At 39.7% G+C, this 72089-nt stretch overlaps 3 protein-coding genes and 1 pseudogene across 3 annotated transcripts; 3 read left to right on the top strand and 1 right to left on the bottom strand.

Annotated features, from left to right (window-relative positions):
- Window positions 1-42: 42 nt before the first annotated feature.
- Window positions 43-546, top strand: LOC129376564 (gastrula zinc finger protein XlCGF8.2DB-like; the record flags this gene model as incomplete). The annotated part of the gene is made up of 1 exon (XM_055056161.1): window positions 43-546. A coding segment is annotated over one exon (504 nt), but the record flags the coding sequence as incomplete, so codon positions are not given.
- A 4776-nt stretch (window positions 547-5322) lies between these two features.
- LOC129376563 (gastrula zinc finger protein XlCGF8.2DB-like) lies at window positions 5323-6062 on the top strand (the record flags this gene model as incomplete). The annotated part of the gene is made up of 2 exons (XM_055056159.1): window positions 5323-5647; window positions 5815-6062. Coding segments are annotated over 2 exons (573 nt in total), but the record flags the coding sequence as incomplete, so codon positions are not given.
- A 12655-nt stretch (window positions 6063-18717) lies between these two features.
- LOC129376451 (gastrula zinc finger protein XlCGF26.1-like) lies at window positions 18718-32326 on the top strand (annotated as a pseudogene).
- A 2766-nt stretch (window positions 32327-35092) lies between these two features.
- LOC129376548 (oocyte zinc finger protein XlCOF6-like) lies at window positions 35093-54312 on the bottom strand (the record flags this gene model as incomplete). The annotated part of the gene is made up of 3 exons (XM_055056150.1): window positions 35093-35412; window positions 53544-54008; window positions 54093-54312. Coding segments are annotated over 3 exons (1005 nt in total), but the record flags the coding sequence as incomplete, so codon positions are not given.
- Between the last annotated feature and the right edge of the window lie 17777 nt (window positions 54313-72089).

Consider the following 72089-nt stretch of genomic DNA (forward strand, 5'->3'; position numbering starts at 1 on the left):
CATTCGGGTGAGAAACCTTACACCTGCACAACCTGTGGGAAAAGTTTTTCGTTTAAATCTCAATTACTTGCTCATATTGAGATTCATACAGGTGAGAAACCATTCTCTTGTGAGACCTGTGAGAAACGTTTCCGGAGGAAACCTCAGTTAGCTATTCACATCAGAGTTCACACGGGTGAGAAACCTTTCTCATGTGAGACCTGTGGAAAAAGTTTCACTCGAAAGCAAAGTTTAACTGTTCACATGAGATGTCACACGGGTGAGAAGGTTATCACTTGTGGCACTTGTGGAAGAAATTGTTTGACTAGATATCAATTAGTTCATCACATGAGATCTCACACAGGTGAGAAACCTTTCTCATGTGTGATTTGTGGAAAAAGTTTCACTCGAAAGGAAAGTTTAACTGTTCACATGAGATGTCACACGGGTGAGAAGGTTATAACTTGTGGCACTTGTGGAAGAAATTGTTTGACTAGATATCAATTAGTTCATCACATGAGATCTCACACAGGTGAGAAACCTTTCTCATGTGGGATTTGTGGAAAAAGTTTCACTCAAAAACAGAACTTAACTTCTCACAACAGAATTCACACAGGTGAGAAGCCTTTCTCATGTGTGATTTGTGGGAAAAGTTTCCCTTATAAAAAAAGTTTAAATCGTCACAGGAGATCTCACACAGGTGAGAAGCCTTTCTCATGTGTGATCTGTGGAAAAAGTTTCACTCAAAAACAGCACTTAACTTCTCACAACAGAATTCACACAGGTGAGAAGTAGCTGTGCATTGATTTATCAGCTGGCTGATTAATAAATGTTGATTTTCTAAATTTTGGGACATTGGTGAGCAGCAGATACATGCATGTGAAGCTGATCTGATTCCTCAATGTTATTGACCTCAGCCACTGTTCTGTTCTCCGCTGTGAGGTTTGACTATTAGACCAGCTCACCATGTCATGTCTGCACCCTTAGTGAAAAGTGAGGAAAATGTTTTGTGTATAGATCCAGTTTAAGTCATCACATGAAGATTCACACGGGTTGGAAGCTTTTATTTTGTAGATTCAGTAGAAAAAGGTTCACTCTAAATAAATGTAACTGTTCACATGAGAACTTGCACAGGTTTGATGGCACAATGTGAACCTCAAGATTCTCAGTAAGTTGCTGTTTGGAAGTGGAGTAATTGCAACCGACTTGGATTTTATTCTGGCAGTTTTATATTTCTATTTTATTTAATCAGACTGAGGGAGAGATTGTCTCTAAAGAAACGATGACTTTAAATGATTTGAGATTTAGACTTCTAAAATGTTGGAAACTTTATTGTGCTTTTATCCTTTGTACTAATTTATTTTATTTCAATGATTTGGAGAAATGGATGCATTTCTTTGACATGGTTTTAATTTTCCTGCTTAGAAAATGTATTGATGATATGAATTGAATTTCAGATTGAAACTATTTATATAATTTTAGAAAATAAACTATTATAATGATGATCCTTTTCTTTTTTCTGTTTAGTAGAAAACTGTGTGAAAGACTAGATTTACATAATTATAGAGGCTGGAATAAAACCTGTTTAAAACAAAAAGTAAATCAGGAAAACCTTCATATACATAAACAGCAGCAGTCCACAGAGATCATCTCTTCCTCAACGTTGCATACATTCTAATAAAGTCGATATTCTTTTCATTCAACACTTAACAGACTGAGTTCTATATTTATACTAATAAGAGATAAAACAAAATGAGCCATAATTTAACAAAGAATGAACCTAAATAATCAAAACTTTAAAATTCAAAGCAAGTACAATTAATCATTTTAAACAACCTTCAGTACTTAAACTGGTGAGTTAGAAGTGAAGGAGTCATGGAACATAAACTATATTTTGATCTTATATAATAGTAAAGGTCAGGGTTTATCATTCTATTTATTTAATATTCCTGCTGGAACAATGTTCTTCCTCTGTATTTTCTTTTGAAGTATTTGGTGAATTACTGAGTAACTGATCATAACACCTAATTCAATATTCAGTGTCTCCTCAGACTGACAAAAGTATAACAGTTATGTGAATATTCTGGTATTTTAAAGAGAATTTCTGAAAATATTGATACCATAAGGAGTTTGGTTTAGAGGCCAAATTTACCACAAGGGCCAATGTGATCGGTTTCATGACGACACTTAAAAAAGAATGAAACAAAACAACAGATCAATATTTTATAGTTTGATATAATAAATGAGCCAAAGAGCCTCTTGAGTATCCAGAGATCCAGGTTGCAGAAACCTGGCAGATTGAACAGCAGCTAAAAGTGCAGCAATTTATTAAAGTAAAATTAGGGAGGTTAAATAAATCTACCTCTAAATATTAACTAAAGGCTTTAAATTTAAACCAACAGAACAATAAAAGCATCCTGGTTAACTTCATACTTATCTGAAATATCTTTATAAAAATAGACAATATATATGTGACTTTCACTGAATCAGGACTTTATTAGTTATTGCAAGAACAACAAAACATCATCAGTGTTTTTCTCCAGACTGATCTATTGTAACTAAACCACAGGTGTCAAACTCCAGTCCTCAAGGTGACCTGCAGTGTTTAGATGAGCCACAGGTACAAAACACTGCAATGAAATCACCATAATTACCTCCTCCTTGTGTGGATCAGATCTGCAGAGCCTTAATGACCTAATTACTCTATTCAGGTGGTGCAGCAGAGGCTCAGCTAAAGGTTTCAGGGCATCAGCCCTCCAGGACTTTAAAAGAAGAGACTCAGCAGAAAATTTAAAGCCAAACTAATAATCACTTCCAGTTTCTTCAGCACAGCAACAGTGAAACACGTGAAAAATAAAAACAGAGCAAATGTCTGGCTTTACTTTTCCTCTTGAAGACTGTTTTGCAGTTTAGTTAAATATTTCTGTGTTTAATGTAAAAATGTCTTCAGTTCAGCCTCAGAGAGTTTATCAAGCAGCAGGAAACTCCTGCTGAAGAAACATTCACAGAGTGGAAAGAAATCAACGTTAAGATGGAGGAAGAGATGGACGATCAGCGCAGACTGATGGATTTTACCCGGATACCCAAGATCATCTTGCAGCGGATAGGTACGAAACAGCTGCAGTAGCTGTCATTATTTTAATTGATTGTATACATTGATATTAATTTAATTGGTGAATCAATAAAACCAGAGCACACAGAGCATGCTCATTGCTCTGTGATAGTTCTGTGCTGCCTGGCTTCATGCAGCAGGAGAAAAAGTGAGAACTGTCACAGTGTTTGGTTATTTCTGCTTGTTGCTCCTTGGTCTGTGTTCATGATGGAGCGTTGTTTACCACTAGTGCATTGCCTTAATTGCTATGTTTAATAGTGCAGACAATGGTGGTTTCTGATATGAGCAATATGGGCAACCGCCCAGGGCGTTAACTTTTAGGGTTGGCATGAGACTTCCATGGATTGTAGCACAGAGCAAAGTAGAACAAAGAGTGTGAATTGATAATATTGGTTAAATTGATTTGTTTTTATGGGAATGTGGATCTTTCAGACCAATTTGATTAGCACTTTTGCTAATATTTCACATTTTATAGTCATGTGGCGGCTGGTCTTGGTCTCTGCTTAGATGGTCTTGACTATAACACTATGTAAAGCTATTTAAAGGGCCGTTTCATTTAACTAAAAAGAAATGTCATAATACTAATGGTCAGATATTGACTTAGCAAGCAGAGTTAATAGAGATGGTTCAGTTTAAATATTTAGTACTTTACTGTAAGTTACAGTGTGGGACCATTATTTGATAAGCGCCTTCATATTCTGTGTCCATAAGAATAGCAAAGTATGATGTAAACCTGCAACAGCGCCTCCTACAGTCACAATGTGCAGTGGTCACAGAATATGGTGCAACGTCCCTGTTGGCGAGAAGCGAATCTTGAAGGGGAGTTAACGTCAGCTAGCCAGACTGCATATTTCCAAATGTTGGCACATTTGACGGCATTAAGTTTAATTGCTGGTAAAATTATTAACCACATGCAGACATTGTTTATTCTAAATAAGGTAAATAACAATCTCTCTGAAAGACGATGGAAGAGATTTCATTTTGTAATGTTTGCTGAGAATTACATTTTCCCCTCCTGGGGGTTTCTGTGGGCTCTAGTGTCCCTTATAAGAAAGAAGGCTGACAGGAATGTAGTAAGGAAAGACATGCGGCAAATATCGTCTGGTCCGGAAATCAAACCCGGAACGGCCGTGTGGAGGATTGAAGGCCTCCAAACGTGGGTTACGCTACTACAGCACGCCCCCTGATGAGGAATATTTTCATTTTAGTTTTTAATTAAACTGAAGGGTTCATTGTGTGACGTCACATTTTGACTTTTTTTTCCAGATTTCCCACAATGCAGTGTGTGCAAAGAGGAGGAGGATCTAAATGAGATAAGAAACACGGAGAGAAACTTCACTTCAGATCAAGATCATCCAGAACCTCTGCAGATAAAACTGGATCAAGAGGAACCAGAACCTCTGCAGATAAAACTGGAACAAGAGGAACCAGAAACAGAACCTCTGCAGATGAAACTGGAACAAGAGGAACCAGAACCAGAACCTCTGCAGATGAAACTGGAACAAGAGGAACCAGAACCAGAACCTCTGCAGATAAAACTGGAACAAGAGGAACCAGAACCTCTGCAGATGAAACTGGATCAAGAGGAACCAGAACCTCTGCAGATGAAACAGGAACAAGAGGAACCAGAAACCTGCAGATAAAACTGGAACAAGAGGAACCAGAAACAGAACCTCTGCAGATGAAACTGGATCAAGAGGAACCAGAACCTCTGCAGATGAAACTGGAACAAGAGGAACCAGAACCAGAACCTCTGCAGATGAAACTGGAACAAGAGGAACCAGAACCAGAACCTCTGCAGATAAAACTGGAACAAGAGGAACCAGAACCTCTGCAGATAAAACTGGAACAAGAGGAACCAGAACCTCTGCAGATAAAACTGGAACAAGAGGAACCAGAACCTCGGCAGATCAAAGAGGAAGAGGAGCAACTTTGCATTAGTCAGGATGAAGATCATCTTGTGATGAAACAGGAAACTGATGACATTTTGAACAAACAGCAGAAAAACTCAACAGAGACTTCAGAACAAGAAACGCACATGAAAGCTCAACCAGACCAAAATCTATATTCTTGTCAAATTTGTGATGAAACTTTTCTCAAAATAATTCCTTCATGAATCACAAGAAAACTCACACGGCTAAGAAACTTTTGACATGTTCCACCTGTGGAAAACGTTACCCTCACAAGAGTCGTTTAATTGATCACATGAGAATTCATACAGGTGAAAACCGTTCACTTGTCCAGCCTGTGGAAAACGTTTTCGTCTAAACAGCAATTTAAACAGACACAAGAAAATTCACTTGGGTGAGAAACCTTACACCTGCACAACCTGTGGGAAAAGTTTTTTGTCTAAATCTCGTTTACTTGCTCATATTGAGATTCATACAGGTGAGAAACCTTTTCCTTGTGAGACCTGTGGGAAAAGTTTCCGGAGGAAATATAAATTAGTTAATCACATCAGAATTCACACGGGTGAGAAACCTTTCTCATGTGAGACCTGTGGAAAAAGTTTCTCTCAAAAGCAAAGCTTAACTGTTCACATGAGATCTCACACAGGTGAGAACCTTTCTCATGTGGGATTTGTGGAAGAAGTTTCACTCAAAAAAACAACTTAACTTCTCACAACAGAATTCACACAGGTGAGAAGCTATTCTCATGTGAGGCCTGTGGAAAATGTTTCCCTCATAAAAAAAGTTTAACGGTTCACATGAGATCTCACACAGGTGAGAAACCTTTCTCATGTGGGATTTGTGGAAAAGTTTTCACTCACAAACAGAGCTTAACTTCTCACATGAGAATTCACACTGGTGAGAAGCCATTCTCATGTGAGGCCTGTGGAAAATGTTTTCCTCATAAAAAAAGTTTAACTGTTCACATGAGATCTCACACAGGTGAGAAACCTTTCTCATGTGGGATTTGTGGAAAAGGTTTCACTCACAAACACAACTTAACATCTCACAACAGAATTCACACTGGTGAGAAGTAGCTGTGCATTGATTTATCAGCTGGCTGATTAATAAATGTTGATTTCCTTAATTTTGGGACATTGGTGAGCAGCAGATACATGCATGTGAAGCTGATCTGATTCTTCAATGTTATTGACCTCAGCCACTGTTCTGTTCTCCGCTGTGAGGTTTGACTATAGACCAGCTCACCATGTCATGTCTGCACCCTTAGTGAAAAGCGAGGAAAATGTTTTGTGTATAGATCCAGTTTAAGTCATCACATGAAGATTCACACGGGTTGTAAGCTTTTATTTTGTAGATTCAGTAGAAAAAGGTTCACTCAAAACAAATGTAACTGTTCACATGAGAACTCGCAGAGGTTTGATGGCACAATGTGAACCTCAAGATTCTCAGTAAGTTGCTGTTTGGAAGTGGAGTAATTGCAACCGACTTAAATTCTTAAATGTAGCAGGTTTTGCTTACAAAGCATTTTAATCTGGATATTTAGCTGAAATTCTTAAAAATTTTATTCTTCCAGTTTTATATTTCCATTTTATTGAATGAGACTGAGGGAGAGATTGTCTAACAAACAATGAGTTTGAATGCTTTGAGATTTAGACTTCTGAAATTTTGGAGTCTTTATTGTGTTTTTATCCTTTGTACATATTTTTATTTTAATGATTTGGAGAAATGGATGCATTTCTTTGACATGGTTTTAAATAAATTTTCTGCTTACAAAATGGCTTGACGATGTGGATTGAATTTCAGATAAAAAAATCATTGAAACTTTTCTATAATTTTAGATGATAAAGTATCATAATGATGGTCTTTTTCTATTTTTCTGTTTAGTCAAAGACTGTGACAGAATCGATTTACATAAACATAGAGACTGAAATAAAACCTGTTTGAAACAAATAGTAAATCAGGAAAACCTTCATGTATAAACAGTTAACTTCTCACATGTCATTAATTTGATTTCAGCACCTCTGAGATCTAGAATTATAAGGCTGAGATATCAAGGTAAACAAAGAGAACCCAGTAGCTGCTGGTAGGGGCCCTCCAGACATTATTACAAAATATAAATAGAAACTGGTTTTATAACTTCAACATCAGACCTATGTTTTTATTCACAAGTGTACGTTAGAAAAATTAATTATTGCCCAAAAGTTGACCGATAGAGGTCACAGTTCAGCCCCGCTCTTCCTCGCCACGGACCCGGTGTCTGAACAACGTGGAGGCAGAAGGACTGGGAATCCTCATAATTAGACCAAGGGCAGCCAGACTCATTAGTTTTGCTAGGTGTTATATTTAGAGGCACAAGAAGGCCTCCTGACACAAAAGACTCAAGTTGAAAACAAAAATAAACTCAAAAGGCCTCTGGGGCATCAAGGGTAAAAGGGGCAGGGCTCAAGCCCTCTCCAGACCCCCTCTGCATGTGCCTGCATATGAATGCTTGTCTTTCTAAGTTACCATCCACTAAAATATCTGAAAATACAATTTAAATGATGTTAGAAAGTGGCTCTGCAAACTCCGGCATTATTACTTCCTGCACCTCCTGGTTTTAGCTGTAGATTGTTGATCCACTTTTCTCTTTGTTAGGTGAGTTTTTTCTAAATTAACTTCCTTGTGACCGACTACCTTCAAAACACAAAGATAAAGTTTTTCTTTCTCTCTATTAGAATGGTTGGAACAACCACACATGGCACAGACTTAAGACATTTTGATGTTTAAGTCAAAATGCCTAAATGTGCTGCATTTACTTTCTGACCCCCACCTCCATGGTAAGGCATCGGTGCTACATCATGTGAAACCCAGCAATTTATGGGAAAAAAGAATAATACACTGCTTTAAAATGTAAAATACTTTATTTCAAGTCATACATGTAAAAGTCAACAATGTAAAAGCTGAACTCAATAACTACATGACACAGAACTGCAAGACACCTGAAATCCACAGAAATTAAACCTTCCTGAAGACATTCCCCTCTTTAACTTCTGTATCTAATGGGACACTGATGGGAACCTTAAGTACAAATGTGACTGAGAAATAAAACAAAAAACTGATTTTAGAAAAACAAAGCTGGTAGACAAAAATGGACCTCAAGTAATTTAGTACAAGACATTCAGAGCATCGACTTGGCTTTGGATGAATGGATATTTTTGTGCAGAATTGTTATGGATTTAATTTATAAGTAAAGGTAAGATGGGAAAAAACATGTTTTTGTTTAGTTTTTTTTAAAGAAATGTGCATTTTGTGGCCACAGTCTGTATGTCTAAAGAATTCAGTAAGTAGAAATGTTAGCTAATCTACCACAGCAATGATTTATTAATAAAACACTAAGACTAAAACAAACTACTGCAAAAAACTCAATGTTCTGTTCTGTGACCAAAATTCTTTATTTTTTATGTTAATCCTAAAACATGGCATTGTTATCAGTTGCTATTGCAACGAGTCTGCATGTAGCTTGGGTGATGCAGAGTGAGAAAGTGGTTTAGGTTTCTCCCTTTGCTGTGGATCATAACACGAAACAATACCTACATTTCTAAGTTTCACCTGGTTACTACAGCTATGGATGACGTGTAAAAGAACGGTCTTTCTGCCCTCCAGCGTTGTGCATGAGCAAAATTTCTGAGTAACCAATAACATACATGGTGTCTGTATTTATACATCGTAAAGCCTCACCGCACGTCACTGTTTTGCATCCATATGAATCTTTATGTGTTTAAGTAATTGTTGTTTCATCCTGAAACTCTTTCCACAGGTCCCACATGAGAAAGGCTTCTCACCTGTATGAATTCTCATATGCCGAGTTAAAGTCCCTCTGACACTGAAACTTTTCCACAGGTCTCACACCAGAAAGGCTTCTCACCTGTGTGACTTCTCATATGCCGAGTTAAAGTAACTCTGTCACTGAAACTCTTTCCACAGGTTGAACAAATGAAAGGCTTCTCACCTGTGTGAATTCTCATATGCCTAGTTAAAGTCGTTTTTTGTCTGTAACTCTTTCCACAAGTCCCACATGAGAAAGGCTTTTCACCTGTGTGAATTCTCATATGCTGAGTTGAAGCCTTTTTGTCATTGAAACTCTTTCCACAGGTCCCACATGAGAAAGGCTTCTCACCTGTATGAATTCTCATATGCGCAGTTAAATTCGCTTTTACACTGAAACTCTTTCCACAGGTTGAACAAGTGAAAGGCTTCTCACCTGTGTGAATTCTCATATGCCTAGTTAAAGTCGTTTTTTGTCTGTAACTCTTTCCACAAGTCCCACATGAGAAAGGATTTTCACCTGTGTGAATTATCATATGCTGAGTTAAAGCCGTTTTTACATTGAAACTCTTTCCACAGGTCCCACAAGTGAAAGGCTTCTCACCTGTGTGAATTCTCATATGTTTAGTTAAAGTCCCTCTTTCATTGAAACTCTTTCCACAGGTTGAACAAGTGAAAGGTTTTACTCCTGTGTGAATTCTCATGTGTGTCTTCAAGTTACTGTTTCCAGAAAAGGTTTTATCACAAATTTTACAAGAATGTATTTTTTGCCCTTTGTGAGTTTTCTTCTGCGGTTTTTGTTTTTCAGCATCAGTTCTGTCTTTCTGCTGTTTGGTTTTCTCATATCTCCTTTGGTTTCTGTTCTTCCTTTCTCTTTTTTCCTGGGTCTTCAGAATGCTTCCTTCCTGATTCTGGTTCTCAGTTTCTGCAGAGCCATGAGAGATGAGTTGGTTCCTCTGTGGTTTTGTGTCATTGAGAATCTCCTCTTCTTCACACACAACATTGTGGAAGATCTGGGAAATAGACAAAAAAAAGTTTTTTAAATGTCAATCAAACAAGAAATCCACTTTGATGCCTTCATGTATAGAAACAGGATTTTCTTAGGTTATTCGAAAATTACAATCTTACAAGAATGAACATTAACTCAACTAAGAAGTTAACGTTCTATGTTCTAGAACATTGGATGTTCTAGAATGGAACTATGACCAGAACTAGTTTCATTCTGGTCATAGCTCCATTCTAATGACCAGACTGGAACTAGACTTGAGTCAAAATATGATATAAAGGATCTCCAGGTGAGCAAATAAGATGGCAATCGCTTCATCTAGTAGCTTCCTGACAAATATTACATAAAATCTTCTTCCTCCATGTAGAGACAGGAAGAAGACGCCTACATGGAGGAGGAGTCAGATGTTCAGGTCACCTGACTTTTGGACGTGTACCCTGACCACACACACGGTGTCGCAATCCGACTGGGAGATTGTGGACCAACGCTGGTGGTGATGCGGGCTGTGTGCCTGTAATGGGCGCAGGGGAAGTGCACCCATTATATGTCACCAGATATATATCACATTAAAGAGTGACATAAAATGCCTAAAGGGAAACCATAAAGTAATTTTTAATCTCACCCGCTGATATTGTCAGACATTGCTCCGCTCACACACTCAACACAAACGTTCAAAAGCACAACTAAATCTCAGCCTTTACTTTCCTGGGATTCACAGCAGAATTGGTAGCAGTGGGTGATTGTTGTTAATCGCACACATGCAGAAAATAATGGCAAAATGAACCAATGGAAAATATTTGACATGAATATTGGACAATTTGGAAGATTAAATATGAAAGGTGAAATGTACAATGATAAAATTATTTAACGAGTTTATTTAAGACACAATTTAGTTAATAAGTCATTTACTAAGTTTACATTATGAAAATGGAAACTTAGCAGCCAGACAAGACAATTACTAAATATGCTTTTGATTGTTGTGATCATTATTATCACCTGGTTCCACTTCCTGTCGTGTCACCATAAAATAATTCCCCAATGAAAGTGGAGGGCGGGGCTTTGGGCGGGTCTAACACTGACCTTCTTTAACTTAAATTTGAGCCGTTATTCTGTCAGAATAGCTGACATGCATTGAGTACAAATGAGCATTAAGAGGCGCTGTCAGCTCAGCATATGTGACAAGATACAAGAGAAAGTCAATAAATATTTTCTAGTGATAACTGGATGGATAGTAGCGTTGCTGTAAACAAATATTTCAGTAACTGAGTAATCTATTAATTATTCTTATGATTAATCAAGTAATCGGATTAAAAACATATATAAAATATTGGTAAATCTGCTATAACACCAGTGTTACTATCAGATATCAATATCAATCCAATTTTTCATATTGGAGCATCCCTAACAGTCATTTCTTTGTAGTTTAGAAAACTGACCTGTAACAATAACATCAAATAACATAACATTGGAAGATGCACATTCTAGGCTAAACAATCACAGAGAAGTTTGATAGGGGAATTAAAAAACTGTGTCGGCGATATTCAGGGTGCACAGTGGGTCAGGAGAGGAACCGCAGACCCGTCAGAACCTAAAGAACCAGACATCAGTCTCTTCATCCTCAGTGATAAGACTGAGAAATAATATGAATGGCAATTTACAGAACAAATCATACAAATAGGTTAATAAATATTGCGAAGAGAAACCGACTCAGAGACAGTGCAATAATATTAGCCTGCATGATCTTTTCCTCTCAGGTTAGGGCTCTGCTTTGCTGCACAAGCATCAGACTTTTCCCTGCAATAAGCTTCTAGCTATTTTTATTACTTATTAGCCATGTTTAGGACCCTGAATGCAGGAAGTCAATGTAAGACAACATTGTAATGATGCCCCACATGCTACTAGCAGCATTTAGGCTAACATTAGCATTTTGGCTCATTTTAGATTATACACTAATTTTAACAAACTGAATGGAGCAAATCCATGTTAGTCAACATGCTTGTGACTTTCCACAGGCTATTGACTATAATTCAGCTTAGCTTAGCACTGATGCTAATTGTTAGCATCAGAGCGCTGGGTTCAAACTGTGGCCACACTTTAGCAGGCCCCCGTTACATTTCTCCACGGATTTTCTATTTTTACTTAATTTACTTTAAATACGTTTACAAACACAACAATTATTTATCTGTAAAAACTCTCTTTAACCTCACTAATCAGTAAACCGTGAAGCTGTTTCGTACCTATCCGGTGCAAGATCTTGGGTATTGTTGAAATAATATTTTAAATTAGCACAATACTGCACAGGATAGCTTTGACACATATAAAATATAACATAGAAGTTAAAGTACACTCTAGGTTCATATAAATTTAGATGAAACTAAAAACAACGGCTCAATCTCTGAAACAGATAAAAACATATATAAAATATTGGTAAATATTTCTTAAAGATAAATTCAGATAAATTCTTAAAAGGAGGATCAGACAGAAGAAACAGAAAACATAGGCCTAGACTCCTTGGATCTCTTGAGATAAGGAGCCTATATGCCAGGCAATTAACAATTCCTTAGCATGGTTCAAAAGTTCACTAGGATCTTAAAACTTTTTATAAATAATTTTATCTATATTAGAATTAACTATATTTCTTTAAGAATGTTTTTAAATAGTTACTTATTAGATCCAAACTTATAGTCATTATTTAGCATTACATTGTGTGCAAGCTTGGTTAAAAATACAAACTACTTTCTTGTGGAAACATTTTGAGGCACAGATAGCGCTGCAGCTGCAATCATATATCAAACTGGACAGCGACTGATACGAGAAGGGCTGGGCCGTATATCTGCTTTTGGGGCTCTTTAGCAGGAGGTAAATTAACATTGAGACAGCCCACACAAAGGAAAAGAACACACCTCCTAATGCATATATTTAAATGATGAGATTACGCATTCTATAAAATGATTTGGTTTACAGCAGAAGTTGAAATCTCTTTGTGCTGAGTGAGAGTTTTCCCGGAGGATGCATCTTCTGTTAATCTGTTGTCTTTTTTACTCAGTTCTTTGTCTCTGTTTTGTAATATCTTGGACTTTTGCTCTAGGTGAGAGGCTTATTGTAAAGTTCTTCTTGGATTGATTTTCTCTGGATAAAACTCTGAATATCTGAAGTCTGACGTCGTATGATTGCTCTTTTCTCTCTGCACACTTACACAGACACAGGAATTCGGGACTAAGAATTAATTAACGAGCTAAGATCAAGTTCTTCATCTTTTTAATTCTTAACAGTATCCGGGTAAAATCCATCAGCCTGCGCTGTCCATCTCTTCCTCCATCTTAACGTTGATTTCTTTCCACTCTGTGAATGTTTCTTCAGCAGGAGTTTCCTGCTGCTTGATAAACTCTCTGAGGCTGAACTGAAGACATTTTTACTGAAAACACGGAAAAAATTAGTTGAACATCAAACTCTTCTCCAAATAACCGTCTAACAAAGGAAAAGCTAAAGCGAGCCCGCGTGCTCTGTTTTCATCTTCCCCGCCTTCTTCTTCTTCTTTTTTTCATGGCGGTTGGCAAGAAACTTATTGATGTGAATTACCGCCATCTACTGGAATGGAGTGTGAAACGGGATGCTACATAAATATTCTCCCGCACCCAAATTATTATTATTATTATTATTATTATTATTATTATTATTATTATTATTATTATTATAAATAAAATATTCTTTCTACCAATTTCGTTTTCTTAAGGTGATTTATTAAAGAACAAATATATTCAGAAATCTTCCTCGTGTTTCACTGGAACTGTACTGAAGAAACTGTGAACGATTCAAAAGTCCCGCCTTAATATACCACATTTTCTTTCATATTTTAATTTATTGAGCATGATTAGATCTGTTTAATTAGAACAAAGCACGTACCGTTATTATATCGACAGGAGGTTTTAGTTTGTAGGTTCTGATTCATTTTTAAAGTTAAACAGTATGAAGCCACATGTGGTTTAGAGTAATGTATTCAACTTGAACATTTGAAATAAAATTAAAAAACGTCTCACAATAGATAACTGACTTCAAACACATGTAACCGGATCCGATCTGCGTTGTTCTGGTTTTAAATGATCAGGCCGTGGTTCACCTTTAAAAGGGTTTATTCTGACAAGAATAACAGATAGAAAATAACCGTGTTACAGGCTGCCCGCTCCAAGCCCTCTCCCACAGGACAACATGACCAAAGGGCGGGATCATAGTTCACACATGTTAAATATGCAAATAAACTTTTCTATACAACATACCTGACAAGAAAAACTGTTAGGTATTTTCCTTGAACCTACAATAAAATAACCACAGACAACGTATATGAATTAAATGGTCAGGCTTCTGCAGAAGGAGATATCCCGATCAACAGCTCCTCCGGGCTGGTCAAAAGAGAGTTCTGATCTGCTTTCACGTGAGCTCCCTCTTTATTGTCAAAGCATCAAACAACAGAGGTCGTAAAACATTTAACACAAACAGACCAACAACTCAGTTCCAGGTGTGATATCTAATTTACAATCTGAGCCCAGTTCAGCTCTGGGTCAAACTGTCACCTAAGACCGGGTAGATAAACACCAGAGAAAACTTTAGGGTCTGAGAACCATAAAGTTTTACTATCTCGCATGAAGACAGTTGTAACCTCCAGGTCAGTTTATACTAAATCACAATAATACTTTAGACTGAATATAAACTAAAGTAACAACAAAATGATAATGTTAAAAAATATCTAACAAAAACAGATAGAAAATAACCGTGTTACCGGCTGCCCGCTCCAAGCCCTACATAAACAAAAGTACATAACAGAAATTAACTTAATAAATTTATAAATAAACTGGATGTATTTAGATACAAAATAAATAATACACACCTCTCCCACAGGACAACATGACAAAAGGGTAGGGTCTAAGGGACACAAACATTTTAAAGACAATACCACAGAGGAAGAAACAAAAGGGGAGGGGCTTCTGTTCTTAAAGTAACACAGTTAAAACAATAACAGAGATTTTCAGTCAGGTAGGAACCCATACAAATAACCAAGAAAAACATTTTGAGCAATTGTGACTTCCTCCCCAATACACAGCACACAGCGGAGACCAGTTGGGTAAATTTCTGTAATGAGTGTCAACAATAACAAAAACACAGTAAGCCCTCCCTACTGGTTCGCCAACTCTGGGTACACAGTGGAGTTCCTGACAGACTGTGTCCTACAATAATCATTACAAATGCATTTTTATAACAGGTGATCGTATAGTGGATTTTCATTGATAACAAAACTTTCAAATAAAATTCATACAATATTTCTCTTATAAATCAATAAAATCAGAAAAATAAACATAGGCAGCAGTCAAATTTAACTAATTAACTATTTAACAGTAACTTCCAACTGAAACAGAGAACAAAAACTGACAGACAGGCAAATACAACAAACTGATAAATAATAAACACACTGACAAACTTAACTGAAAAATAACTGACAACATAAATTTCTGACATTTAACATAATATAATTACCTGTAATGAGTGTCAACAATAACAAAAACACAGTAAGCCTCCCTACTGGTTCGCCAACTCTGGGTACTGCAACAAAACTCCACGTTAGTCTCAGAGCACAACCACCACTACTGTTCAGAAAGGAACTGGACTTGATGACCTACCACAGTGGAGTTCCTGACAGACTGTGTGGAATCTGCAGTTCTTCCTCCTTTTATAGGCAACCAGTAGGGGGCGCCAAAAAAACACTCATCACAGGACAACCATAAAACCCATATTAGCAGAATTTAAACTGAATCATTTCAACTATGTTACACAATTATAACAACAGACAAATTCAACCAGGTTACACACACATTTATGAAATACAACTTTTTTGTTGTTGGTCTGATTTCATGTTATTGAACATGACTGTTTAAACATACTCCTGCATATGAAATCCATGGAAATGAATTCAGTCGCACAAACTGTAGAAAAATTGCTCTTTGAAGGTGTAGTACCAGGTTCTTGTCAGTAGGTGGCAGCATAAAGGGGCTTCTGTGTCATATTTCTGATTTATAATGTTTTCATCATACATTGAAAGTTTAAAAAAATATTCCACATATTAAAAAAAAAATTAGTAAATGTGTTAAAAAAACATAAAACTTAATAATTAATTAAAAAGACTTGAAAAAATTATACTGTGTTTCACTCGGATCAACTGAGGAACTGAATGAATAGTAATGGAAAAAAGGAAATGAATCAGAGAGAATTTACTCTAATTTGCTATCACTCTTAGTTACCAAGGTAATCAAACAGTTATTGTCATCATCAGTGTTTTTCCAGACTGATCTGAGCTGATCGTTCATCTCTTCCTCCATCTTAATGTTGATTTATTTCCACTCTGTGGATGTTTCTTCAGCAGGAGTTCTGACTAAAACACAAGTGTCAAACTCCAGTCCTCAAGGTGACCTGCAGTGTTTAGATGAGCCACAGGTACAAAACACTGCAATGAAATCACCATAATTACCTCCTCCTTGTGTGGATCAGATCTGCAGAGCCTTAATGACCTAATTACTCTATTCAGGTGGTTGCAGCAGAGGCTCAGCTAAAGGTTTCAGGGCATCAGCCCTCCAGGACTTTAAAAGAAGAGACTCAGCAGAAAATTTAAAGCCAAACTAATAATCACTTCCAGTTTCTTCAGCACAGCAACAGTGAAACTCGTGAAACATAAAAACAGAGCAAATGTCTGGCTTTACTTTTCCTCTTAAAGACTGTTTTGCAGTTTAGTTAAATGTTTCCGTGTTTTCAGTGAAAATGTCTTCAGTTCAGCCTCAGAGAGTTTATCAAGCAGCAGGAAACTCCTGCTGAAGAAACATTCACAGAGTGGAAAGAAATCAACGTTAAGATGGAGGAAGAGATGGACGATCAGCGCAGACTGATGGATTTTACCCGGATACCCAAGATCATCTTGCACCGGATAGGTACGAAACAGCTGCAGTAGCTGTCATTATTTTAATTGATTGTATACATTGATATTAATTTAATTGGTGAATCAATAAAACCAGAGCACACAGAGCATGCTCATTGCTCTGTGATAGTTCTGTGCTGCCTGGCTTCATGTAGCAGGAGAAAAAGTGAGAACTGTCACAGTGTTTGGTTATTTCTGCTTGTTGCTCCTTGGTCTGTGTTCATGATGGAGCGTTGTTTACCACTAGTGCATTGCCTTAATTGCTATGTTTAATAGTGCAGACAGTGGTGGTTTCTGATATGAGCAATATGGGCAACCGCCCAGGGCGTTAACTTTGAGGGTTGGCATGAGACTTCCATGGATTGTAGCACAGAGCAAAGTAGAACAAAGAGTTTGAATTGATAATATTGGTTAAATTGATTTGTTTTTATGGGAATGTGGATCTTTCAGACCAATTTGATTAGCACTTTTGCTAATATTTCACATTTTATTGTCATGTGGCGGCTGGTCTTGGTCTCTGCTTAGATGGTCTTGACTATAACACTATGTAAAGCTATTTAAAGGGCCGTTTCATTTAACTAAAAAGAAATGTCATAAGACTACTGGTCAGATATTGACTTAGCAAGCAGAGTTAATAGAAACAGTTCAGTTTAAATATTTAGTACTTTACTGTAAGTTACAGTGTGGGACCATTATTTGATAAGCGCCATCACATTCTGTGTCCATAAGAATAGCAAAGTATGATGTAAACCTGCAACAGCGCCTCCTACAGTCACAATGTGCAGTGGTCACAGAATATGGTGTAACGTCCCTGTTGGCGAGAAGCGAATCTTGAAGGGGTTAACGTCAGCTAGCCAGACTGCATATTTCCAAATGTTGGCACATTTGACAGCATTAAGTTTAATTGCTGGTAAAATTATTAACCACATGCAGACATTGTTTATTCTAAATAAGGTAAATAACAATCTCTCTGAAAGACGATGGAAGAGATTTCATTTTATAATGTTTGCTGAGAATATCTTTACATTTTCCTCTCCTGGGGGTTTCTGTGGGCTCTAGTGTCCCTTATAAGAAAGAAGGCTGACAGGAATGTAGTAAGGAAAGACATGCGGCAAATATTGTCGGGTCCGGAAATCAAACCCGTGACGGCCGTGTGGAGGACTGAAGGCCTCGAATCGTTGGTTGCGCTACTACAGCACGCCCCCTGATGAGGAATATTTTCATTTCAGTTTTTGTTAAACTGAAGAGTTCATTGTGTGACCTCATATTTTGACTTTTTTTTCCAGATTTCCCACAATGCAGTGTGTGCAAAGAGGAGGAGGATGTAAATGAGATAAGAAACACAGAGAGAAACTTCACTTCAGATCAAGATCATCCAGAACCTCTGCAGATGAAACTGGAACAAGAGGAACCAGAACCTCTGCAGATGAAACTGGAACAAGAGGAACCAGAACCTCTGCAGATGAAACTGGAACAAGAGGAACCAGAACCTCTGCAGATAAAACTGGAACAAGAGGAACCAGAACCAGAACCTCTGCAGATGAAACTGGATCAAGAGGAACCAGAACCTCTGCAGATGAAACTGGATCAAGAGGAACCAGAACCTCTGCAGATCAAACGGGAACAAGAGGAACCAGAACCAGAGCCTCTGCAGATGAAACTGGAACAAGAGGAACCAGAACCAGAACCTCTGCAGATGAAACTGGAACAAGAGGAACCAGAACCAGAACCTCTGCAGATAAAACAGGAACAAGAGGAACCAGAACCTCGGCAGATCAAAGAGGAAGAGGAGCAACTTTGCATTAGTCAGGATGAAGAGCATCTAGTGATGAAACAGGAAACTGATGACATTTTGAACAAACAGCAGAAAAACTCAACAGAGACTTCAGAACAAGAAACACACATGAAAGCTCAACCAGACCAAAATCTATATTCTTGTCAAATTTGTGATGAAACCTTTTCTCAAAGTAATTCCTTGATGAATCACAAGAAAATTCACATGGCTAAGAAACCTTTCAAATGTTCCACCTGTGGAAAACGTTACCCTAAAGAGAGTCGTTTAATTGATCACATGAGAATTCATACAGGTGAAAAACCATTCACTTGTCCAGCTTGTGGAAAAGGTTTCCGTCTAAACGACTCTTTAAACAGACACAAGAGAATTCATTCGGGTGAGAAACCTTACACCTGCACAACCTGTGGGAAAAGTTTTTTGTTTAAATCTCATTTACTTGCTCATATTGAGATTCATACAGGTGAGAAACCTTTCTCTTGTGAGACCTGTGGGAAACGTTTCCGGAGGAAACCTCTGTTAGCTATTCACATCAGAGTTCACACAGGTGAGAAACCTTTCTCATGTGGGATTTGTGAAAAGGGTTTCAGTCAAAAACAACACTTAACTTCTCACAACAGAATTCACACAGGTGAGAAGCCTTTCTCATGTGTGATTTGTGGAAAAGTTTCCCTTATAAAAAAAGTTTAGAACGTCACAGGAGAATTCACACTGGTGAGAAGCCTTTCTCATGTGGGATTTGTGGAAAAAGTTTTACTCAAAAACAGCACTTAACTTCTCACAACAGAATTCACACTGGTGAGAAGTAGCTGTGCATTGATTTATCAGCTGGCTGATTAATAAATGTTGATTTCCTTAATTTTGGGACATTGGTGAGCAGCAGATACATGCATGTGAAGCTGATCTGATTCCTCAACGTTATTGACCTCAGCCACTGTTCTGTTCTCCGCTGTGAGGTTTGACTATTAGACCAGCTCACCATGTCATGTCTGCACCCTTAGTGAAAAGCGAGGAAAATGTTTTGTGTATAGATCCAGTTTAAGTCATCACATGAAGATTCACACGGGTTGGAAGCTTTTATTTTGTAGATTCGGTAGAAAAAGGTTCACTCAAAACAAATGTAACTGTTCACATGAGAACTTGCACAGGTTTGATGGCACAATGTGAACCTCAAGATTCTCAGTAAGTTGCTGTTTGGAAGTGGAGTAATTGCAACCGACTTAAATTCTTAAATGTAGCAGGTTTTGCTTACAAAGCATTTTAATTTGGATATTTAGCTGAAATTCTAAAAAATTAATTTTATTCTGCCAGTTTTATATTTCCATTTTATTGAATGAGACTGAGGGAGAGATTGTCTAACAAACAATGAGTTTGAATGCTTTGAGATTTAGACTTCTGAAATTTTGGAGTCTTTATTGTGTTTTTATCCTTTGTACATATTTTTATTTTAATGATTTGGAGAAATGGATGCATTTCTTTGACATGGTTTTAAATAAATTTTCTGCTTACAAAATGGCTTGACGATGTGGATTGAATTTCAGATAAAAAAATCATTGAAACTTTTTATAATTTTAGATGATAAAGTATCATAATGATGGTCTTTTTCTATTTTTCTGTTTAGTCAAAGACTGTGACAGAATCGATTTACATAAACATAGAGACTGAAATAAAACCTGTTTGAAACAAATAGTAAATCAGGAAAACCTTCATGTATAAACAGTTAACTTCTCACATGTCATTAATTTGATTTCAGCACCTCTGAGATCTAGAATTATAAGGCTGAGATATCAAGGTAAACAAAGAGAACCCAGTAGCTGCTGGTAGGGGCCCTCCAGACATTATTACAGAATATAAATAGAAACTGGTTTTATAACTTCAACATCAGACCTACATTTTTATTCACAAGTGTACGTTAGAAAAAATTAATTATTGCCCAAAATTTGACCGTTAGAGGTCACAGTTCAGCCCCGCTCTTCCTCGCCACGGACCCGGTGTCTGAACAACGTGGAGGCAGAAGGACTGGGAATCCTCATAATTAGACCAAGGGCAGCCAGACTCATTAGTTTTGCTAGGTGTTATATTTAGAGGCACAAGAAGGCCTCCTGACACAAAAGACTCAAGTTGAAAACAAAAATAAACTCAAAAAGGGCTCTGGGGCATCAAGGGCAAAAGGGGCAGGGCTCAAGCCCTCTCCAGACCCCCTCTGCATGTGCCTGCATATGAATGCTTGTCTTTCTAAGTTACCATCCAATAAAATATCTGAAAATACAATTTAAACGATGTTAGAAAAGTGGCTCTGCAAACTCCGGCATTATTACTTCCTGCACCTCCTGGTTTTAGCTGTAGATTGTTGATCCACTTTTCTCTTTGTTAGGTGAGTTTTTCTAAATTAACTTCCTTGTGACCGACTACCTTCAAAACACAAAGATAAAGTTTTTCTTTCTCTCTATTAGATGGTTGGAACAACCACACATGGCACAGACTTAAGACATTTTGATGCTTAAGTCAAAATGCCTAAATGTGCTGCATTTACTTTCTGACCCCCACCTCCATGGTAAGGCATCGGTGCTACATCATCTGAAACCCAGCAATTTATGGGAAAAAAGAATAATACACTGCTTTAAAATGTAAAATACTTTATTTCAAGTCATACATGTAAAAGTCAACAATGTAAAAGCTGAACTCAATAACTACATGACACAGAACTGCAAGACACCTGAAATCTACAGAAATTAAACCTTCCTGAAGACATTCCCCTCTTTAACTTCAGTATCTAATGGGACACTGATGGGAACCTTAAGTACAAATGTGACTGAGAAATAAAACAAAAAACTGATTTTAGAAAAACAAAGCTGGTAGACAAAAATGGACCTCAAGTCTAATTTAGTACAAGACATTCAGAGCATCGACTTGGCTTTGGATGAATGGATATTTTTGTGCAGAATTGGCATGGATTTAATTTATAAGTAAAGGTAAGATGGGAAAAAACATGTTTTTGTTTAGTTTTTTAATGAAATGTGCATTTTGTGGGCCACAGTCTGTATGTCTAAAGAATTCAGTAAAGTAGAAATGTTAGCTAATCTACCACAGCAATGATTTATTAATAAAACACTAAGACTAAAACAAACTACTGCAAAAAACTCAATGTTCTGTTCTGTGACCAAAATTCTTTATTTTTTTATGTTAAATCCTAAAACATGGCATTGTTATCAGTTGCTATTGCAACGAGTCTGCATGTAGCTTGGGTGATGCAGAGTGAGAAAGTGGTTTAGGTTTCTCCCTTTGCTGTGGATCATAACACGAAACAATACCTACATTTCTAAGTTTCACCTGGTTACTACAGCTATGGATGACGTGTAAAAGAACGGTCTTTCTGCCCTCCAGCGTTGTATGCATGAGCAAAATTTCTGAGTAACCAATAACATACATGGTGTCTGTATTTATACATCGTAAAGCCTCACCGCACGTCACTGTTTCACATCCATATGAATCTTTATGTGTTTAAGTAATTGTTGTTTCATCCTGAAACTCTTTCCACAGGTCCCACATGAGAAAGGCTTCTCACCTGTATGAATTCTCATATGCCGAGTTAAAGTCCCTCTGACACTGAAACTCTTTCCACAGGTTCAACCAGAAAGGCTTCTCACCTGTGTGACTTCTCATATGCCGAGTTAAAGTAACTCTGTCACTGAAACTCTTTCCACAGTTGAACATGAAAGGCTTCTCACCTGTGTGAATTCTCATATGCTAGTTAAAGTCTTTTTTTGTCTGTAACTCTTTCCACAAGTCCCACATGAGAAAGGCTTCTCACCTGTATGAATTCTCATATGCGCAGTTAAATTCGCTTTTACACTGAAACTCTTTCCACAGGTTGAACAAGTGAAAGGTTCTCACCTGTGTGAATTCTCATATGCTCAGTTAAAGTCCCTCTTTCATTGAAACTCTTTCCACAGGTTGAACAAGTGAAAGGCCTCTCACCTGTGTGAATTCTCATATGCCTAGTTAAATTCGATTTTACACTGAAACTCTTTCCACAGGTCCCACATGAGAAAGGCTTCTCACCTGTGTGAATTCTCATATGCTGAGTTAAAGTCTCTCTGTCACTGAAACTCTTTCCACAGGTTGAACAAGTGAAAGGTTTTACTCCTGTGTGAGTTCTCATGTGTCTCTTCAAATTACTGTTTAGAGAAAAGGTTTTATCAGAAATTTTACAAGAATATATGTTTTGCCCTCTATGAGTTTTCTTCTGCGGTTTTTGTTTCTCAGCATCAGTTTGTCTTTCTGCTGTTTGGTTTTCTCATATCTCTCCTTTGGTTTCTGTTCTTCCTTTCTCTTTTTTCCTGGGTCTTCAGAATTGCTTCCTTCCTGATTCTGGTTCTCAGTTTCTGCAGTGCCATGAGAGATTTGTTGGTTCCTCTGTGGTTTTGTGTCATTGAGAATCTCCTCTTCTTCACACACACAACATTGTGGAAGATCTGGGAAATAGACAAAAAAAAAGTTTTTTAAATGTCAATCAAACAAGAAATCCACTTTGATGCCTTCATGTATCGAAACAGGATTTTCTTAGGTTATTCGAAAATTACAATCTTACAAGAATGAACATTAACTCAACTAAGAAGTTAACGTTCTATGTTCTAGAACATTGGATGTTCTAGAATGGAACTATGATCAGAACTAGTTTCATTCTGGTCATAGCTCCATTCTAATGACCAGACTGGAACTAGACTGAGTCAAAATATGATATAAAGGATCTCCAGGTGAGCAAATAAGATGGCAATAGCTTAATCTAGTAGCTTCCTGACAAATATTACATAAAATCTTCTTCCTCCATGTAGAGAGAGGAAGAAGACGCCTACATGGAGGAGGAGTCAGATGTTCAGGTCACCTGACTTTTGGACGTGTACCCTGACCACACACACGGTGTCGCAATCCGACTGGGAGATTGTGGACCAACGCTGGTGGTGATGCGGGCTGTGTGCCTGTAATGGGCGCAGGGAAGTGCACCCATTATATGTCACCAGATATATATCACATTAAAGAGTGACATAAATGCCTAAAGGGAAACCATAAAGTAATTTTTAATCTCACCCGCTGATATTGTCAGACATTGCTCCGCTCACACACTCAACACAAACGTTCAAAGCACAACTAAATCTCAGCCTTTACTTTCCTGGGATTCACAGCAGAATTGGTAGCAGTGGTGATTGTTGTTAATCGCACACATGCAGAAAATAATGGCAAAATGAACCAATGGAAAATATTTAGACTTAGAGAGTCTTAGACTTAGACTTGACTTTATTGATCCTTGGGAAGACTCCCTCAGGAAATTATAGTTACCAGCATGAATATTGGACAATTTGGAAGATTAATATGAAAGGTGAAAATGTACAATGATAAAATTATTTTAACGAGTTTATTTAAGACACAAGTTAGTTAATAAGTCATTTACTAAGTTTACATTATGAAAATGGAAACTTAGCAGCCAGACAAGACAGTTACTAAATATGCTTTTGATTGTTGTGATCATTATTATCACCTGGTTGCAGTTCCTGTCGTGTCACCATAAAATAATTCCCCAATGAAAGTGGAGGGCGGGCTTTGGGCAGGTCTAACACTGACCTTCTTTAACTTAAATTTGAGCCGTTATTCTGTCAGAATAGCTGACATGCATTGAGTACAAATGAGCATTAAGAGGCGCTGTCAGCTCAGCATATGTGACAAGATAAAAGAGAAAGTCAATAAATATTTTCTAGTGATAACTGGATGGATAGTAGCGTTGCTGTAAACAAATATTTCAGTAACTGAGTAATCTATTAATTATTCTGATGATTAATCAAGTAATCGGATTAAAAACGTATATAAAATAAAATATTGGTAAATCTGCTATAACACCAGTGTTACTATCAGATATCAATATCAATCCAGTTTTTCATATTGGAGCATCCCTAACAGTCATTTCTTTGTAGTTTAGAAAACTGACCTGTAACAATAACATCAAATAACATAACATTGGAAGATGCACATTCTAGGCTAAACAATCACAGAGAAGTTTGATAGGGAATTAAAAAACTGTGTCGGCGATATTCAGGGTGCACAGTGGGTCAGGAGAGGAACCGCAGACCCGTCAGAACCTAAAGAACCAGACATCAGTCTCTTCATCCCTCAGTGATAGAGACTGAGAAATAATATGAATGGTAATTTACAGAACAAATCATACAAATAGTTAATAAATATTGCGAAGAGAAACCGACTCAGAGACAGTGCAATAATATTAGCCTGCATGATCTTTTCCTCTCAGGTTAGGGCTCTGCTTTGCTGCACAAGCATCAGCCTTTTCCCTGCAATAAGCTTCTAGCTATTTTTATTACTTATTAGCCATGTTTAGGACCCTGAATGCAGGAAGTCAATGTAAGACCACATTGTAATGATGCCCCACATGCTACTAGCAGCATTTAGGCTAACATTAGCATTTTGGCTCATTTTAGATTATACACTAATTTTAACAAACTGAATGGAGGAAGTCCATGTTAGTCAACATGCTTGTGACTTTCCACAGGCTATTGACTATAATTCAGTTTAGCTGAGCATTGATGCTAATTGTTAGCATCAGAGCGCTGGGTCCAAACTGGGGCCACACTTTAGCAGGCCCCGGTTACATTTCTCCAGGGATTTTTCTATTTTTACTTAATTTAAGCAGATTCTTTAAATATGTCTACGAACAGAACGATTATTTATCTGTAAAAACTCTCTTTAACCTCACTAATCAGTAAACCGTGAAGCTGTTTCGTACCTATCCGGTGCAAGATGATCTTGGGTATCCGGGTAAAATCCATCAGTCTGCGCTGATCGTCCATCTCTTCCTCCATCTTAACGTTGATTTCTTTCCACTCTGTGAATGTTTCTTCAGCAGGAGTTTCCTGCTGCTTGATAAACTCTCTGAGGCTGAACTGAATACATTTTCACTGAAAACACGGAAAAAATTAGTTGAACCTCAAACTCTTCTTCAAACGACCGTCTAACAAAGGAAAGCTAAAGCGAGCCCGCGTGCTCTGTTTTCATCTTCCCGCCTTCTTCTTCTTCTTCTTTTTTTCATGGCGGTTGGCAAGAAACTTATTGATGTGAATTACCGCCATCTACTGAATGGAGTGTGAAACGGGATGCTACATAAATATTCTCCCGCACCCAAATTATTATTATTATTATTATTATTATTATTATTATTATTATTATTATTATTATTATTATTATTATTATAAATAAAATATTCTTTCTACCAATTTCGTTTTCTTAAGGTGATTTATTAAATAAAAAATATATTCAGAAATGTTCCCCGTGTTTCACTGGAACTGTACTGAAGAAACTGTGAACGATTCAAAAGTTCCGCTTTAATATACCACATTTTCTTTCATATTTTAATTTATTGAGCATGATTAGATCTGTTTAATTAGAACAAAGCACGTACAGTTATTATATCGACACAGGAGGTTTTAGTTTGTAGGTTCTGATTCATTTTTAAAGTTAAACAGTATGAAGCCACATGTGGTTTAGAGTAATGTATTCAACTTGAACATTTGAAATAAAATTAAAAAAACGTCTCACAATAGATAACTGACTTCAAACACACATTTATGAAATACAACTTGTTTTGTTGTTGGTCTGATTCCATGTTATTGAACATGACTGTTTAAACATACTCCTGCATATGAAATCCATGGAAATGAATTCAGTCGCACAAACTGTAGAAAAATAGCTCTTTGTAGGTGTAGTACCAGGTTCTTGTCAGTAGGTGGCAGCATAAGGGGCTTCTGTGTCACATTTCTGATTTAAAATGCTTATTATACATTGAAAGTTTAAAAAAACATTCCACATATTAAAAAAAACCTTTAGTAAATGTGTTTAAAAAAACATAAAACTTAATAATTAATTAAAATGACTTGAAAAAAATTATACTGTGTTTCACTCGGATCAACTGAGGAACTGAATGAATAGTAATGGAAAAAAGGAAATGAATCAGAAAGAATTTACTCTAATTTGCTATCACTCTTAGTTACCAAGGTAATCAAACAGTTATTGTCATCATCAGTGTTTTTCCAGACTGATCTGAGCTGATCGTTCATCTCTTCCTCCATCTTAATGTTGATTTATTTCCACTCTGTGGATGTTTCTTCAGCAGGAGTTCTGACTAAACCACAGGTCAAACTCCAGTCCTCAAGGTGACCTGCAGTGTTTAGATGAGCCACAGGTACAAAACACTGCAATGAATCACCATAATTACCTCCTCCTTGTGTGGATCAGATCTGCAGAGCCTTAATGACCTAATTACTCTATTCAGGTGGTGCAGCAGAGGCTCAGCTAAAGGTTTCAGGGCATCAGCCCTCCAGGACTTTAAAAGAAGAGACTCAGCAGAAAATTTAAAGCCAAACTAATAATCACTTCCAGGTTCTTCAGCACAGCAACAGTGAAACACGTAAAACATAAAAACAGAGCAAATGTCTGGCTTTACTTTTCCTCTTAAAGACTGTTTTGGAGTTTAGTTAAATATTTCTGTGTTTTCAGTAAAAATGTCTTCAGTTCAGCCTCAGAGTTTATCAAGCAGCAGGAAACTCCTGCTGAAGAAACATTCACAGAGTGGAAAGAAATCAACGTTAAGATGGAGGAAGAGATGGACGATCAGCGCAGACTGATGGATTTTACCCGGATACCCAAGATCATCTTGCAGCGGATAGGTACGAAACAGCTGCAGTAGCTGTCATTATTTTAATTGATTGTATACATTGATATTAATTTAATTGGTGAATCAATAAAACCAGAGCACACAGAGCATGCTCATTGCTCTGTGATAGTTCTGTGCTGCCTGGCTTCATGCAGCAGGAGAAAAAGTGAGAACTGTCACAGTGTTTGGTTATTTCTGCTTGTTGCTCCTTGGTCTGTGTTCATGATGGAGCGTTGTTTACCACTAGTGCATTGCCTTAATTGCTATGTTTAAATATGGGAATCCTTTCCTCTTTCATCCAGTTTCACTCTGCGCCGTTGTTTTTTATTTTTAACCAGTTATGAGGAAAAGTGGTGAAACTTTAAACTGCGACTGTCAGTTGCTCAACGGATCTCGTTGCTAGGTAACCAGAGTGTTTTTTTAACTTTATTTCAAACAAATAACATGAACATACATACAGATGTTAATTCAAACGTTATAATTAAATCAAATCAAGAATAATTACAGATATTGAAGGTGTTGATTTTAAACTCTAGAAAGTTAAATAAATATATATACATTGGCAAAATAAAATATGTACTTTTTACTATATTGTACCAAAAGTTAAAGTTTTTACCAATTTCTTATTGTTAAAGTTTTTCAACAGAGCCAATATACAAACGGATTGTTCGTACTCGGCTGGAGTCCAGTTTAAAAACCATCTTACTGGCTCCTCACCTGGGATTTTCTTTCACTGCGCCTGTTTTCTCTATTTTTCAGTCTAAACTCTTGGTTTTTTACTTTTCTCGTCTCGTCCGGCTGCATTTCCTGCAATGAATTACTGTTTCTTTTTACTCTTGCCTTGTCTGGGTAACCGCTCTCAACCGTCCTCACTTTGACGCCATCTTTAACGTTCGGTTCGTTCCAGAATCGCATCAGCGAGCCGAGCTGCATTCAGTCGTAAAGTTTGTTTTTATTCAAACTTCAGCAGTTTTCTTGTTGTCCTTCTGAGGTGGTGACATCAGTTTGTGACATCACAGAATTTGATGTCACAAAAGTGATGCACCCTTTGTGGAGAGACAATGCATCACTTCTGAATCTACGGTCATAGCTATTGCAGCAGTTGGAGAGAAAGCACAAGGATTGTATTATTCGCGTGTTAGTACAGTTAGTACCTTTTCTGATCGATTTTCAAATTTGTCCTGAGAGAAAGATTTAAAAATGAATAAGAGCAGTAAGATGAATAAGTCTACTGATTGCAAAGACAAGGAATTGCAACGAATCATAGCGAGACAGACGCAGCAGCTCAATGACATTTTGAAACAAGTCAGCATGATGTCCATCGAGCGAAAGTCTCTGCTGAAAGCCAATGAGGAGCTGAACATCCAAGTTCTCAACGTGAAAAAAGCTGCGCTTGAAGTAGACGCTCTCCTTCGGCAGAAAGACGACGACTTGAAAAAACAGTTGGAGGCAAATAAAACTTTAAAGGAAGATATCGCCGATCTAGAGAAGAAACAGGCCACCTTGGAGGAGAAATATACTGCCTTAAAGATCGAAAAGACTGCCTTGGAGGAGAGAACGCAGCTTTAGAGACACAAAACACCATCTTGGAGAAGAAGAAGACGATCTGGAGAAAAAATATATTGCAATGGGTCAGAAAAACGTAGCCTTAGAGATCGAAAGAGAGAGCTTTGGAGGAGAAAAACTCTGCCTTGGAGAAATGAAGAGCACTCTGGAGAAAAAAAGCATCGCCTTGGAGCTAAAGAACACCGCCATGGAGAAGGAAAAGACCGCTCTGGTGCAAGAAAGTACCGCGCTGGAGCAGGCAAACACTTCCCTGCAGAAGGTAAACACCGCCTTGAAGCAGAAAAGCACCGCTCTGGAGCAGAAAAGCACCTTCTTGGATGAGAAAATCAATACCTTGGAGCAGCAAAAACGGGCCCTGGAGCAGAAAACCACTGCCTTGGCACAAATAAATACCACCTTCAAGCAAGAAAACACCACCCTGGGGCAGAAAAACACCGCTTTGGAGGAGGTTAAAATCTCTCTGGAGAAGGAAAACACCGGCCTGAAGCTGAAAAGCTTCGCTCTGGAGAAAAGAAGCGCTGCCTTGGTGAAAATGAGCACCGCCCTGCAGCTGAAAAGCTTGGCCCTGGAGCAGAAAACCATCGCCTTGGAGAATATAAACCCGCCTATGAACAGGAAAACACCGACCTGAAGCTGAGAAGTCGCGGAAATGTCTCGGAAGAGGAAAAGCAGACCAAAAAGACGAGGGACAGAGTAGAACAGCAGAACCGCAGCCACCTGAAGAGGAAACCCACGAAGACAGCCAGTCGGTTTCAGACCAGCCACAGGAGCAGCGGTCAGTAATCGCACGTCTGATCGGAGGGATCTCCAATTCTATTCTGCACACATACCGAGCAGGTACTGCGAAGTACTGGGTTGAATTCTAATTAGAAAGGACTGCAGTGTCAAGGGAGCTTGACACTTAGGGCTGATGGCAGAAGATGCTGGCAGGAGAGCTTGGGCCCGCAGGACTGCGGTGCCATGGGAACTTGAGGCCTCGAGTTCCCAGACCATCAGATTCTAATCTCCTTGTCGCCAGGTCATCAGATACTCTCCGGCTGACCTCCGGGGCTTCATGCCGAGTCTTTTTGCACGAATATTGCATGTTCTCCCCTAGCTTGTGTGGGTTCTCTCCGGGTACTCCGGCTTCCTCCCAAAGTCCAAAAGCATGACTGATGGGTTTATTGATTCCTCTAAACCCATCCTGAGGTGTGGATCTAATGTTTTGTTTACTGATGCTGATCAAGTCTATCGCGATATATATTGTTGTTTAGTTGCCATGAGTTGATTCCAGATTTCAGGATCAGAGTTCAATAGATATTTCAAATGTTTAATATTTTATCAGATGTTTTTGAGATTGATTGATGTTTTTTGTTATTGATGAATTATTCAGATCTTTGTGTTTTTTTATCATAATCTATCTCTTCTGCCTTTGACCTTTCTCCTGATGATAACAAAATACATCAATCAATCTCAAAAACATCTGATAAAATATCAGTCAAATTCAAAAATACTCTTTTGACCCCAAATTGAAAATAAATGTTGAAGCTCATATGAATTCAAGTTTTTAAAGAGTTATTGTTGTTTACATGTTGTCCATGTAAACCTATTCACACCAGTAGAGTCTAAAAAAATCAGCTTCAAAACATCAGGAAATGATGTAAAACACCACTAATGTGTATCTACATGTTTCAGTGGATCGGTGTAATAAATATCGACCTGAACAGGATAACTTATCTGCTCCTGCTGATTGGTTTAAAGGCTCACATTGATTTCCAATATCAGTCATTGAGGCGCACCTCGTTCTTTGGGTCTCAAACTGGATCCGGCTGCGTCTCTTCCATGTTTAAATTCTGCTCTGCTTTATCCTGCTGCTTTTTCTCCAGCAGTTTACCCCTTAATCCTCACATCTGACTCTCACGTGGATTTCAATCCACCGTTTTCTCTCACTTTCCCCCTGATAAGGTTTGCTCAGCACTTTCACTTCAGTGCCGCTAAATAGTGAACCATTTATAGTGAAACGATACACAGACCGGCAGCTTGTGCTCATTAAATGTGTGCAGCGATACGCTCCTATTTCATAAGATCTTGTTCTGTTTAGATTTTTTGCATTTTAATTTATGCAATAAGTGAACCATTTATAGTGAAACAATACACAGATACAAAGAAGGCTGACAGGAATCTGCTAAGGAAAGACATTCAACAAATATTGTCTGGTCCGGGAATCAAACCCGTGACGGCCGTGGAGGACTGAAGGGCTCCAATCGTGGGTTGCGCTACCACAGCACGACTCCTGATGAAGAACATTTTCATTTTAGTTTTTGTTAAACTGAAGGTTCATTGTGTGACCTCATATTTTGACTTTTTTGTCCAGATCTCCCACAATGCAGTGTGTGCAAAGAGGAGGAGGATCTAAATGAGCTCAGAAACCCGAGAGAAACTTCACTTCAGATCAAGATCATCCAGACCCTCTGCAGATAAAACTGGAACAAGAGGAACCAGAACCTCTGCAGATGAAACTGGAACAAGAGGAACCAGAACCTCTGCAGATGAAACTGGAACAAGAGGAACCAGAACCTCTGCAGATGAAACAGGATCAAGAGGAACCAGAACCTCTGCAGATGAAAGTGGATCAAGAGGAACCAGAACCTCTGCAGATCAAAGAGGAAGAGGAGCAACTTTCCATCAGTCAGGATGAAGAGCATCTTGTGATGAAACAGGAAACTGATGACATTTTGAACAAACAGCAGAAAAACTCAACAGAGACTTCAGAACAAGAAACGCACATGAAAGCTCAACCAGACCAAAATCTATATTCTTGTCAAATTTGTGATAAAAACTTTTCTCAAAATAGTTCCTTGATGAATCACAAGAAAACTCACATGGCTAAGAAACCTTTCAAATGTTCCACCTGTGGAAAAAGTTACCCTAAAGAGAGTCGTTTAATTGATCACATGAGAATTCATACAGGTGAAAAACCATTCACTTGTCCAGCTTGTGGAAAAGGTTTCCGTCTAAACGACTCTTTAAACAGACACAAGAGAATTCATTCGGGTGAGAAACCTTACACCTGCACAACCTGTGGGAAAAGTTTTCGTTTAAATCTCATTTACTTGCTCATATTGAGATTCATACAGGTGAGAAACCATTCTCTTGTGAGACCTGTGAGAAACGTTTCCGGAGGAAACCTCAGTTAGCTATTCACATCAGAGTTCACACGGGTGAGAACCTTTCTCATGTGAGACCTGTGGAAAAAGTTTCACTCGAAAGCAAAGTTTAACTGTTCACATGAGATGTCACACGGGTGAGAAGGTTATCACTTGTGGCACTTGGAGAAATTGGTTGACTAGATATCAATTAGTTCATCACATGAGATCTCACACAGGTGAGAAACCTTTCTCATGTGTGATTTGTGGGAAAAGTTTCCCTTATAAAAAAAGTTTAAATCGTCACAGGAGATCTCACACTGGTGAGAAGCCTTTCTCATGTGTGATCTGTGGAAAACGTTTCACTCAAAAACAGCACTTAACATCTCACAACAGAATTCACACTGGTGAGAAGTAGCTGTGCATTGATTTTTCAGCTGGCTGATTAATAAATGTTGATTTTCTAAATTTTGGGACATTGGTGAGCAGCAGATACATGCATGTGAAGCTGATCTGATTCCTCAATGTTATTGACCTCAGCCACTGTTCTGTTCTCCGCTGTGAGGTTTGACTATCAGACCAGCTCACCATGTCATGTCTGCACCCTTAGTGAAAAGTGAGGAAAATGTTTTGTGTACAGATCCAGTTTAAGTCATCACATGAAGATTCACACGGGTTGGAAGCTTTTATTTTGTAGATTTCATTAGAAAAAGGTTCACTGAAAACAAATGTAACTGTTCACATGAGAACTTGCACAGGTTTGATGGCACAATGTGAACCTCAAGATTCTCAGTAAGTTGCTGTTTGGAAGTGGAGTAATTGCAACCGACTTAAATTCTTAAATGTAGCAGGTTTTGCTTACAAAGCATTTTAATCTGGATATTTAGCTGAAATTCTAAAAAATTAATTTTATTCTTCCAGTTTTATATTTCCATTTTATTGAATGAGACTGAGGGAGAGATCGTCTAACAATGAGTTTGAATGCTTTGAGATTTAGACTTCTGAAATTTTGGAGTCTTTATGTGTTTTTATCCTTTGTACATATTTTTATTTTAATGATTTGGAGAAATGGATGCATTTCTTTGACATGGTTTTAAATAAATTTTCTCCTTACAAAATGGTTTGATGATGTGGATTGAATTTCAGATAGAAAATCATTGAAACTTTTTCTATAATTTTAGATGATAAAGTATAATAATGATGGTCTTTTTCTATTTTTCTGTTTAGTCAAAGACTGTGACAGAATCGATTTACATAACATAGAGACTGAAATAAAACCTGTTTGAAACAAAAGTAAATCAGGAAAACCTTCATATATAAACAGTTAACTTCTCACATGTCATTAATTGATTTCAGCACCTCTGAGATCTAGAATTATAAGGCTGAGATATCAAGGTAAACAAAGAGAACCCAGTAGCTGCTGGTAGGGGCCCTCCAGACATCATTACAAAATGTAAATAGAACTGGTTTTATAACTTCAATATCAGACCTACGTTTTTATTCACAAGTGTACGTTAGAAAAAATTAATTATTGCCCAAAAGTTGACCGTTAGAGGTCACAGTTCAGCCCCGCTCTTCCTCGCCACGGACCCGGTGTCTGAACAACGTGGAGGCAGAAGGACTGGGAATCCTCATAATTAGACCAAGGGCAGCCAGACTCATTAGTTTTGCTAGGTGTTATATTTAGAGGCACAAGAAGGCCTCCTGACACAAAAGACTCAAGTTGAAACAAAAATAAACCCAAAAAGGGCTCTGGGGCATCAAGGGTAAAAGGGGCAGGGCTCAAGCCTCTCCAGACCCCCTCTGCATGTGCCTGCATATGAATGCTTGTCTCTCTAAGTTACCATCCAATAAAATATCTGAAAATACAATTTAAACGATGTTAGAAAAATGGCTCTGCAAACTCCGGCATAATTACTTCCTGCACCTCCTGGTTTTAGCTGTAGATTGTTGATCCACTTTTCTATTTTTTAGGTGTTTTTTTCTAAATTAACTTCCTTGTGACCGACTACCTTCAAACACAAAGATAAAGTTTTTCTTTCTCTCTTTTAGAATGGTTGGAACAACCACACATGGCACAGACTTAAGACATTTTGATGTTTAAGTCAAAATGCCTAAATGTGCTGCATTGACTTTCTGACCCCCACCTCCATGGTAAGGCATCGGTGCTACATCATCTGAAACCCAGCAATTTATGGGAAAAAAGAATAATACACTGCTTTAAAATGTAAAATACTTTATTTCAAGTCATACATGTAAAGTCAACAATGTAAAAGCTGAACTCAATAACTACATGACACAGAACTGCAAGACACCTGAAATCCACAGAAATTAAACCTTCCTGAAGACATTCCCCTCTTTAACTTCAGTATCTAATGGGACACTGATGGAACCTTAAGTACAAATGTGACTGAGAAATAAAACAAAAAACTGATTTTAGAAAAACAAAGCTGGTAGACAAAAATGGACCTCAAGTCTATCTTAGTACAAGACATTCAGAGCATCGACTTGGCTTTGGATGAACGGATATTTTTGTGCAGAATTGGCATGGATTTAATTTATAAGTAAAGGTAAGATGGGAAAAAACATGTTTTTGTTTAGTTTTTTAATGAAATGTGCATTTTGTGGGCCACAGTCTGTATGTCTAAAGATTCAGTAAAGTAGAAATGTTAGCTAATCTACCACAGCAATGATTTATTAATAAAACTAAGACTAAACAAACTACTGCAAAAAACTCAATGTTCTGTTCTGTGACCAAAATTCTTTCTTTTTTTATGTTAAATCCTAAAACATGGCATTGTTATCAGTTGCTATTGCAACGAGTCTGCATGTAGCTTGGGTGATGCAGAGTGAGAAAGTGGTTTAGGTTTCTCCCTTTGCTGTGGATCATAACACGAAACAATACCTACATTTCTAAGTTTCACCTGGTTACTACAGCTATGGATGACGTGTAAAAGAACGGTCTTTCTGCCCTCCAGCGTTGTATGCATGAGCAAAATTTCTGAGTAACCAATAACATACATGGTGTCTGTATTTATACATCGTAAAGCCTCACCGCACGTCACTGTTTTGCATCCATATGAATCTTTATGTGTTTAAGTAATTGTTGTTTCATCCTGAAACTCTTTCCACAGGTCCCACATGAGAAAGGCTTCTCACCTGTATGAATTCTCATATGCCGAGTTAAAATCCCTTTAACAATGAAACTCTTTCCACAAGTCCCACATGAGAAAGGCTTCTCAGCTGTGTGAATTCTCATATGCCTAGTTAAATTTGTTTTTACACTGAAACTCTTTCCACAGGTTGAACAAGTGAAAGGCTTCTCACCTGTATGAATTCTCATATGCCGAGTTAAAGTCCCTCCTTCACTGAAACTCTTTCCACAGGTTGAACAAGTGAAAGGTTTTACTCCTGTGTGAGTTCTCATGTGTCTCTTCAAATTACTGTTTAGAGAAAAGGTTTTATCACAAATTTTACAAGAATATATTTTTTGCCCTTTGTGAGTTTTCTTCTGCGGTTTTTGTTTCTCAGCATCAGTTCTGTCTTTCTGCTGTTTGGTTTTCTCATATCTCTCCTTTGGTTTCTGTTCTTCCGTTCTCTTTTTTCCTGGGTCTTCAGAATTGCTTCCTTCCTGATCCTGGTTCTCAGTTTCTGCAGAGCCATGAGAGATGAGTTGGTTCCTCTGTGGTTTTGTGTCATTGAGAATCTCCTCTTCTTCACACACACAACATTGTGGAAGATCTGGGAAATAGACAAAAAAAAGTTTTTTAAATGTCAATCAAACAAGAAATCCACTTTGATGCCTTCATGTATAGAAACAGAATTTTCTTAGGTTATTCGAAAATTACAATCTTACAAGAATGAACATTAACTCAACTAAGAAGTTAACGTTCTATGTTCTAGAACATTGGATGTTCTAGAATGGAACTATGACCAGAACTAGTTTCATTCTGGTCATTGCTCCTTTCTAATGACCAGACTGGAACTAGACTTGAGTCAAAATATGATATAAAGGATCTCCAGGTGAGCAAATAAGATGGCAATCGCTTAATCTAGTAGCTTCCTGACAAATATTACATAAAATCTTCTTCCTCCATGTAGAGAGAGGAAGAAGACGCCTACATGGAGGAGGAGTCAGATGTTCAGGTCACCTGACTTTTGGACGTGTACCCTGACCACACACACGGTGTCGCAATCCGACTGGGAGATTGTGGACCAACGCTGGTGGTGATGCGGGCTGTGTGCCTGTAATGGGCGCAGGGGAAGTGCACCCATTATATGTCACCAGATATATATCACATTAAAGAGTGACATAAAATGCCTAAAGGGAAACCATAAAGTAATTTTTAATCTCACCCGCTGATATTGTCAGACATTGCTCCGCTCACACACTCAACAAAACGTTCAAAAGCACAACTAAATCTCAGCCTTTACTTTCCTGGGATTCACAGCAGAATTGGTAGCAGTGGGTGATTGTTGTTAATCGCACACATGCAGAAAATAATTATGAAAATGAACCAATTGAAAATATTTGACATAAATATTGGACAATTTGGAAGATTAAATATGAAAGGTGAAAATGTACAATGATAAAATTATTTAACGAGTTTATTTAAGACACAAGTTAGTTAATAAGTCATTTACTAAGTTTACACAGAGGGAACGCGAACTGTTGGAGGAGTTCTGTGAGGAACTACCTCAGGTCTCTGCGGAGACCAACCTGGAGTTGGAACGGCCTCTGAGCCTGCAGGAACTACACACAGCCCTCCTTGGCATGAAGGGTCGGAAGTCTCCAGGCGTTGACGGGCTCACGGTCGAGTTCTACAAGGCCTATTGGGAGCTTCTGGCCCAAGACGTGCTCGACGTATTCAACGAGAGTCTGTCTACCGGTTCGCTCCCCTTGTCTTGCCGCAGGGCAGTTATCACCCTGCTGCCTAAGAAGGGAAACTTGCAAGAGATTAAGAACTGGCGCCCCGTGTCCCTCCTTTGTACAGATTATAAATCCTCTCCAAGGCCCTGGCCACTAGGCTAGGGAAAGCCATGGAGCAGGTCATCCACCAGGATCAGACCTATTGCGTCCCCGGCAGGTCCATGGTGGACAATGTCTACCTAATTCGGGATATTTTGGAAGTCTCCGGTTCATTGGGTCTACAGACAGGCTTGATTTCATTAGATCAAGAAAAGGCTTTTGACCGCGTTGAACACGACTTCCTCTGGAAAGTAATGAGGAGGTTTGGGTTCAGCGAGGGTCTTATCGCCAAGATCCAGGTGTTGTACGGTGACATTGAGAGTGTGCTGAAGATCAATGGCAGCCTGTGTGCTCCTTTTAGAGTGTGTAGAGGCGTTCGACAGGGCTGCGCGCTCTCGGGAATGCTCTATGCACTCTCCCTGGAACCCCTTTTAAAGAAGATGCGATCAGACATTCACGGCTTGGTTTTACCCGGTTTTAAAGACAAATTGGTTTTATCTGCCTATGCTGACGATCTCGTGGTTTTTATTAAAGATCAAAGAGACGTCAGCGGTTTAACAGAAATCATAAGAAAGTTCTCCATGCTGTCTGCCGCCAAAGTAAATTGGGGAAAAAGTGAAGCCCTGGCTGTTGGCGAGTGGCCCGACGGACTCCCGGCTCTCCCCAAAGGCATGACCTGGAGAAAAGATGGCCTAAAATATCTAGGCGTGTATTTAGGCGAGAAAAGTTTTGTTGAAAAAAACTGGGAAAACCTAGAACAAAAAATATCAAACAAACTTGCGAAATGGAAATGGTTGCATGAAAAAATGTTGTACAGAGGAAGAGTGTTAGTGCTTAATAATCTGGTCGCATCACAACTCTGGCACAAGCTCATTGTACTAGATCCACCGTCAGGGCTGCTGACAAGAATACAGACGGAAATGGTTAATTTTTTCTGGAACAATCGTCACTGGGTGCCACAGTCGGTGCTGTTTTTATCCAGAGAAGAGGGGGGCCAGGGCCTTGTCCACCTGGCCAGTAGAGTCACTGTGTTTAGGATACAGTTTTTACAAAAGTACCTGATAGGATCTCCTGTGTGGAAGGATGTAGCCAGTTGCATTCTAAGACGCGTGAATTCCTTGGGATTGGATGCTGCTCTGTTTTTAACAAATTTTAGTCTTCTAAGGTTTAAAGGAACTCCGCAATTTTATCAGAGCGTTTTTAAATCATGTGCTCTTTTTAGATTGCGTAGAGCGGAAATGACTGATTCTCTGCATTGGCTATTAGAAGAACCCTTGGTGTACGGAGCAAGACTGGATGTTGAAGAGGACACGTTCCTGGGGCTAACAGAGACGCTGTCTAGAGCCGGAATGGTGACCTCAAAGAGGCTGATTCGAGCGTCAGGAGCAGACTTTGGCGATGCCCAGAAGGTCGCTGCCGCACTGAAAGTAAGGTCTACAAGAATGATGGAACGTGTCCTGATGAGAATAAGAGAAAGATTGACTGGAAAAGAGAAGAGTTTATTGCAGGCATACAAGGATGGAGAATGCCTGCCAAAAGAAACAGATCCTTTTCCTAAGGTTCTTCTGAGTCCAAGCTTTGAAGAGGACAGCGGTCCTCTGCTAAAGACCATGGACTCAGAAATGGATTTGTGCAAAGTGGCACCAAAGACTTTATATAAAACTGTGTGAAAATTCTAAACAAGAGAACGCTTCGAAAGAGGGACGTCAGCGTGTGGGTTGAAAGACTGAAAGGACAACCAATCCACTGGAGGACAATGTACAAACCGCCGATTAGAAAAAAGATTGGCGACCTCCAGTGGAGGATACTCCATGGCGCTATAGCCACCAACGCATTTTTATCGGTGATTAGTCCTGGTTTTATAAATGAGTGTCCATTTTGTAGGTTGTCAGAGAGTGTTTTTCATGTTTTTATAGATTGCACACGTTTGATAGTCTTTTTTAGTTTTTTATCGACTGTTTTTAGTCTTTTTAAAATGATTTTTACCGATGCACTATTTATTAACGGAGTACGTCATAGAAAAGCGACTAGTTTTAAGTCAAGGCTTTTAAATTATTTATTAGCCGAGGCAAAATTAGCTATATATATAACTCGAAGAGACAAGATGCAGGATGGACCTCAAGTTGATGTGTGGCTCTGTGGAAGGTAAACATCAAGGCGAGGCTGAAGTTGGAGTTTGCTTTCCACAGAGCCACTGGGAATGTGCAGGGTTTTTTAGAGTTATGGGGATGTGACAAAGTGTTGTGCATCATTTCAGAAAATAATGAACTAATTTATACTGATGTTTTATTATAATGTATTTGTTTGACATAGGATTATTGTAAAACAACAAAAAAAAGGAAATTGTTTTATTATTATTGTAAATAAATGTTTTGGTAAAAATCAAAAAATCTTCTTCTTCTTCTTCTTCTTCTTCTTCTTCTTCTTCTTCTTCTTCTTCTTCTTCTTCTTCTTCTTCTTCTTGTGAGAGGAGGGTGTGTGAGGAAGAGCGGAAGGAGAGTGAAAGAGAGCGTGTTTGTATATCTTTATCTTTTCTTACTGTCTTTTCACTGGGTGTCTAGTTTTATTTGTTTAATTGTAATTTTGTGTTAGTTGTATCACGTTTTAAGGGGTTTTTTTGTTCGTTTGTTTGGGGTGTGGCCGTCGGGCGTGCCTGGCTTGCCGGCGTCTGACGGCAACAATGGTGGGTGTTGGTGGTGGGTCTTTCTCCACGCTGACACGGAAGAACGGCATCAAGGTGGGTGCCGGCTCTCCGTGCAGCGTGGAGGAAGTTTGTTTAGCGTTGGAGAGGTGATTGGGCACGGGTCTATTCGGTCGGCTGCACGGATGAATGGGGCGGTGGTTTTATTTGTGGAAAAAGTCGAACAAGCTCAACAGTTGGTGGAGGCGGGCGTGTCCGTCAACGGCTTATTTCTGCAAGTGTCACCGTTAACGCTACCAGCAAAAAAGGTGACACTATCGAATGTACCGCCGTTCATTAGCGATGAATTTCTAGTAAAGGAGCTATCGAGGCATGGTAAGGTGGTTTCACCTGTTAAGAAGGTACCATCAGGGTGTAAATCACCTTTATTGAAGCATGTAGTTTCTCATAGAAGACAACTGTTCATGCTTCTAAACAAAAAAGATGAGGAACTAAACTTACGTTTTCATGTGAGACTAGATGACTTCGACTACGTGCTTTTTGCAACCACTTCAAATATGAAGTGCTTTGGTTGTGGACAAGAGGGACACATTATAAAAATGTGTCCCGACAGGGCCGGGCTAGCCGCTTCGGTATCGGAGGAAAAGCAGCCCCCTGCTGGGCAAGATGGCGAGGCCGCTATTGCTGCTGCGGCGGGGGAACCCGCTGCTGCGGCGGGGGAACCCGCTGCTGCGGCGGGGGAACCGGAGAATGTTGATGAAGGGTCAGTGGAGGACGGAGATAAGAGTGGGAATGTCGGAAAAGGTGAGAGCATAGCGGTGTGTGGTGATGGGGTGAATGGTGGTGTGAGTGAGAGTGTGGAGCAGGTGAATGACGGTGTGGAAAGAGATCTGGAAGATGTGAGGGGCGATGAGGAGTGTCGAGTGTATGAAGGTGAGGGAAGAGAAGCTCAGGCAGAAGGACAAAGCAAAAGGAAAGGCAGTGTAGAGTCGGTGGTAGGGGATGGAGCAGAGAGAGAAACGGGTGAAGTAGAGGAAGACATGGACTTTGAAGCCAGTGTCCCGGCAAAGAGACGCAGCAAAAGGCAGAATGTAGTGGCTGCTGCAAAAGCTAGCAAACAAGCTAGCAAGTTGACTGTAGAGAGGAGGGAGGTGTCAGACAGCAGTGATACAGAGAGCTGGTTCTCTGACGCCAGCGAAGCCTCTGTATCAAAAATGGACAAAGAACCGAGATACCCAGCAGAAGCCTTTACAACCTTTTTAAGGCAAACAAAAGGGTTAAAGGGGGTAAAATTAGAAAAATATTTCCCTAATTTAAGAACGTTTTATTTCTCTGCCAGACACCACATCAGACACAAAGAAGAATCAGATTTTACGGACACAGAAATTTACAGGTTAAAAAAGATAATGTCAAAAGTTAGAAAACAATTTTAATGATGTATAGTGATTATTTATTATTTATTGTAGTGTTTTGGTGGGTTGGTTTTAGTTTTTTACACAAGATGGAGTCTTTTAAAATAGCATCTTTGAATTTAAATGGGGCCAGAGAGGTTGAAAAACGGGCATTAATTTATCAAATGTTAAAACAAAAGAAAATTGATGTAATTTTTCTGCAAGAGACACACAGTGATCACATATTAGAAACGGAATGGCGCAGAGAGTGGAAGGGAGAGGTCATATTAAGTCATGGCACATCTATGAGTGCAGGGGTAGGCTTTCTTTTTTCTAAAGCTTTTACCCCTATTGCTATTGAAACCGAACACGTTATAAAAGGGAGGTGTCTTTTAATAAAGACAAAATTTGATTTTTTTAGCATGGTTTTTATTAATATTTATGCTCCGACTACCAATGCAGAGAAGAAACGTTTTTATGAAAAAATTGGGGAAAGACTAGGTGATTGCGGGCCAGAAGATTATGTTTTCATAGGTGGGGATTTTAATTGCACTGAGAACGAGTTTTTAGACCGCAATCATGCAGAGCCGCACCCGATAGCCCAACATGTCTTGAAGCAGCTGGTCTCGTCTCATGGCCTGGTGGACGTATGGAGGAGGATGCACGCAGGCTCCAGGCAGTACACATGGTCCCACATTAAGGAAGGTAAAATCTCTTTAGCTCGTTTAGATCGTTTTTATTGTTTTAAACACCATTTTAAACGTGTTTAAAACATGCCAGATTTTACCCGTGGCTTTTACGGATCATTCGTTGCTTTTAGGTAGTGTTTTTATCAGAAACATTTTACCTAGAAGCGCGTACTGGCATTTTAATTCTGCTTTGACTTACGATCAGAGTTTTAAAGAGGTTTTAACTTATTTTTGGAACGGTTTTAGACAAACGAAGGCTGATTTTATCTCCATCAGACAGTGGTGGGACTATGGAAAGGTCCAGATCAAACTGCTGAGTCAACAGCACACTGTCAATGTCACTTGTGACATTGCCGGATCTATCAGAGATCTGGAGATAAGCATAGTGGAATTGGAACGACTTAGTGACGCCACAGGAAATCGAGAGCATATTGAAGCTCTCAAATCAAAAAGGCTAACTTTGGCCAACCTGCTGGAGAATAAAGTCCAAGGCGCGTTGGTCAGATCCCGGATGCAAGACATCGCAGAGATGGATGCTCCCTCTGGCTTTTTCTTTGGCCTGGAGAGGAAGCACGGGCAGAGGAAAATGATCCACTCGTTGCTGTCGGACACGGGGCAGCATCTGAGCGAACCAGGGCAGATAAGGAGGAGGGCTGTCGATTTCTACCGTTCACTGTTCCAAAGCGAGAACAGGGAGAACGACGAACTGATGGAGGAGTTCTGTGAGGAACTGCCTCAGGTCTCTGAGGAGACCAACAGCGAGTTGGAGCGCCCTCTGAGCATGCAAGAACTCCACACAGCCCTCCTGGGCATGCAGGGCCAGAAGTCCCCGGGTGTTGATGGGCTCACGGTGGAGTTTTTCAAGACCTACTGGGATCTTCTGGCCCAGGACATGCTTGAGGTGTGTAATGAAAGTCTGGCCACTGGTTCGCTCCCCTTGTCCTGTCGTAGGGCGGTCATCGCCCTGCTGCCCAAGAAAGGAAACCTGCAGGATATAAAGAACTGGCGCCCTGTGTCCCTTCTCTGCACCGACTATAAAATCCTCTCCAAGGCCCTGGCCACGAGGTTAGGAAGAGCCATGGAGCAGGTCATCCACCGGGATCAGACCTATTGCGTCCCCGGCAGGTCTATGGTAGATAATATCTACCTAATTCGGGATGTTTTGGAAGTCTCCGGTTCATTGGGTTTACAAACTGGCTTGATTTCACTAGATCAAGAAAAGGCTTTTGACCGCGTTGAACACGGCTTCCTCTGGAAAATTATGGGGAAGTTCGGGTTCAGCAAGGGTTTTATCGCCAAGATCCAGGTATTGTACAGTGACATTGAGAGTGTGCTGAAGATCAACGGTAGCCTGTGTGCTCCTTTTAGGGTGTGTAGAGGTGTCCGACAGGGCTGCGCGCTCTCGGGGATGCTCTACGCACTCTCCCTGGAACCCCTCCTGCAAAAATGCGCTCAGAGATCCATGGCATGGTTTTACCTGGTTTTAACAACAAATTGGTTTTATCCGCCTATGCTGACGATCTCGTGGTTTTTATTAAAGATCAAAGAGACGTCAGCGCTTTAACCGAGATCATACAGAAATTCTCCATGTTGTCTGCCGCCAAGGTGAATTGGGAAAAGAGCGAGGCCCTGGCTGTTGGCAAGTGGGCTGAAGGACTCCCGGCTCTCCCCAAGGGCATGACTTGGAGGAAAGATGGCTTGAAATATCTTGGTGTTTTTTTAGGCGGAAAGGATTTTGAAGAAAAGAACTGGGGAAACATAGAACAAAAGATAACAAATAAACTTGCCAAATGGAAATGGCTACACGGCAAAATGTCTTATCGAGGAAGAGTGCTGGTGTTAAATAACCTGGTTGCCTCACAACTATGGCATAAACTTGTTGTGTTAGACCCGCCATCAAGGCTGTTGGCTAAATCCAAACAGAAATGGTGAATTTCTTTTGGAATAACCATCACTGGGTACCGCAATCAGTGTTGTTTTTACCTAGAGAGGAGGGGGGCCAGGGCCTTGTCCACCTGGCTAGTAGAGTGGTTGTTTTTAGATTGCAGTTTTTACAGAAAATTTGACAGGATCTCCTGTATGAGGATGTGGCCAGCTGCATTTTGAGACGTGTGAATTTATTGGAGTTGGATGCTGCTCTGTTTTTAACAAATTTTAGTCTTTTAAAGTTAAGGGAGATTCCGCAATTTTATCAGAGCGTTTTTAAATCGTGTGCTCTTTTTAAATTGCGTAGATCGGAAACGAATGACTCTCTGCATTGGCTTTTAGAAGAACCATTGGTCTGCGGAGCAAGATTAGACGTCGAAAAAGACACGTTCCTAGGACTATCAGAGACTTTGAGCAGAGCTGGACTGGTGACTTTAAAGCGGCTGATCCAATTTTCTGGAGCGGATTTTGGAGACGCCCAGGGGGTTGCCGCTGCAGTCAAAATGAAGTCCACCAGAACAATGGAACGTGTCCTGGGGAAAGTAAAGGAGAGACTGGCTGCAGAGGAGAAGGATTTACTGCAGTCATACAAAGAGAAGGAATGCCTACCAAGAGACACGGATCCATTCCCAAAGGTACTCCTGAGTCCGGGCTTTGAAGAGGACAGTGGTCCCCTTTTAAAGAACACGACTCGGAAATGGACCTGTGCAAGGTAATGCCAAAGACCTGTACAAAAACTGTGTAAAAATCCTAAACAGGAAAACACTCCAGGGGAGAGCTGTCAGCGTGTGGGCTGATAAGCTAAAAGGACAGCCGATACAATGGAGGACGCTATATAAACTGCCAATTAAAAAAAGGACTGGTGACCTCCAGTGGAGGTGCTCCACGGCGCCATTGCCACAAATGCTTTTTATCGGTTATCAATCATAATATTGTAAATGGTGTCCTTTTTGCACCTTATCAGAGAGTGTTTTTCATGTTTTTATAGATTGTACACGTTTAACTGGTTTTTTTAGTTTTCTATCGACTGTTTTTAGTCTTTTTAAAATGCTTTTTACCAATGCAGTATTATTAACGTGTACCTCATAGTAAAGCAACTAGTTTTAGATCTCGGCTTTTAAACTATTTATTGGCTGAAGCTAAACTAGCTATTTATATCACTCGAAGAGATAGGATGCAGGATGACCTCAGTTGGATGCTGTGACCCTGTGGAAAGTGAACATAAAGGCGAGATTGAGATTGGAGTTTGCTTTCCACAGGGCCACCGGGAATTTGGAAAAAGTTTTTGGATTTGTGGGGATGCGATAACGCACTATGCATCATCTCAGAGAGAAACGAACTAATTTATAAAAAAATACTATTATAATGATTTTATTGATGTAAAGAGAAACATTGTGAATTGTGTATATATATTTGTTTAATAAATGTATTGGTAAAAATCAAAAATCTTCTTCTTCTTCTTCTTCTTCTTCTTCTTCTTCTTCTTCTTCTTCTTTTTTTCATGGCGGTTGGCAAGAAACTTATTGATGTGAATTACCGCCATCTACTGGAATGGAGTGTGAAACGGGATGCTACATAAATATTCTCCCGCACCAAAATTATTATTATTATTATTATTATTATTATTATTATTATTATTATTATTATTATTATTATAAAAAATATTCTTTCTACCAATTTCGTTTTCTTAAGGTGATTTATTAAATAACAAATATATTCAGAAATGTTCCCCGTGTTTCACTGGAACTGTACTGAAGAAACTGTGAACGATTCAAAAGTCCCGCTTTAATATACCACATTTTCTTTCATATTTTAATTTATTGAGCATGATTAGATCTGTTTAATTAGAACAAAGCACGTACAGTTATTATATCGACACAGGAGGTTTAGTTTGTAGGTTCTGATTCATTTTTAAAGTTAAACAGTATGAAGCCACATGTGGTTTAGAGTAATGTATTCAACTTGAACATTTGAAATAAAATTAAAAAACGTCTCACAATAGATAACTGACTTCAAACACATGTAACCGGATCCGATCTGCGTTGTTCTGGTTTTAAATGATCAGGCCGTGGTTCACCTTTAAAAGGGTTTATTCTGACAAGAATAACAGATAGAAAATAACCGTGTTACCGGCTGCCCGCTCCAAGCCCTACATAAACAAAAGTACATAACAGAAATTAACTTAATAAATTTATAAATAAACTGGATGTATTTAGATACAAAATAAATAATACACACCTCTCCCACAGGACAACATGACAAAAGGATAGGGTCTAAGGGACACAAACATTTTAAAGACAATACCACAGAGGAAGAAACAAAAGGGGAGAGGCTTCTGTTCTTAAAGTAACGCAGTTAAAACAATAAGAGATTTTCAGTCAGGTAGGAACCCATACAATAACCAAAGAAAAACATTTTGAGCAATTGTGACTTCCTCCCCAATACACAGCACACAGCGGAGACCAGTTGGGTAAATTTCTGTAATGAGTGTCAACAATAACAAAAACACAGTAAGCCTCCCTACTGGTTCGCCAACTCTGGGTACACAGTGGAGTTCCTGACAGACTGTGTCCTACAATAATCATTACAAATGCATTTTTATAACAGTGATCGTATAGTGGATTTTCATTGATAACAAAACTTTCAAATAAAATTTATACAATATTTCTCTTATAAATCAATAAAATCAGAAAAATAAACATAGGCAGCAGTCAAATTTAACTAATTAACTATTTAACAGTAACTTCCAACTGAAACAGAGAACAAACAAACTGACAGACAGGCAAATACAACAAACTGACAACATAATAAACACACTGACAAACTTAACTGAAAAATAACTGACAACATAAATTTCTGACATTTAACATAATATAATTACCTGTAATGAGTGTCAACAATAACAAAAACACAGTAAGCCTCCCTACTGGTTCGCCAACTCTGGGTACTGCAACAAAACTCCACGTTAGTCTCAGAGCACAACCACCACTACTGTTCAGAAAGGAACTGGACTTGATGACCTACCACAGTGGAGTTCCTGACAGACTGTGTGGAATCTGCAGTTCTTCCTCCTTTTATAGGCAACCAGTAGGGGCGCCAAAAAAAACACTCATTACAGGACATCCATAAAACCCATACTAGCAGAATTTAAACTGAATCATTTCAACTATGTTACACGATTATAACAACAGACAAATTCAACCAGGTTACACACACATTTATGAAATACAACTTTTTTGTTGTTGGTCTGATTCCATGTTATTGAACATGACTGTTTAAACATACTCCTGCATATGAAATCCATGGAAATGAATTCAGTCGCACAAACTGTAGAAAAATAGCTCTTTGAAGGTGTAGTACCAGGTTCTTGTCAGTAGGTGGCAGCATAAAGGTGCTTCTGTGTCATATTTCTGATTTATAATGTTTTCATCATACATTGAAAGTTTAAAAAAATATTCCACATATTAAAAAAAAATGGTAAATGTGTTAAAAAAACATAAAACTTAATAATTAATTAAAAAGACTTGAAAAAATTATACTGTGTTTCACTCGGGTCAACTGAGGAACTGAATGAATAGTAATGGAAAAAAGGAAATGAATCAGAAAGAATTTACTCTAATTTGCTATCACTCTTAGTTACCAAGGTAATCAAACAGTTATTGTCATCATCAGTGTTTTTCCAGACTGATCTGAGCTGATCGTTCATCTCTTCCTCCATCTTGACGTTGATTTATTTCCACTCTTTGGATGTTTCTTCAGCAGGAGATCTGACTAAACCACAGAGTCAAACTCCAGTCCTCAAGGTGACCTGCAGTGTTTAGATGAGCCACAGGTACAAAACACTGCAATGAAATCACCATAATTACCTCCTCCTTGTGTGGATCAGATCTGCAGAGCCTTAATGACCTAATTACTCTATTCAGGTGGTGCAGCAGAGGCTCAGCTAAAGTTTCAGGGCATCAGCCCTCCAGGACTTTAAAAGAAGAGACTCAGCAGAAAATTTAAAGCCAAACTAATAATCACTTCCAGTTTCTTCAGCACAGCAACAGTGAAACACGTGAAAAATAAAAACAGAGCAAATGTCTGGCTTTACTTTTCCTCTTGAAGACTGTTTTGCAGTTTAGTTAAATATTTCTGTGTTTAATGTAAAAGTGTCTTTAGTTCAGCCTCAGAGAGTTTATCAAGCAGCAGGAAACTCCTGCTGAAGAAACATTCACAGAGTGGAAAGAAATCAACGTTAAGATGGAGGAAGAGATGGACGATCAGCGCAGACTGATGGATTTTACCCGGATACCCAAGATCATCTTGCAGCGGATAGGTACGAAACAGCTGCAGTAGCTGTCATTATTTTAATTGTTTGTATACATTGATATTAATTTAATTGGTGAATCAATAAAACCAGAGCACACAGAGCATGCTCATTGCTCTGTGATAGTTCTGTGCTGCCTGGCTTCATGCAGCAGGAGAAAAAGTGAGAACTGTCACAGTGTTTGGTTATTTCTGCTTGTTGCTCCTTGGTCTGTGTTCATGATGGAGCGTTGTTTACCACTAGTGCATTGCCTTAATTGCTATGTTTAATAGTGCAGACAGTGGTGGTTTCTGATATGAGCAATATGGGCAACCGCCCAGGGCGTTAACTTTTAGGGTTGGCATGAGACTTCCATGGATTGTAGCACAGAGCAAAGTAGAACAAAGAGTTTGAATTGATAATATTGGTTAAATTGATTTGTTTTTATGGGAATGTGGATCTTTCAGACCAATTTGATTAGCACTTTTGCTAATATTTCACATTTTATAGTCATGTGGCGGCTGGTCTTGGTCTCTGCTTAGATGGTCTTGACTATAACACTATGTAAAGCTATTTAAAGGGCCGTTTCATTTAACTAAAAGAAATGTCATAAGACTAATGGTCAGATATTGACTTAGCAAGCAGAGTTAATAGAGATGGTTCAGTTTAAATATTTAGTACTTTACTGTAAGTTACAGTGTGGGACCATTATTTGATAAGCGCCATCATATTCTGTGTCCATAAGAATAGCAAAGTATGATGAAAACCTGCAACAGCGCCTCCTACAGTCACAATGTGCAGTGGTCACAGAAGGTGTAACGTCCCTGTTGGTGAGAAGCGAATCTTGAAGGGGAGTTAACGTCAGCTAGCCAGACTGCATATTTGACGGCACTAAGGTTTAATTGACGGTAAATTTATTAACCACATGCAGACATTGTTTATTCTAAATAAGGTAAATAACAATCTCTCTGAAAGACGATGGAAGAGATTTCATTTTATAATGTTTGCTGATTGATATATATACATTTCCTCTCCTGGGGTTTCTGTGGGCTCTAGTGTCCCTTATAAGAAAGAAGGCTGACAGGAATGTAGTAAGGAAAGACATGCGGCAAATAAAGTCGGATCCGGAAATCAAACCCGTGACGGCCGTGTGGAGGATTGAAGGCCTCCAATCGTGGGTTGTGCTACCACAGCACGACCCCTGCTGAGGAATATTTTCATTTTAGTTTTAGTTAATTAAACTGAAGAGTTCATTGTGTGACCTCACATTTTGACTTTTTTGTCCAGATCTCCCACAATGCAGTGTGTGCAAAGAGGGGGAGGATCTAAATGAGCTCAGAAACCCGGAGAGAAACTTCACTTCAGATCAAGATCATCCAGAACCTCTGCAGATAAAACTGGAACAAGAGGAACCAGAACCTCTGCAGATGAAACTGGATCAAGAGGAACCAGAACCTCTGCAGATAAACTGGAACAAGAGGAACCAGAACCTCTGCAGATGAAACTGGATCAAGATCATCCAGAACCTCTGCAGATAAAACTGGAACAAGAGGAACCAGAACCTCTGCAGATAAAACTGGAACAAGAGGAACCAGAACCTCTGCAGATGAAACTGGATCAAGATGAACCAGAACCTCTGCAGATGAAACAGGAACAAGAGGAACCAGAACCAGAACCTCTGCAGATGAAACTGGAACAAGAGGAACCAGAACCTCTGCAGATGAAACTGGATCAAGAGGAACCAGAACCTCTGCAGATAAACTGGAACAAGAGGAACCAGAACCTCTGCAGATGAAACTGGAACAAGAGGAACCAGAACCTCTGCAGATAAAACAGGATCAAGAGGAACCAGAACCTCTGCAGATGAAACTGGACCGAAAAGAACCAGAACTTCTGCAGATCAAAGAGGAAGAGGAGCAACTTTGCATCAGTCAGGATGAAGAGCATCTTGTGATGAACAGGAAACTGATGACATTTTGAACAAACAGCAGAAAAACTCAACAGAGACTTCAGAACAAGAAACGCACATGAAAGCTCAGCCAGACCAAAATCTATATTCTTGTCAAATTTGTGATAAAAACCTTTCTCAAAATAGTTCCTTGATGAATCACAAGAAAACTCACATGGCTAAGAAACCTTTCAAATGTTCCACCTGTGGAAAACGTTACCCTAAAGAGTCGTTTAATTGATCACATGAGAATTCATACAGGTGAAAAACCGTTCACTTGTCCAGCTTGTGGAAAAGGTTTCCGTCTAAACGACTCTTTAAAAAGACACAAGAGAATTCATTCGGGTGAGAAACGTTACACCTGCACAATCTGTGGGAAAAGTTTTTTGTTTAAATCTCATTTACTTGCTCATATTGAGATTCATACAGGTGAGAAACCGTTCTTTTGTGAGACCTGTGGGAAACGTTTCCGGAGGAAACCTCAGTTAGCTATTCACATCAGAGTTCACACGGGTGAGAAACCTTTCTCATGTGAGACCTGTGGAAAAAGTTTCACTCAAAAGCATAGTTTAACTCTTCACATGAGATCTCACACAGGTGAGAAGGTTATCACTTGTGGAAGAAATTGTTTGACTGGATATCAATTAGTTCATCACATGAGATCTCACATGGGTGAGATACCGTTCTCATGTGAGAACTGTGGAAAAAGTTTCACTCGAAAGGAAAGTTTAACTCTTCACATGAGATCTCACACGGGTGAGAAGGTTATCACTTGTGGCACTTGTGGAAGAAATTGTTTGACTGGATATCAATTAGTTCATCACATGAGATCTCACACAGGTGAGAAACCTTTCTCATGTGGGATTTGTGGAAAAAGTTTCCCTTATAAAAAAAGTTTAAAACGTCACAGGAGAATTCACACTGGTGAGAAGCCTTTCTCATGTGGGATTTGTGAAAAAGGTTTCAGTCAAAAACAGAACTTAACTTCTCACAACAGAATTCACACAGGTGAGAAGTAGCTGTGCATTGATTTATCATCTGGCTGATTCATAAATGTTGATTTCCTTAATTTTGGGACATTGGTGAGCAGCAGATACATGCATGTGAAGCTGATCTGATTCCTCAACGTTATTGACCTCAGCCACTGTTCTGTTCTCCGCTGTGAGGTTTGACTATTAGACCAGCTCACCATGTCATGTCTGCACCCTTAGTGAAAAGCGAGGAAAATGTTTTGTGTATAGATCCAGTTTAAGTCATCACATGAAGATTCACACGGGTTGGAAGCTTTTATTTTGTAGATTCAGTAGAAAAAGGTTCACTCTAAATAAATGTAACTGTTCAAATGAGAACTTGCACAGGTTTGATGGCACAATGTGAACCTCAAGATTCTCAGTAAGTTGCTGTTTGGAAGTGGAGTAATTGCAACCGACTTAAATTCTTAAATGTAGCAGGTTTTGCTTACAAAGCATTTTAATCTGGATATTTAGCTGAAATTCTTAAAAATTTTATTCTGCCAGTTTTATATTTCCATTTTATTGAATGAGACTGAGGGAGAGATTGTCTAACAAACAATGAGTTTTGAATGCTTTGAGATTTAGACTTCTGAAATTTTGGAGTCTTTATTGTGTTTTTTATCCTTTGTACATATTTTTATTTTAATGATTTGGAGAAATGGATGCATTTCTTTGACATGGTTTTAAATAAATTTTCTCCTTACAAAATGGTTTGATGATGTGGATTGAATTTCAGATAAAAAAAATCATTGAAACTTTTTCTATAATTTTAGATGATAAAGTATCATAATGATGGTCTTTTTCTATTTTTCTGTTTAGTCAAGACTGTGACAGAATCGATTTACATAAACATAGAGACTGAAATAAAACCTGTTTGAAACAAAAAGTAAATCAGAAAAACCTTCATATATAAACAGTTAACTTCTCACATGTCATTAATTTGATTTCAGCACCTCTGAGATCTAGAATTATAAGGCTGAGATATCAAGGTAAACAAAGAGAACCCAGTAGCTGCTGGTAGGGGCCCTCCAGACATTATTACAAAATATAAATAGAAACTGGTTTTATAACTTCAACATCAGACCTATGTTTTTATTCACAAGTGTACGTTAGAAAAATTAATTATTGCCCAAAAGTTGACCGTTAGAGGTCACAGTTCAGCCCCGCTCTTCCTCGCCACGGACCCGGTGTCTGAACAACGTGGAGGCAGAAGGACTGGGAATCCTCATAATTAGACCAAGGGCAGCCAGACTCATTAGTTTTGCTAGGTGTTATATTTAGAGGCACAAGAAGGCCTCCTGACACAAAAGACTCAAGTTGAAAACAAAAATAAACCCAAAAAGGGCTCTGGGGGCATCAAGGGTAAAAGGGGCAGGGCTCAAGCCCTCTCCAGACCCCCTCTGCATGTGCCTGCATATGAATGCTTGTCTTTCTAAGTTACCATCCAATAAAATATCTGAAAATACAATTTAAACGATGTTAGAAAAGTGGCTCTGCAAACTCCGGCATTATTACTTCCTGCACCTCCTGGTTTTAGCTGTAGATTGTTGATCCACTTTTCTCTTTGTTAGGTGAGTTTTTTCTAAATTAACTTCCTTGTGACCGACTACCTTCAAAACACAAAGATAAAGTTTTTCTTTCTCTCTATTAGAATGGTTGGAACAACCACACATGGCACAGACTTAAGACATTTTGATGTTTAAGTCAAAATGCCTAAATGTGCTGCATTTACTTTCTGACCCCCCCTCCATGGTAAGGCATCGGTGCTCCATCATCTGAAACCCAGCAATTTATGGGAAAAAAGAATAACACTGCTTTAAAATGTAAAATACTTTATTTCAAGTCATACATGTAAAAGTCAACAATGTAAAAGCTGAACTCAATAACTACATGACACATAACTGCAAGACACCTGAAATCCACAGAAATTAAACCTTCCTGAAGACATTCCCCTCTTTAACTTCAGTATCTAATGGGACACTGATGGGAACCTTAAGTACAAATGTGACTGAGAAATAAAACAAAAAACTGATTTTAGAAAAACAAAGCTGGTAGACAAAAATGGACCTCAAGTCTAATTTAGTACAAGACATTCAGAGCATCGACTTGGCTTTGGATGAATGGATATTTTTGTGCAGAATTGTTATGGATTTAATTTATAAGTAAAGGTAAGATGGGAAAAAACATGTTTTTGTTTAGTTTTTTAATGAAATGTGCATTTTGTGGGCCACAGTCTGTATGTCTAAAGAATTCAGTAAAGTAGAAATGTTAGCTAATCTACCACAGCAATGATTTATTAATAAAACACTAAGACTAAAACAAACTACTGCAAAAAACTCAATGTTCTGTTCTGTGACCAAAATTCTTTATTTTTTTATGTTAAATCCTAAAACATGGCATTGTTATCAGTTGCTATTGCAACGAGTCTGCATGTAGCTTGGGTGATGCAGAGTGAGAAAGTGGTTTAGGTTTCTCCCTTTGCTGTGGATCATAACACGAAACAATACCTACATTTCTAAGTTTCACCTGGTTACTACAGCTATGGATGACGTGTAAAAGAACGGTCTTTCTGCCCTCCAGCGTTGTATGCATGAGCAAAATTTCTGAGTAACCAATAACATACATGGTGTCTGTATTTATACATCGTAAAGCCTCACCGCACGTCACTGTTTTGCATCCATATGAATCTTTATGTGTTTAAGTAATTGTTGTTTCATCCTGAAACTCTTTCCACAGGTCCCACATGAGAAAGGCTTCTCACCTGTATGAATTCTCATATGCCGAGTTAAAGTCCCTCTGACACTGAAACTCTTTCCACAGGTCTCACACCAGAAAGGCTTCTCACCTGTGTGACTTCTCATATGCCGAGTTAAAGTAACTCTGTCACTGAAACTCTTTCCACAGGTTGAACAAATGAAAGGCTTCTCACCTGTGTGAATTCTCATATGCCTAGTTAAAGTCGTTTTTTGTCTGTAACTCTTTCCACAAGTCCCACATGAGAAAGGCTTCTCACCTGTATGAATTCTCATATGCGCAGTTAAATTCGCTTTTACACTGAAACTCTTTCCACAGGTTGAACAAGTGAAAGGCTTCTCACCTGTGTGAATTCTCATATGCTTAGTTAAAGTCGTTTTTTGTCTGTAACTCTTTCCACAAGTCCCACATGAGAAAGGATTTTCACCTGTGTGAATTATCATATGCTGAGTTAAAGCCGTTTTTACATTGAAACTCTTTCCACAGGTCTCACATGAGAAAGGCTTCTCACCTGTGTGAATTCTCATATGCCAAGTTAAAGTCCCTCTGTCACTGAAACTCTTTCCACAGGTTGAACAAGTGAAAGGCTTCTCACCTGTGTGAATTCTCATATGTTTAGTTAAAGTCCCTCTTTCATTGAAACTCTTTCCACAGGTTGAACAAGTGAAAGGTTTTACTCCTGTGTGAATTCTCATGTGTGTCTTCAAGTTACTGTTTCCAGAAAAGGTTTTATCACAAATTTTACAAGAATGTATTTTTTGCCCTTTGTGAGTTTTCTGCTGCGGTTTTTGTTTTTCAGCATCAGTTCTGTCTTTCTGCTGTTTGGTTTTCTCATATCTCTCCTTTGGTTTCTGTTCTTCCTTTCTCTTTTTTCCTGGGTCTTCAGAATTGCTTCCTTCCTGATTCTGGTTCTCAGTTTCTGCAGAGCCATGAGAGATGAGTTGGTTCCTCTGTGGTTTTGTGTCATTGAGAATCTCCTCTTCTTCACACACAACATTGTGGAAGATCTGGGAAATAGACAAAAAAAAAAAGTTTTTTAAATGTCAATCAAACAAGAAATCCACTTTGATGCCTTCATGTATCGAAACAGGATTTTCTTAGGTTATTCTAAAATTACAATCTTACAAGAATGAACATTAACTCAACTAAGAAGTTAATGTTCTATGTTCTAGAACATTGGATGTTCTAGAATGGAACTATGACCAGAACTAGTTTCATTCTGGTCATAGCTCCATTCTAATGACCAGACTGGAACTATTCTTGAGTCAAAATATGATATTAAGGATCTCCAGGTGAGCAAATAAGATGGCAATAGCTTAATCTAGTAGCTTCCTGACAAATATTACATAAAATCTTCTTCCTCCATGTAGAGAGAGGAAGAAGACACCTACATGGAGGAGGAGTCAGATGTTCAGGTCACCTGACTTTTGGACGTGTACCCTGACCACACACACGGTGTCGCAATCCGACTGGGAGATTGTGGACCAACGCTGGTGGTGATGCGGGCTGTGTGCTTGTAATGGGCGCAGGGGAAGTGCACCCATTATATGTCACCAGATATATATCACATTAAAGAGTGACATAAAATGCCTAAAGGGAAACCATAAAGTAATTTTTAATCTCACCCGCTGATATTGTCAGACATTGCTCCGCTCACACACTCAACACAAACGTTCAAAAGCACAACTAAATCTCAGCCTTTACTTTCCTGGGATTCACAGCAGAATTGGTAGCATTGGGTGATTGTTGTTAATCGCACACATGCAGAAAATAATGGCAAAATGAACCAATTGAAAATATTTGACATGAATATTGGACAATTTGGAAGATTAAATATGAAAGGTGAAAATGTACAATGATAAAATTATTTAACGAGTTTATTTAAGACACAAGTTAGTTAATAAGTCATTTACTAAGTTTACATTATGAAAATGGAAACTTAGCAGCCAGACAAGACAATTATTAAATATGCTTTTGATTGTTGTGATCATTATTATCACCTGGATCCACTTCCTGTCGTGTCACCATAAAATAATTCCCCAATGAAAGTGGAGGGCGGGCTTTGGGCGGGTCTAACACTGACCTTCTTTAACTTAAATTTGAGCAGTTATTCTGTCAGAATAGCTGACATGCATTGAGTACAAATGAGCATTAAGAGGCGCTGTCAGCTCAGCATATGTGACAAGATAAAAGAGAAAGTCAATAAATATTTTCTAGTGATAACTGGATGGATAGTAGCGTTGCTGTAAACAACTATTTCAGTAATTGAGTAATCTATTAATTATTCTTATGATTAATCAAGTAATCGGATTAAAAACGTATATAAAATAAAATATGGTAAATCTGCTATAACACCAGTGTTACTATCAGATATCAATATCAATCCAATTTTTCATATTGGAGCATCCCTAACAGTCATTTCTTTGTAGTTTAGAAAACTGACCTGTAACAATAACATCAAATAACATAACATTGGAAGATGCACATTCTAGGCTAAACAATCACAGAGAAGTTTGATAGGGGAATTAAAAAACTGTGTCGGCGATATTCAGGGTGCACAGTGGGTCAGGAGAGGAACCGCAGACCCGTCAGAACCTAAAGAACCAGACATCAGTCTCTTCATCCCTCAGTGATAGAGACTGAGAAATAATATGAATGGCAATTTACAGAACAAATCATACAAATAGGTTAATAAATATTGCGAAGAGAAACCGACTCAGAGACAGTGCAATAATATTAGCCTGCATGATCTTTTCCTCTCAGGTTAGGGCTCTGCTTTGCTGCACAAGCATCAGCCTTTTCCCTGAAATAAGCTTCTAGCTATTTTTATTACTTATTAGCCATGTTTAGGACCCTGAATGCAGGAAGTCAATGTAAGACCACATTGTAATGATGCCCCACATGCTACTAGCAGCATTTAGGCTAACATTAGCATTTTGGCTCATTTTAGATTATACACTAATTTTAACAAACTGAATGGAGGAAGTCCATGTTAGTCAACATGCTTGTGACTTTCCACAGGCTATTGACTATAATTCAGTTTAGCTGAGCATTGATGCTAATTGTTAGAATCAGAGCGCTGGGTCTAAACTGGGGCCACACTTTAGCAGGCCCTGGTTACATTTCTCCAGGGATTTTCTATTTTTACTTAATTTAAGCAGATTCTTTAAATATGTCTACGAACAGAACGATTATTTATCTGTAAAAACTCTCTTTAACCTGACTAATCAGTAAACCGTGAAGCTGTTTCTTACCTATCCGGTGCAAGATGATCTTGGGTATCCGGGTAAAATCCATCAGTCTGCGCTGATCGTCCATCTCTTCCTCCATCTTAACGTTGATTTCTTTCCACTCTGTGAATGTTTCTTCAGCAGGAGTTTCCTGCTGCTTGATAAACTCTCTGAGGCTGAACTGAAGACATTTTCACTGAAAACACGGAAAAAATTAGTTGAACCTCAAACTCTTCTCCAAAGGAAAAGTTAAAGCGAGCCCGCGTGCTCTGTTTTCATCTTCCCCGCCTTCTTCTTCTTCTTCTTCTTCTTCTTCTTCTTCTTCTTCTTCTTCTCTTCTTCTTCTTCTTCTTCTTCTTCTTCTTCTTATTTTTTTCTCTTCTTCGAGTGAGAGGAGGGTGTGTGAGGAGGAGCGGAGGAAGAGTGAAAGCAAGAGTGCTTGAATATCTTTTCTTTATCTTTTTCTTACTGTTTTTCTGGGTGTTTGGTTTACTTGTTTAATTGTTTTTTCTTGTGTTTAGTTTTATCACGTTTTAAGGGGTTTTTGTTCGTTTGTTTGGGGTGTGGCCGTCGGGCGTGCCTGGCTTGCCGGCGTCTGACGGCAACAATGGTGGGTGTTAGCGGTGGTGGGTCTTTTTCCACGCTGACACGGAAGAACGGCATCAAGGTGGGTGCCGGCTCTCCGTGCAGCGTGGAGGAAGTTTGTTTGGCGGTGGGTGAGATGATTGGACACGGGAACATAAGGTCGGCTGCACGTATGAATGGGGCAGTGGTGTTGTTTGTTGAGCGAGTGGAACATGCACAACAGGTGGTGGAAAAGGGTGTCACGGTGAACGGTTTGTTTTTACAAGTCTCACCTCTCACGTTACCAGCCACTAAGGTAATGTTGTCAAATGTTCCTCCATTCATTAGCGACGAGTTCTTGATTAAAGAACTATCAAGACACGGCAAAGTGGTGTCGCCAGTAAAGAAAATCCCTTCCGGGTGTAAATCACCACTACTGAAACATGTTGTCTCCCACCGGAGACAACTTTTCATGATTCTGAATAGAAAAGATGAAGAAATGAACTTACGTTTTCATGTTAGAGTGGACGATTTTGATTATGTGCTGTTTGCCACATCGGGTCAAATGAGGTGTTTTGGATGTGGACAGGAGGGCCACGTTATAAAGATGTGCCCTGATAAGGCAGAGCCGGCTAGGCCGGACTCAGCTCAGCAGCAGTCTGCTGCTGCTGGGCATTGGCGGGGGGGGGCGGTGGCGGGGGGGGCGGTGGCGGGGGGCGCGGGGGGGCGGGGGGTGGCGGGGGCGGGGGGGCGGGGGCGGGGGAACCTGCCGCTGCGGTGGCGGGGGAACCTGCCGCTGCCGGTGCGGGGGAACCTGCCGCTGCGGTGGCGGGGGAACCTGCCGCTGCGGTGGCGGGGGAACCTGCCGCTGCGGTGGCGGGGGAACCTGCCGCTGCGGTGGCGGGGGAGCTGGAGGTAGTGGAGGAGGTGTTGGCAGAAGCCATTGTTGAGGAGTCAGTGGAGGACAGTGGTAGAAGTGTGTGTGTTGGAGAGGATGAGAGCACGGTGGTGAATGGTGGTGGGATGATTGGTGGTGTAGGCGAGAATGTAGAGGGCGAGGGAGGTGATGTGCAGGAAGGGCAGGAGGGGGTGAAGGATGATGTGGAGCATCTAGTATGTGGAGATAAGGGGAGAGAGGAGAGGTGCAGGCGGATGGACAGGTTAAAGGACAAAATAGTGAAAAGTCAGTTATAGGAGGTGGAACAGGGAGGGATATGGGTGAGGCAGAGGAGGAGATGGATTTAGAGGTTTGTACTCCAACAAAGAGACGTAGCAAGAGAAGAAATGTGGTGACTGCTGAGCAGGCTAGTAAACAGGCCAGCAAGTTAGCTGGGGAGAGGAAAGAAATGTCAGAGAGCAGCGATGAAGAGAGCTGGTTTTCCGACACCAGTGAGGCCTCTGTGTCACAAGTTATCAAAGAACCAAGATACCCAGTGGAAATATTCAGAACCTTTTTAAAACAAACTAAAGGATTAAGAGGAATAAAAATTGAAAGTTTCTTCCCAGATTTAAGTATATTTTGTTCCTCTGCGAGGCATTATGTAAAACACAAAGAAGTGTCAGGTTTTACAGATACAGAAGTTTTTAGATTAAAGAAAATAATGACCAAAGTCAGAAAACAGCTTTTATGATACACAGTAGCTTTTTAATATTTCTTATTGGTTTTTTGTACGTTGCTTTTAGCCTTTTACTCATTATGGATTCTTTTAAAATTGCATCTTTGAATCTTAACGGGGCGAGGGAGGCTAAAAAACGTGCTTTAGTGTATCAGATGTTGAATCAAAAAAGAATTGATGTTATTTTCCTACAAGAAACGCACAGCGATCACTTGATCGAAACGGACTGGGGTAGAGAGTGGAGGGGGGAGGTGATTTTGAGTCACGGCACCTCCAAGAGTGCAGGGGTAGGCTTTGTTTTTTCTAAAGCTTTTACCCCACTTTCTATCGAAATCGAACACGTTATACAAGGAAGGTGTCTTTTAGTAAAGACAAAGTTCGATTTTTTTAACATGGTTTTTATTAACATCTATGCTCCAATCGCCAATGCAGAGAAGAAACGTTTTTATAAAAAAATTGGGGAGAGGCTGGGTGATTGCGGGTCTGAAGATTATGTTTTTATAGGTGGAGATTTTAATTGCACAGAAAACGAGTTTTTAGATCGTAATCACGCAGAGCCGCACCCGGCGGCCCAACACGTCTTGAAGCAGCTGGTCTCGTCTCACGGCCTGGTGGACGTATGGAGGAGGATGCATGCAGGCTCCAGGCAGTTTACATGGTCCCACATCAAGGAAGGTAAAATCTCTTTGGCTCGTTTAGATCGTTTTTATTGTTTTAAACACCATTTTAATGTGTTTAAAACATGCCAGATTTTACCAGTGGCTTTTACGGACCATTCTTTGCTTTTAGGTAGTGTTTTTATCAGAAACATTTTACCTAGAAGCGCGTACTGGCATTTTAATTCTGCTTTGATTGACGATCAGAGTTTTAAAGAGGTTTTGACTTATTTTTGGACTGGTTTTAGAAAAACGAAGGCTGATTTTAGCTCTATTAGACAGTGGTGGGACTATGGAAAGGTTCAAATAAAACTGCTGAGTCAACAGCACACTGTCAATGTCACTCGTGACATTGCCGGATCTATCAGAGATCTGGAGATGAGTATAGTGGAATTAGAACGACTTAGTGACTCCACAGGAAATCGAGAGTATTTTGAAGCTCTCAAATCTAAAAAGCTAACTTTAGCAAACCTGCTGGAAAACAAAGTACAAGGCGCGTTGGTCAGATCCCGGATACAGGACATCACAGAGATGGATGCTCCCTCTGGCTTTTTCTTCAGCCTGGAGAGGAAACACGGACAGAGGAAAATGATCCACTCCTTGCTGTCGGACACGGGGCAGCATTTGAGCGAACCGGGGCAGATAAGGAGGAGGGCTGTGGAGTTTTACCGTTCTCTGTTCCAAAGTGAACACAGGGAGAACGATGAACTGCTAGAGGAGTTCTGTGAGGAACTACCTCAGGTCTCCGCGGAGACCAACATCGAGTTGGAGCGCCCTCTGGGCGTGCAGGAGCTCCACACAGCCCTCCTAGGCATGCAGGGCCAGAAGTCCCCGGGCGTTGATGGGCTCACGGTTGAGTTTTACAAGGCCTACTGGGATCTTCTGGCCCAGGACGTGCTTGAGGTGTGCAATGAGAGTCTGGCTACCGGTTCGCTCCCCCTATCCTGCCGCAGGGCAGTCATCACCCTGCTGCCCAAAAAGGGCAACCTGCAGGATATAAAGAACTGGCGCCCCGTGTCTCTCCTCTGTACCGACTATAAGATCCTCTCCAAGGCCCTGGCCACGAGGGTAAGGAAAGCCATGGAGCAGGTCATCCACCGGGATCAGACCTATTGCGTCCCCGGCAGGTCTATGGTAGATAATATCTACCTAATTCGGGATATTTTGGAAGTCTCCGGTTCATTGGGTTTGCAGACGGGCTTGATCTCATTAGATCAAGAAAAGGCTTTTGACCGCGTTGAACACGACTTCCTCTGGAAAGTAATGAGGAGGTTTGGGTTCAGCGAGGGTCTTATCGCTAAGATCCAGGTGCTGTAAAGTGACATTGAGAGTGTGCTGAAGATCAATGGTAGCCTGTGTGCTCCTTTTAGGGTGTGTAGAGGCGTCCGGCAGGGCTGTGCGCTCTCGGGGATGCTCTATGCACTCTCCCTGGAACCCCTTCTACAAAAAATGCGCTTAGAACTTAATGGCATGGTTTTACCTGGTTTTAACAACAAGTTGGTTTTATCCGCCTATGCTGACGATCTTGTGGTTTTTATCAAAGACCAAAGAGACGTCAGCGTTTTAACCGAGATTATAAAAAAATTCTCCATATTGTCTGCCGCCAAAGTGAATTGGGGAAAGAGCGAGGCCCTGGCCGTTGGCGAGTGGCTCAATGGACTTCCAGCTCTCCCCAAAGGTATGACCTGGAGGAAGGATGGTTTTAAATATCTCGGCGTCTATTTAGGCAGAAAGAGTTTTGTTGAAAAGAATTGGGAAAACATAGAACAAAAGATAAAAAACAAACTTGCCAAATGGAAATGGCTACATGACAAGATGTCCTACCGAGGAAGAGTGTTGGTGCTAAACAATCTGGTCGCCTCACAATTATGGCATAAACTTGTCGTATTAGACCCGCCATCAAGACTGTTGGTCAAAATCCAAACAGAAATGGTAAATTTCTTTTGGAAACAGTCGTCACTGGGTGCCGCAATCGGTGTTGTTTTTACCCAGAGAAGAGGGGGGCCAGGGCCTTGTCCACCTGGTGAGTAGGGTCGTTGTTTTTAGAATACAGTTTTTACAAAAATATTTGATAAGATCTCCTGTATGGAGAGATGTGGCCAGCTGTATTTTGAGACGTGTGAACTTTCTGGGGTTGGATGCTGCTCTGTTTTTAACAAATGTTAGTCTTTTAAAGTTAAAGGAAATTCCGCAATTTTATCAGAGCGTTTTTTAAATCGTGCGCTCTTTTTAAATTGCGAAGATCGGAAACGACTGATTCTCTGCATTGGCTTTTAGAAGAGCCGCTGATCTGCGGAGCGAGACTGGATGTCGGAGAGGACACGCTCCTAGGACTGTCGGAGAAGTTGACTAGAGCCGGCATGGTGACGCTGAAGCGGCTGATCCAAGTCTCTGGAGTGGATTTTGGTGGCGCCCAGGAGGTTGCCGCTGCAATCAAAGTACAGTCTGCCAGAACGATAGAGCGTGTTCTGAGGAAAGTGAAGGAGAAACTGACTGCAGAGGAGAGGAGGCTCCTGCAGTCATATAAAGAGGGAGAATGCCTGCCGAGAGACACAGATCCTTTCCCAAGAGTGCTACTGAGCCCAGGTTTTGAAGAGGACAGCGGTCCTCTTTTAAAGAACACGGACTCAGAAATGGATCTGTGCAAAGTTTTTCCAAAGACACTGTACAAAAAACTGTGTAAAAATCCTAAACAGGAAAACACTTGAGAAGAGGGCTGTCAGCGTGTGGGCTGAGAAGCTGAAAGGACAACCGATACACTGGAGGACTCTATACAAACCGCCAATAAAAAAAGGACTGGTGACCTCCAGTGGAGGATACTCCACGGCGCTATCGCCACAAATGCATTTTTATCGGTCATCAGTCCTGGTTTTGTAAATGAGTGTCCCTTTTGCAGTTTGTCAGAGAGTGTTTTTCATGTTTTTATAGATTGTGCACGTTTAACTGGATTTTTTTAGTTTTTTATCCACCATTTTTAGTCTTTTTAAAATGCTTTTTACCAATTCAGTATTTATTAATGGTGTACATCACAGCAAGGCTACTAGTTTTAAATCACGCCTTTTAAATTATTTATTAGCTGAAGCTAAACTAGCTGTCTACATCACTCGGCGAGACAAACTGCAGGCTGGACCTCAACTGGATGCTGTGGCTCTGTGGAAAGTAAACATCAAGGCGAGGTTGAGGTTGGAGTTTGCTTTCCACAGAGCCACCGGGAACTTACAGAGGTTTTTTGGACTTGTGGGGATGTGACAACGTACTGTGCATCATTTCAGAGAGCAATGAATTAATCTATACAAAATATTATCATAATGTGTTTCTTTTATTGATGTGAGACAAAATGTGGTGAATTGTATATATATTTATTGTTATAATAAATGTATTGGTAAAATCTTCTTCTTCTTCTTCTTCTTCTTCTTCTTCTTCTTCTTCGAGTGAGAGGAGGGTGTGTGAGGAGGAGCGGAGGAAGAGTGAAAGCAAGAGTGATTGTATATCTTTTCTTTATCTTTTCTTACTGTTTTTCTGGGTGTTTGGTTTACTTGTTTAATTGTTTTTTCTTGTGTTTAGTTTTATCACGTTTTAAGGGTTTTTTTGTTCGTTTGTTTGGGGTGTGGCCGTCGGGCGTGCCTGGCTTGCCGGCGTCTGACGGCAACAATGGTGGGTGTTGTGGTGGGTCTTTTCCACGCTGACACGGAAGAACGGCATCAAGGTGGGTGCTGGTTCTCCGTGCAGCGTGGAGGAAGTTGTTTGGCGGTGGGTGAGATCATTGGGCACGGGAATAAAAGTCGGCTGCACGTATGAATGGGGCAGTGGTGTTGTTGTGGAGAAGGTGGAACAGCACAGCAGGTGGTGGAAAAGGGTGTTTCGGTGAATGGGTTGTTTTTACAAGTTTCACCGCTCACGTTACCATCCACTAAGATAATGTGTCAAACGTACCTCCTTTCATCAGTGATGAATTTTTGATTAAAGAACTGTCGAGACAGGAAAGGTGGTGTCGCCGGTGAAAAAAAGTCCTTTCCGGGTGTAAATCACCGCTATTGAAACATGTTGTTCTCACCAGTAGACAGTTATTATGATACTGAACAGAAAGGATGAGGAAATGAATTTGCTTCCACGTTAGAGTGGATGATTTTGACTAGTTTTGTTTGCCACATCAGGGCAGATGAAATGTTTTGGTTGTGGGCAGGAGGGCCACATCAAAAGATGTGCCCTGATAGGCAGAACTGGCCAAGCCGGAACTCGGAAAAGCAGCAGCCTGTTGCCGCTGAGCAGGGTAAAAAAACAAATAGTGAGGAGGATGTTGTGGAGGGAGACACTGCTAATGTTGCGGCGGAGAATCCGCCGCTGCTGCTGCTGCTGCTGCTGGCGCGACTGCCGCTGCGGGGGAACCAGCGGTGGTAGAGGAGGATGTGACAGGAAACATTGTTAAAGAGGCGGTGGAGGACGGTGGTAATGGTGCGAGTATAGGAGAGGATGAGAGCACGGTGGTGTGTGGTGATGGGCTGAATGGTGGTTGTGGGTGGAAGTGTAGGGAAGGAGAGTGCTGGTGTGCAGAAAGAACAGGAGGATGTGAGGGGTGATGAGGAGCATCGAGTGTGTGGAGATCAGAGCGAGGGGGGAGAGGTTCAGGGGAGAAACAGGTACAAAGAAAAGACGGTGTGGAGTCGTTTATAGTGGCTGGAGTGGAGGGAGAAACAGGTGAGGTGGAGGAGGAAATGGAGCTGGAAGCTTGTGTCCCGGTGAAACGGCGCAGCAAGAGGAAAAATGTGGTGGCTGCTGTGCAGGCCAGTAAGAAGGAAAGTAGTCGGTTGTGGAGAAGAGAGAGGTATCGGACAGCAGTGATGAAGAGAGTTATTTCTCAGATACAGTGAAGCTTCCGTATCTCAGACGAGTAGAGAACCGAGATACCCGGTTGAAACATTTAGAACCTTTTTAAAACAAACAAAAGGTCTCAGAGGGAAAAACTTGAGAGCTATTTCCCAAATTTAAGACTTTCTATTTTTCCGCAAGGCATCACATTAGACATAAAGAGGACTCAGGTTTCACAGACACAGAAATTTTTAGGTTAAAGAAAATAATGTCTAAAGCCAGAAAACAATTTTTATGATGTACAGTAGTTTTTTAATATATTTTAATGTTTCGGTGTTTGTTTTAGCTTTTACCTAAGATGGATTCATTTAAAATAGCATCCTTGAATCTAAATGGGGGGAGGGAGGCTGAAAAAACGGGCATTGATTTATCAGATGATGAAACAAAAGAAAATTGATATGTCTATCTACAGGAGACACATAGTGATTGTACAATAGAAACAGGACTGGGGCAAGGAGTGGGAGGGAGAGGTGATTTTAAGTCATGGCACCTCCAAGAGTGCAGGGGTGGGTTTCTTTTTTCAAAAGCTTCACCCCACTTTCTATAGAAATTGAACATGTGGTGCAAGGGAGATGTCTTTTAGTAAAGACAAAATTTGATTTTTAAACATGTTTTTATTAATATCTATGCTCGATAGCCAATGCAGAGAAGAATGTTTTTATGAGAAAATTGGGGAGAGGCTGGGTGATTGCGGGACCGAGAATTATGTTTATAGGTGGGGATTTTAATTGTACTGAGAACGAGTTTTTAGATCGCAATCACGCAGAGCCACATCCGGCGGCCCAACGGGTCTTGAAGCAACTGGTCTCGTCTCATGGCCTGGTGACGTATGGAGGAGGATGCATGCAGGCGCCAGGCAGTATACATGGTCCACATTGTTGATAGTAAAATCTCTTTAGCTCGTTTAGATCGTTTTTATTGTTTTAAACACCATTTAACGTGTTTAAAACATGCCAGATTTTACCAGTGGCTTTTACAGACCATTCGTTGCTTTTAGGTAGTGTTTTTATCAGAAACATTTTACCTAGAAGCGCGTACTGGCATTTTAATTTGCTTAACTTATGATCAGAGCTTTAAGGAGGTTTTAACTTATTTTTGGACTGGTTTTAGGGAAAGGAAAGCTGATTTTAGCTCTCTTAGACAGTGGTGGGACTATGGAAGGTTCAAATAAAACTGCTGAGTCAACAGCACACTGTCAATGTCACTCGTGACATTGCCGGATCTATCAGAGATCTGGAGACGAGTATAGTGGAATTAGAACGACTTAGTGACTCCACAGGAAATCGAGAGTATTTTGAAGCTCTCAAATCTAAAAAGCTAACTTTAGCAAACCTGCTGGAAAATAAAGTCCAAGGCGCATTGGTCAGATCCCGGATACAGGACATCACAGAGATGGATGCTCCCTCTGGCTTTTTCTTCAGCCTGGAGAGGAAACACGGACAGAGGAAAATGATCCACTCCTTGCTGTCGGACACGGGCAGCATTTGAGCGAACCGGGGCAGATAAGGAGGAGGGCTGTGGAATTTTACCGTTCTCTGTTCCGCAGCGAACACAGAGAGAACGACGAACTGTTGGAGGAGTTCTGTGAGGAACTACCTCAGGTCTCTGCGGAGACCAACCTGGAGTTGGAACGGCCTCTGAGCCTGCAGGAACTACACACAGCCCTCCTTGGCATGAAGGGTCGGAAGTCTCCAGGCGTTGACGGGCTCACGGTCGAGTTCTACAAGGCCTATTGGGAGCTTCTGGCCCAAGACGTGCTCGACGTATTCAACGAGAGTCTGTCTACCGGTTCGCTCCCCTTGTCTTGCCGCAGGGCAGTTATCACCCTGCTGCCTAAGAAGGGAAACTTGCAAGAGATTAAGAACTGGCGCCCCGTGTCCCTCCTTTGTACAGATTATAAAATCCTCTCCAAGGCCCTGACCACTAGGCTAGGGAAAGCCATGGAGCAGGTCATCCACCGGGATCAGACCTATTGCGTCCCCGGCAGGTCCATGGTGGACAATGTCTACCTAATTCGGGATATTTTGGAAGTCTCCGGTTCATTGGGTCTACAGACAGGCTTGATTTCATTAGATCAAGAAAAGGCTTTTGACCGCGTTGAACACGACTTCCTCTGGAAAGTAATGAGGAGGTTTGGGTTCAGCGAGGGTCTTATCGCCAAGATCCAGGTGTTGTACGGTGACATTGAGAGTGTGCTGAAGATCAATGGCAGCCTGTGTGCTCCTTTTAGAGTGTGTAGAGGCGTTCGACAGGGCTGCGCGCTCTCGGGAATGCTCTATGCACTCTCCCTGGAACCCCTTTTAAAGAAGATGCGATCAGACATTCACGGCTTGGTTTTACCCGGTTTTAAAGACAAATTGGTTTTATCTGCCTATGCTGACGATCTCGTGGTTTTTATTAAAGATCAAAGAGACGTCAGCGTTTTAACAGAAATCATAAGAAAGTTCTCCATGCTGTCTGCCGCCAAAGTAAATTGGAGAAAAAGTGAAGCCCTGGGTGTTGGCGAGTGGCCCGACGGACTCCCGGCTCTCCCCAAAGGCATGACCTGGAGAAAAGATGGCCTAAAATATCTAGGCGTGTATTTAGGCGAGAAAAGTTTTGTTGAAAAAAACTGGGAAAACCTAGAACAAAAAATATCAAACAAACTTGCGAAATGGAAATGGTTGCATGAAAAATGTCGTACAGAGGAAGAGTGTTAGTGCTTAATAATCTGGTCGCATCACAACTCTGGCACAAGCTCATTGTACTAGATCCACCGTCAGGGCTGCTGACAAGAATACAGACGGAAATGGTTAATTTTTTCTGGAACAATCGTCACTGGGTGCCACAGTCGGTGTTGTTTTTATCCAGAGAAGAGGGGGGCCAGGGCCTTGTCCACCTGGCCAGTAGAGTCACTGTGTTTAGGATACAGTTTTTACAAAAGTACCTGATAGGATCTCCTGTGTGGAAGGATGTAGCCAGTTTGCATTCTAAGACGCGTGAATTCCTTGGGATTGGATGCTGCTCTGTTTTTAACAAATTTTAGTCTTCTAAGGTTTAAAGGAACTCCGCAATTTTATCAGAGCGTTTTTAAATCATGTGCTCTTTTTAGATTGCGTAGAGCGGAAATGACTGATTCTCTGCATTGGCTATTAGAAGAACCCTTGGTGTACGGAGCAAGACTGGATGTTGAAGAGGACACGTTCCTGGGCTAACAGAGACGCTGTCTAGAGCCGGAATGGTGACCTTAAAGAGGCTGATTTGAGCGTCAGGAGCAGACTTTGGCGATGCCCAGAAGGTCGCTGCCGCACTGAAAGTAAGGTCTACAAGAATGATGGAACGTGTCCTGATGAGAATAAAGAAAGATTGACTGGAAAAGAGAAGAGTTTATTGCAGGCATACAAGGATGGAGAATGCCTGCCAAAAGAAACAGATCCTTTTCCTAAGGTTCTTCTGAGTCCAAGCTTTGAAGAGGACAGCGGTCCTCTGCTAAAGACCATGGACTCAGAAATGGATTTGTGCAAAGTGGCATCAAAGACTTTATATAAAAACTGTGTGAAAATTCTAAACAAGAGAACGCTTCGAAAGAGGGACGTCAGCGTGTGGGTTGAAAGACTGAAAGGACAACCAATCCACTGGAGGACAATGTACAAACCGCCGATTAGAAAAAAGATTGGCGACCTCCAGTGGAGGATACTCCATGGCGCTATAGCCACCAACGCATTTTTATCGGTGATTAGTCCTGGTTTTATAAATGAGTGTCCATTTTGTAGGTTGTCAGAGAGTGTTTTTCATGTTTTTATAGATTGCACACGTTTGATAGTCTTTTTTAGTTTTTTATCGACTGTTTTTAGTCTTTTTAAAATGATTTTTACCGATGCACTATTTATTAACGGAGTACGTCATAGTAAAGCGACTAGTTTTAAGTCAAGGCTTTTAAATTATTTATTAGCCGAGGCAAAATTAGCTATATATATAACTCGAAGAGACAAGATGCAGGATGGACCTCAAGTTGATGTTGTGGCTCTGTGGAAGGTAAACATCAAGGCGAGGCTGAAGTTGGAGTTTGCTTTCCACAGAGCCACTGGGAATGTGCAGGGGTTTTTAGAGTTATGGGGATGTGACAAAGTGTTGTGCATCATTTCAGAAAATAATGAACTAATTTATACTGATGTTTTATTATAATGTATTTGTTTTTGTAATGTATGACATAGGATTATTGTAAAACAACAAAAAAGGAAATTGTTTTATTATTATTGTAAATAAATGTTTTGGTAAAAATCAAAAAAAAAATCTTCTTCTTCTTCTTCTTCTTCTTCTTCTTTTTTTTTTCATGGCGGTTGGCAAGAAACTTATTGATGTGAATTACCGCCATCTACTGGAATGGAGTGTGAAACGGGATGCTACATAAATATTCTCCCACACCCAAAAAATTATTATTATTATTATTATTATTATTATTATTATTATTATTATTATTATTATTATTATTATTATTATAAATAAAATATTCTTTCTACCAATTTCGTTTTCTTAAGGTGATTTATTAAATAAAAAATATATTCAGAAATCTTCCCCGTGTTTCACTGGAACTGTACTGAAGAAACTGTGAACGATTCAAAAGTTCCGCTTTAATATACCACATTTTCTTTCATATTTTAATTTATTGAGCATGATTAGATCTGTTTAATTAGAACAAAGCACGTACAGTTATTATATCGACACATGAGGTTTTAGTTTGTAGGTTCTGATTCATTTTTAAAGTTAAACAGTATGAAGCCACATGTGGTTTAGAGTAATGTATTTAACTTGAACATTTGAAATAAAATTAAAAAACGTCTCACAATAGATAACTGACTTCAAACACACATTTATGAAATACAACTTTTTTGTTGTTGGTCTGATTCCATGTTATTGAACATGACTGTTTAAACATACTCCTGCATATGAAATCCATGGAAATGAATTCAGTCGCACAAACTGTAGAAAAATAGCTCTTTGTAGGTGTAGTACCAGGTTCTTGTCAGTAGGTGGCAGCATAAAGGGGCTTCTGTGTCACATTTCTGATTTATAATGTTTTTATTATACATTGAAAGTTTAATATAAACATTTTACATATATTTTAAAAAAACGTTAGTAAATGTGTTTAAAAAAACATAAAACTTAATAATTAATTAAAATGACTTGAAAAAAATTATACTGTGTTTCACTCGGGTCAACTGAGGAACTGAATGAATAGTAATGGAAAAAAGGAAATGAATCAGAAAGAATTTACTCTAATTTGCTATCACTCTTAGTTACCAAGGTAATCAAACAGTTATTGTCATCATCAGTGTTTTTCCAGACTGATCTGAGCTGATCGTTCATCTCTTCCTCCATCTTAACGTTGATTCATTTCCACTCTGTGGATGTTTCTTCAGCAGGAGTTCTGACTAAACCACAGGAGTCAAACTCCAGTCCTCAAGGTGACCTGCAGTGTTTAGATGAGCCACAGGTACAAAACACTGCAATGAAATCACCATAATTACCTCCTCCTTGTGTGGATCAGATCTGCAGAGCCTTAATGACCTAATTACTCTATTCAGGTGGTGCAGCAGAGGCTCAGCTAAAGGTTTCAGGGCATCAGCCCTCCAGGACTTTAAAAGAAGAGACTCAGCAGAAAATTTAAAGCCAAACTAATAATCACTTCCAGTTTCTTCAGCACAGCAACAGTGAAACACGTGAAAATAAAAACAGAGCAAATGTCTGGCTTTACTTTTCCTCTTGAAGACTGTTTTGCAGTTTAGTTAAATATTTCTGTGTTTAATGTAAAAATGTCTTCAGTTCAGCCTCAGAGAGTTTATCAAGCAGCAGGAAACTCCTGCTGAAGAAACATTCACAGAGTGGAAAGAAATCAACGTTAAGATGGAGGAAGAGATGGACGATCAGCGCAGACTGATGGATTTTACCCGGATACCCAAGATCATCTTGCAGCGGATAGGTACGAAACAGCTGCAGTAGCTGTCATTATTTTAATTGATTGTATACATTGATATTAATTTAATTGGTGAATCAATAAAACCAGAGCACACAGAGCATGCTCATTGCTCTGTGATAGTTCTGTGCTGCCTGGCTTCATGCAGCAGGAGAAAAAGTGAGAACTGTCACAGTGTTTGGTTATTTCTGCTTGTTGCTCCTTGGTCTGTGTTCATGATGGAGCGTTGTTTACCACTAGTGCATTGCCTTAATTGCTATGTTTAACCTCCTGAGACCTGGGATTTTGTTTGATGTGCATTTCTTATGTCTCCTTACTATTTGGGATTAGTCTGACCTAATTTTAGTTGAAATTACATTTTGGCTTTCTATGTGCTCTTGAACTATGTCAAAACCATATGAGGACAATGGGTCTGTTTTTGCATATAAATTTTTTCCTTTACCATTTGGGATCAAAAGGACCCAATTAGCCTAAAAATGAAATTTAGCTTTCTACAATAAGTGGTTATCTCAAAACCAAATGTCCTCATACGAGGACATCGGGTCTATCTGTGTGACGATAAGACCATTCAATCATTATTTCATTTACATCTGTGTTTCACAGGATGTACATTTACGCTGCTTTCTGTCCAGACTTTCACAATGAAGACACCATTGGTTAACAAAGTACAAAGGTTTATTTTATACTGTCAAACACAAAAGTGCAGATAAAAGCAAAGTCTATGATCTTCATTATGAACATGTCATAGCGAACTCATCATTCTGTCTGATAAGTCTACCCCACCCATCTTTGCATTGTACTCCTGTACAATATTTGGTCGTCTGATGGTTAAGTAGCATTTGTCCTACTTGGACCACCGCTGGCAGGTGTCCTCTGGCTCCTTAGCGTGGACAGCAGAGAGCATCAGGACAGGCTTGTTGTCAAACCATTTCACTACATTCAGTTTCCCATCTCCCCTGACAACTGATGCGGAGGACTGGAGGTACATCTGCCTTGCTGCTTCATGATCTTGTCACTTGGAAGCTTCTGTTTGCTTTTGGGATCCTGTTCTTCATGACTGTACCAGTTAGGTTCACCTAAAAACAAAACCAATTAGATCATCTCAAAGTGATGTAGCAAGGACCATTTTTTTATGGCAGCCATCTTGACAGAAAACAGGGAAAACCTGCACCATTTTTGGAGGATGAGTCTTATTTTAAGAGTAATAAGATTTATTTTAAGTGTAATAAGACTTATTTTCACTAGGAATTAGACATTTTGACTAGAAATAAACACAAATGCTCTTGGAAACATTTTACATTTTTGCACTGAAGCTAGACTTGATGTCCTCAAACAAGTACGTCATGTTTACAGACGTTGTAGCTTGCTAATATTACTCAAATATATCAAATTAGCATGCCAGGTGGAGCTACAGACATTATTGTGCATAAATAAACTAGTTTCAATCATAAAATTAGATTAGGATTTTTACCTTGTCCATGTTTCTGTCGGGAGCTGCCGTAGAAGAAATTGGCCGTCATCCCCGCCATGCTGGTTTGTTTTGTTTTTTTCAAATGAGTGTAATTTCATTGTGAGGCCACTAGGTGGTGCGGTCATGCCGCCCAGATGAGGACAATTGGTCAA

This window comes from Poeciliopsis prolifica, unplaced genomic scaffold (genome assembly GCF_027474105.1).
Source record: "Poeciliopsis prolifica strain line A6 unplaced genomic scaffold, Auburn_PproV2 SCAFFOLD044, whole genome shotgun sequence".
Taxonomy (NCBI): Eukaryota; Metazoa; Chordata; class Actinopteri; order Cyprinodontiformes; family Poeciliidae; genus Poeciliopsis; species Poeciliopsis prolifica.